Source organism: Orcinus orca, chromosome 20 (assembly GCF_937001465.1).
Source record: "Orcinus orca chromosome 20, mOrcOrc1.1, whole genome shotgun sequence".
Lineage (NCBI taxonomy): Eukaryota > Metazoa > Chordata > Mammalia > Artiodactyla > Delphinidae > Orcinus > Orcinus orca.
In genome coordinates, this window is record NC_064578.1 from 54,631,626 (window position 1) to 54,703,714 (window position 72,089).

The window sequence follows — 72,089 nt, forward strand, 5'->3', positions numbered from 1 at the left end:
GGAACTCTAGATTGTAAAATATCTTGAATTTTCTTTGAGAGCTATTACCTGAATACTTTTTCCAAGTGTTTTCTGGTATATAATATAAGGTCTCTAAATAGGGAATGTGCATTTATTAAATATAATATGTTAAGTAGTTGAGGGGGAAAAATCAGAAATTTCTCTATGGCAAGATAGTCGAGCTAAGTCAGAATTGAAACACACATAATATTCCTCCACATGTCCCCATTTGAAGGGGACAGGCCTTTCCAAATGTGCAATTTGCACCTGCATTATACATTAACTGGAACTTCTCAAGGCAGGAGGATATAGTGAAACTTTGAGAAAAATTGTCCCTTTCTTCAGATGCCAGCACTGTAATTTTTTTTTTTTTTTTGCGGTATGCGAGCCTCTCACTGTTGCAGCCTCTCCCGTTGCGGAGCACAGGCTCCGGATGCGCAGGCTCAGCAGCCATGGCTCACGGGCCCAGCTGCTCCGCGGCATGTGGGATCTTCCCAGACTGGGGCACGAACCCGTGTTCCCTGCATCCGCAGGCGGACTCTCAACCACTGCGCCACCAGGGAAGCCCCAGCATTGTAATTTTTAACATTAATATTTCTTTTTCATCCTGTACATGGGATGTTATTGACCTAAACGTTCACTCTGTCCGTGCATACCTAACCAAAATATCTCTGATGATATTCAGGTATAATGTTAACCTGTCCATATGATACATAATTCATTGTCTTGAAAAGTATAAAACTGCATCTCTAACTCCTGACCAGAGCAACAGTTCTCAGAGCTTCTGAGAGTCTGTCTCCCGGCTTATCATCCTCAGTTTGGTTCGAATAAAGTACTCTTTTTTTCTTCCTAACTTGATTGTTAATTGAATTTTCATGGATATAGTGGAGAAACTTAAAAAAAATTTTTATCACCTTATTTTTAAAAAATTATTTTATTGAAGTATAGTGATTTACAATGTGTTAGTTTCTGGTATACAGCAAAGTGATTCAGTTTGTATATATTCTTTTTCATTTTCTTTTCCATTACGATTTATTATGGGATATTGAATATAGTTCCCTTTAGTATATAGTAGGGCCTTGTTGTTTATTCATTCTTTATATAATAGTTTGCATTTGTTAATCCCAAACTCCCAATCCATCCCTCCCCCACCCTACCTCCCCCTTGGCCACCACAAATCTGTTCTCTATTTCTGTGAGTCTGTTTCTGTTTCATAGATAAGTTCATTTATGTCATATTTTAGATTCCACATAGAAGTGATATCATATGGTATTTATCTTTCTCTTTCTGACCTTACTTCACTTAGTATGATCATCTCTAGGCTCATCCATGTTGCTGCAAATGGCATTATTTTATTCTTTTGGCTGAATAGTATTCCATTTTATATATATTATATATATAATATATATAATTATATAATATATATAATTATATATAATATATAATAATAATTATATAATTATTATATAATATAATCATATAATTATATAATTATACATTATAATTATATAATATAATAATTATACAATTATATATAATTAATAATTATATAATATATAAATATATAATATATATAATTTTGGCTGAATAGTATTCCATTATATATATATATATATATATATATATATATATATCTCTATCTCTATCTCTATCTCACGTCTTCTTTATCCTTTCATCAGTTGACAGACATTTAGGCTGTTTCCAAGTCTTGGTTATTGTAAATTGCATCAACTTATTTTTCATTAATTGGTACTCTGTTCCTAGTAGAAGAATATGTACATGTACTTTGAATAAAAGGTAGTAGTTGAGATGGTGGGCAGAGAAGAGGGATGGGACTTGACTGCATCCTGTATGTGTTCCAGGGATGTACAAAATTCAATGGTTTCCTTTTCTACTCTCCACAGAGAAAAAGAATCCTTGGGGTAGTACTGGCAGCGATGGACCCCAGCAAACTTTCAATGGAACAGGGTAAAGCGTTCTTAAAGAAGGTTGGGATCCCACAAAGAGATGTAAGTGTGGGAGATGTTAGGTTGGGCAAATGAGATGTAGAGGGATGAGGTGGCCTCCTGGTCTGGTATCAGTGCTCAGGCAGGTTCTCCTGTGCCCAGGGGTGAAATTCAGTGGTTAACAACATGAGTGCACAAAGCAAAGGGTGGTTGGAGATTTAGTTCAACCACATGGCCAATAAGTCAATCAATGAAACTGAAAATTCTGGATACTGATGTTTGTGTGAGCTTCCTGGCTGGTGAATACATTGATGTGCTAGGAGACGGACGTGTCCTGATTCTGTGTGTCAAGGACATGGAAGCTGTGTTTGGAAACCTCCCAGACCTCACCCTATGTGTATCCTTTATTATAAAACTGTAATTATAAGTTCAGCAAAAAAAAAAAAAGAAAGAAAGAAAGAGAGAGAGAGAAAGAAAGAAAGAAAAACAAAACAAAACAAAAACATGGGTGCATGGGCATTGGCCAATGAAAATGGACATGCAATGATTAGATGGACAGGACATATGCAACAGCTGTGGCACCTCAGTTCCCACCTGGGGATCACCAGCATTCCCTCAACACTCTGATTCCACTCCTTGCCGCCTGCCCCTTGGAGGTCACAAGCAAACTCATTGTGGGATTGGAGGAAAGAACTTTTCCACTCCAATTAGCATTACATTAAAGAACTCAAGAAACTGGGAGTTTTAATCTTCTGTAATCTCAAGTCTTCTTCCTGTGTTCAGAACTCTGGCTGTGTCTTGATTCTCCATCAGATCAACTTGATGACAGAGAAGTGGGTAGTTGATGCCGCTGTGGAGGTTCTGCTACGGTTTCCTCTGTTGCCGGGAGAGGATCCAAGTGCCCGCTGTGTCCCGATTAAGAAATGTCATCCTTCAGTGGTCCAGCCTCACAGAGCTTCCCAAAGACCTGGAGTCCAAGAGGAGAGGTAGGTCAAATGTCAGGCAGTGATGGGGTAGAGCCTGGAGCGTTTCCAACAGGGCACAGGTGTGCGTTGTAGATTTCTGCCGGGATAGAATTTTGACTTGTGTATCCCTCAGCATAACACAGGCTTTTATTTGTGAGTTGCCTGGTGTGAATTTGCACATATATGTGAGCTTGCACAAGCATCCTCAGATTGCTTGTTCCTCTGTGGCTTTGTGCAAGCCTCTGTTGAACACAGGCATATGGTTCAGGGGTCATGTCTGAAATTTCACAGGTGTTCATTAACTTACTATCAAATCTTTGCCAAGCTTTGTTAGAAGAACTGACAGGTTTTCTCAGGAAGAAGCTGTTCTGCGAAAATTGTGAGTTTTCTGAAAATATGTGGGAAAAAAATCCATAGTTGTTGTCTGCCTGTGCATTGGCTTCAATAAATATTGATAGATGCTTAAATGTTGGAGGGAGGGCCTGTCTAAAAACCCAAAACACAGGCCCAAGTTTACACTGAAATTCTCAGGGAGAAACATTATGAGAAGCCCTGAGCACAGCCAACTCACCAAAGCCAGGCATTCCAGGTTGCAAATCTAATTTCACTGTTTGTTCATCTAGGGGTCTTATCACAGGCAGTGTCCTGCTCTGGGAGTTAGTAATGATGGAAAAAGGTCACAAATTTCCCAGAATGGGACATCACTTCCTGAGGAGAGACCAACTCATAGTGGGAATGACTTAGTGGTCAGTGAGCCCCCACATTCATTCAGAAGTAGGGGTATGATGGGCTTCTCTCTCTGTGTCTACATACTATTTTTTATTTTTTTCTTGTGTCTAGAAAACTGAACAGTCAATTCCCGAGGAAGAATGACCAGAAGCCCAAGGACATGAGGCAGATAAAAGGTCACAACATTCACAATCCGCCCCAAAGACCCGCTACGGCCCAGAATGTGAAGATGCTACAGAGGGGACCAGTGAGGCAGAAGACTCCCTTCTCAGGAGAGAAGGGTACCAAGGTAATTGGAGGCTTGGATATTTCAAGAACCAGGGTGTCTGCATGGATCCCAGAGAGTGGTTTTTTTTTTAAATTAACTTAAAAAAATTAATTTATGTTATTTTATTAATTTATTTTTTATTTTTGGCTGCGTTGGGTCTTCGTGGCTACACGTGGGCTTTTCTCTAGTTGTGGCGAGCAAGGCTACTCTTTGTTGTGGTGTGTGGGCTTCTCTTGTTGCAGTGCATGGGCTCTAGGCACATGGCTTCAGTAGTTGTGGCATGTGGCTCGTGGGCTTTAGAGTGCAGGCTCAGTAGTTGTGGCACACGGACTTAGCTGCTCCACAGCATGTGGGATATTCCTGGACCGGGGCTTGAACCCGTGTCCCCTACATTGGCAGGCAGATTCTTAACCACTGCGCCACCAGGGAAACCCAGAGAGTGGTTTTTACCATGGAAACGCTTGCGGGATCTTTGTTCCCCGACTAGGGAATCAAGCCCCGCCCATGGCAGTGAAAGTGTCGAGCCCTAACCACGGGTCCACCAGGGAACTTGGAAACGCCTGTGCCTTATGACAGATGTTCTTACTTATCCAAGTCAGGCTGGCCCGGTTTGTAGTATCCTCACCTGGGTGATTGGCCCGTCGGCTCCTCTGAGGAGCTACCTTATTCCCTGTTCAGTGTCTTGACATTGAACAGTGTCCCTGTTCAATGTCAAGCTTGGTGTCTGTCCAGTGCACAAATCTGGCTCATTTTCATCACCTTTAGATACTAAATTCTCTTCTCCTTGATCTCTCTCGAAAATGCTCCATGGGCAGCACCATAGTATCTCGAATGTCCTGGCAGTTCTAATCCATGTCCTGTATCCCAAACCGCTATCCAACTTCAAAAATCTGTCCTTATGCAGGTGACTCTGGAACAACAAAGGGGTTAGGGGCAGCAAACCCTAGTCAGTGGAAAATCCACGTATAAGTTTATAGCCAGCCCTCTGGCCCTTTGTACCTGAAGTTCCCCACCCGAGGATTCAACCAACTCTGGATGGTGTAGTACTATAGTCCAGGTTTATGAAAAATATCTGAGTGTAAGTGGACCTGCCCAGTTCCAACCCACGTCATTGAAGAGTCAACTGTGTTAACCTTTGAAACTTGCCTGCAGGGACTACCCTGGTGGTCCAGTGGTTAAGACTCCGTGCTTCCAACGCAGGGGGTGCAGGTTCGATCCCTGGTCGGCGAACTAACATCCCACATGCCCACAGCATGACCTAAAAAATAAACAACCATAAAATAAATAAATAAATTTTTAAAAAATAATTTTATTTATTTATTTTTTAGATGTTAGGGGTAGGAGTTTATTTATTAATTTATTTATTTTTGCAGTGTTGGGTCTTCATTTCTGTGCGAGGGCTTTCTCTAGTTGTGGCAAGCGGGGGCCACTCTTCATCGCGGTGTGCGGGCCTCTCACTATTGCGGCCTCTCCCGTTGCGGAGCACAGGCTCCAGATGCGCAGGCTCAGTAGTTGTGGCTCACGGGCCCAGTTGCTCCGCGGCATGTGGGATCTTCCCAGACCAGGGCTCGAACCCGTGTCCCCTGCATCGGCAGGCGGACTCTCAACCACTGCGCCACCAGGGAAGCCCCAAATTAATTAATTTTTAAAACAAGAAAGAAACTTGCCTGTGGTTTCTGTTGACCCCACCCTCCTCCTCCACCCCCAGGTGAAATGCAGGAACTGTGGAGCCTTTGGACACTTGGCCATCAGCAAGTGGTGCCCCATGAAGTCCTGGGGTGGGGCCCTTGCTCCCCAGCCTTTGGGCTCCAATAAGAAGGAGAATCTGACATCCACGAACCCCCAGGACCTCCGGACTCCAGGGTCTGTCAACACGGCTGCCAGAGAGAAGGAACCAGAACTGAGGTGAGGAACCACAGGGTCAGAATGAGTTGGGGGACAGTGGTACCAAGGGAGACGGTCTTGCCCCTCTACTCTTTCTATATAGATCTCTCAGGTGCAGACAGGGAGACTCAAGAGCAGCGTTCGAGAGATTTGTGCCTTCCAGGGCTGCACACTCAGAGCTCAGTCTAGTCCTGAGAATCATGAAGGGGGAGGGGCCGGAAGCTCCCTTGGAATGATGCACATGGCAGGCAGAGAACCACCTGAAAGTATTCAATGATGAAACCACGGTAGGGAAGGAGGTGCTTCCCGGAAGTGAGGGCTGCCTCTGAAGTCATGGAAGGACTTGCCCTTACAAAGGTCACAGGGTCTCGGATGCCTCCTTCACCCCCAAACAAGGGCTAGGACTGGGTTCCCACAGTCTTCTTGGTTCCCAGTCACTGGTGAGGGCATCCAGACACTTAAGATGAACTGTTCTGCAGGCAAGAGGGGCGGCAGAGAAATCCTCTACCACAGACGTGTCCCGAGAGACGCCAAGAGAAGAGGCAGAGACCCTGGAAGGAACCTGTGGAATCGTGTGCCTTTGTGAGGGTGAGTCCTGCCCCTGCTCCCCTGCTGTTTCTCCCCTCCATCCCCATTGTGCTTCAGTCCTATGGCCCTCATGTGTGCAGGATTATGTTAAACCCAGGCTGGATGCTAGGAGTCCTGTTATTTTTCTCCCTGTATTTCTCATATTCTAATTTTTTTCTGTGTTTTACATATTCCTTTTTTTTTCTCTATGGGTTAGGTAATCCAAAATTCTGGTCCCATTTTATTTTTTTCCATTTTTTTTTATTTGAATTTTTTTCCTATTTTGTGCAAGTAGGCCAGCAAATGCTAGTGGAAGCCTTTCAGGGCATATGTGAAGTTTTTTGTGTGTGTGTGTGTGTGAAGTGTTTTATCAGCTTCCTTCTCTGGCTTCATGTCAAGACAAGGGATCATTTAACTTGTAAATACTCCCAATTGTCCTCAAAAGGATAGTTGCTGTTGATATTCTCCACACTGCACAGGAAAATGTTTTTACCCTTGACCTCAACAACAGGCAATATGAGGAAAGTTTTCATACCATATCTGATGGGCAAAAAACTCAGATTCGTATTGTAATTTTTTCCCTTGACCACCTCTGAGGTGGGTATCTCTGCAAATGTGTAATGATCATTTGCGTGCCTTTGTGAAATTTAATTTTGCATGTGTTGTCTATTTCTATTGGGTTGTTCCTCTTCCTCCTGATACAGAAAAGAATCCTAGCGTATATTGGTTATTTTCTGCCTATTAGTCTGCCAGTTTCCCTTTGTCCTAAGTTGCTTATGATTTTCCTGTTTTCTATTATGATATGGTTGAAACTGTCAGCCCTGTATTGCATGCAGTTTGATAATTCTGACTCCTGAAGTGTCTAAATGAATTTCCTCCCACAGCATCCCACCCGGCCTGTGCCTGTCCAAACGTCCAGGAGGAGATCTGTCCTGGGTCCTGTTCTCACAGGTCAGCCACCAGTCAAGAACCTCAATAGGAGTTGATTCTGCCCTACACAGTCTCTCAAGAAAGCCCCCGGGGTTCCCTGGTGGAGCAGTGGCTGAGAATCCGCCTGCCGATGCAGGGGACATGGGTTCGTGCCCCGGTCCGGGAGGATCCCACATGCCATGGAGCGGCTGGGCCCATGAGCCATGGCCACTGAGCCTGCGCGTCCGGAGCCTGTGCTCCGCAACGGGAGAGTCCACAACAGTGAGAGGCCCGCGTACCGCAAAAAAAAAAAAAGAAAGCCCCTGAACTGAGTGCTTGTGGACCCAAGACATGAGGTGGATTCCAGTGCCTTGCCCACCAAGCTCTAAAGAGCTTCTGCCGGAATGCATCTTTCATGGACAAGTTGACAGCCAGCAGGCCTGATGGTGTCTCCTGTGACGTTCTGCAGTCTAACGGGAAGACACTCGCCCTGGGTTGTGTCTGTGACCTCCAGGCACAGGTCAACTGTCCTGATGGGGATTCAAAGCCCAGCCCACAACCTGCCACACAACTATGTGGCCAGAACTGTGAATGTAGCATCAAGGCATGATTTGAGACGTCATCCCAGATCCCCTCCAGACTTGCCAGAATTCCCCACAAAAGAGCAAGACTCAGCCTATCCTACAGCTCCCAGCCCACTTCTCAGTGACCTGGTCTGGGGCTGACAAGCTCTTCAGCTTCCCCTCGTACACCTGGACTTGGATCCTAGCAAGCAACCCCACGTGACCAGGAAGACACCAGCCCTGATGCCCAGCTTTTTTTTTTTTTTTTTCTGGCCACGCAGTGTGGCCTGTGGGATCTTAGTTCCCCAACCAGGGATCAAACCTGCACCCCCTGAAGTGGAGGCACAGAGTCTTATGGACCGCCAGGGAAGTCCCCTGATGTCCACCTTTGACCTGCAGACTCCATCCGACTCACGTTGCCTGAGCCCAGTCGAGATTTGCAGTGTCCCCAACACCCACCATGAATGTTTCAGGCCAGCTGGACAGAACTCTCTTTATAAGACTGGACAAGCAATGGCCGAGCTCTGAATCTCAAGTGCTCTCATCTTCCTCAAGAAGTCTACACTTGTTGGTCAGAGCCCTCACATCATAGAGGAGTCTGAGGGACAGGTTCTTCAGTCCTAATAAATGTCCTCTGTGAGGACCTCCTGGTCTCTTCCTCCCATTGACTGTGTGACCGTCCCCCTCCCCACCGCCATGGAAGGAGGCCCAACCTCAATTCTCATGTGATTGGACGAGACTGAAAGACTGAGGATTGGAAAGATGTAGGAGCACCTGTGTCTGGTGAAGCAGCACTTCCCCACGTGGTACCTGTGCAACTTCTGGAACTCCAAATACGACTAGGGACTAAGGGACAAACACTGCCTTTAAATTTCGTAAATTCATGTTGTATTTAAAATGGAGCTTGTGAAATTGTCATATGTAGTCCTTCGTCAGTTACGTGTATAAGAAACGGAGTCAATACAAGGAAACCGTGTTACACTGTAATGTCAGTAGAGTGCTATGAAATTCATCTGTGTGGGTGAATAAATGAAATTTGGGTAAATGGACAAAAGAACTTTTTATGATTTTGGAAAAGGTCTGCACTTTTTAAACAATGTTTCCTGTGTGTAGAATTTTTGACGCTGTGGAAGAGTTTCAGTAGAAATTCTCTTCACCTTGGTTAATGGGAACTATTTTCTTAACCTGGACAGTTTGTTATCAAAAACCATTGCAACGTTATGTTTGATCGATTTCTTTCGATATTAATAGACTTCTCTGAAATAGAACATATATTGCAGGTGTGTTGATTTTTCCTTATCACCTCAGGTCAATTTTCTTTATTTTTTTCATCAAATTTTATTGACCTGAGTAAAGAGGACCTTGGTACCTACAGTGAAATCCAGGGCCCTGTAGCTTGTAAGGAATACAAGTTCTCAGGCATAAGCCAGCCCTCTTGAACCAGTATCTTGGTGCTGAGTGACAATTCCAGGTGTTTCATATTTAGGTTGAAGTGTGACAAGCATAATTATGTAGGTTGATAAGCACGAAAATAAGCTGTATCTGAATTTGCACATGAGAATCACATGGTGAGTTTTAAAAAGTATAACGACTTGTGCCTGCCCCCAGAGAGATTTATTTATTGGGTTTGGTTTGAGACATGGTATGAGACAATTAAAAATATGTATATTCAAATTGCCAACAAACACATGAAAGGACTCTCAACATCACTAATCATTAGAGAAATGCAAATCAAAACTACAATGACGGGGGCTTCCCTGGTGGCGCAGTGGTTGAGAGTCCGCCTGCCGATGCAGGGGACACGGGTTCGTGCCCTGGTCCGGGAAGATCCCACATGCCGCGGAGCGGCTGGGCCCGTGAGCCATGGCCACTGAGCCTGCGCGTCCGGAGCCTGTGCTCCGCAACGGGAGAGGCCACCCAGTAAGAGGCCCGCGTAATGCAAAAAAAAAAAAAACTACAATGAGGTACCACCTCACACCGGTTAGAATGGCCATCATCAAAAAAATCTACAAACAATAAATGCTGGAGAGAGTGTGGAGAAAAGGGAACCCTCTTGCACTGCTGGTGGGCATGGAAATTGATACAGCCACATGGAGAACAGTATGGAGGTTCCTTAAAAAACTAAAAATAGAACTACCATATGACCCAGCAATCCCACTACTGGGCATATGCCCTGAGAAAACCATAATTCAAAAAGAGTCATGTACCACAGTGTTCATTACCGCTCTATTTACAATAGCCAGGACATGGAAGCAACCTAAGTGTCCATCAACAGATGAATGGATAAAGATGTGGCACATATATACAATGGAATATACTCAGCCATAAAAAGAAATGGAACAGTTATTTGTAATGAGGTGGATGGACCTAGAGTCTGTCATACAGAGTGAAGTAAGTCAGAAGGAGAAAGACAAATACCGTATGCTAACACATATACATGGAATCTAAAAAAAAGAAAAAAAAGTTTTCAAGAACCTAGGGACAGGACAGGAATAAAGACGCAGACGTAGAGAATGGACTTGAGGACAAGGGGAAGGGGAAGGGGAAGCTGGGACGAAGTGAGAGAGTGGCATGGACATATATACACTACCAAATGTAAAATAGCTAGTGGGAAGCAGCCGCATAGCACAGGGAGATCAGCTCGGGGCTTTGTGACCACCTAGAGGGGTGGGATAGGGAGGGTGGGAGGGAGACGCAAGAGGGAGGAGATATGGGGACATATCGCCACCAGGGAAGTCCTGGGTTTTTCTTTATTTAAGTGGACATAAGGATTGTGAAACACTCTGCACTTATGTATAACCTGCATCCTCTCTGGAAGGAGAGGGCAAAGATAATGCCCCACTAACCCATCCTCTCCCGTTTTCAATTTTTGGGGAAACTACCCTGAATCAACAAGAGTAAATGGCTCTCTTCAGAGTGTGATTTCACTGGAAGCAGCAAAGGAGATGTCCCCTTTCTCCCTGTGACATTCTGTCTCAGGAGAGCTTTTCTGTCTCTCCAGGACCCTGTCCCTAAAGGCCATGTCATCGCATTGAACTACCTCAGTCTAATCTAAGGTTTAAAAATATATATATATATATATATATGTGATATATATATCACACTAGTGCTGTTTCTTCAACGTTGAGTACCCAGGTTGCTGCAAAGAGGATTCCTTGGAAGCAGAAATAACACCCCTAAGACACCCACTAAGCACTGCAGAATAACAATATGATATTGACGTCAGCTTCAGAGTCTCAGTGAGTCTTCTGAGCTCCCCTGCTTCCAGCCCTGCTTAGCAAGTTGGAGAAAAGTGACAGCAGTTGGAATCAAGAGCCCTACAATCACCAGTGATGCTTTGATAAACAGAAAATTCGGGTTCTACAAGAAATTGTCATTGGGCTGGTCCAGGAACCTATGACTTGAATTAATGTCCTGGGTGTTCTTGATGCAGATAATCTAGAGATAAGCACTAAGAAAAACTCATCCTGGGACTTCCCCGGTGGTCCAATGGTTAGGACTCTGTGCTTCCAATGCAGGGGGCATGGGTTCGATCCCTGGTTGAGGAACTAAGATCCCACATCCCACATGCCACACAACATAGCCAAAAAAAAAAAAAAAAAAGAAAGAAAGGAAAAACTCATCTTGGAATCTTTAATCAAAGACCCACTTGGTATGCATTTGGTGTTTTTCTGTAGCAAAATTTCCACCATCTGAGGTTATTTACCTCGGTTTTCCAGCTGAGTCAATTTGACAAACCTGGGAGTAAATCAATTTGAAGGCTATTTGTCCCCCTTTTCTATATTTAAAATTTTTTGTTTATACATGTGAATAACTATTAAAATATATACAATTGATATTTGATTTTTTTCCACAGTATGGATAAATACTGTATGTATTTAAGGACACTGTATTAATTTAAGGACATTACCACATTTATTTATGATAAGGTGACAATGTTTTTGAACCAGGTTCCTTTTGCCCAACACACAGCAAGCCAAAACCCTGAGATGTCAAGGTTTGCAGCAAAGAGGGGGTTTATCCACAAGGTCGCCAAGCGAGGAGACGGGAAAACAAGTCTCAGATCTGCCTCCCAGAAAGGAAAGCGGTTTGAGGTATTTTAGGGGCAAAGAATAAAGAAGCAGGTTGGTCTGAGGCATGGGGGGTGTGGGGAGCTCGGGGAAATGTGATTGGAAAAAGGTGCAGTAATCATCGTTCTGTGCAGGCTTCTGCACGTTCAAAAATGGAGACACAGCACAATCTGAGGGTGGAGTTTTCTTCTCTCAGACACCAAAAGGTCACTGAGTGGACACTTGTGCATGTCCAGTTGCAGGGTCGTGGGTCCTAACCAGACTTAACTGGCTCAGCTTGAAATAGACACAGCTGACTCCACGTTCCTGGAAAATAAGTTGGGCTAACGTCTTATTGTTCAGGCTATACATGCTGCTTGGAGGACACACAGGTCTTTGTAGCAACAATTAAAACGACCTTGATTAGTGAAGATGGGTTACTGGTGAAATGGATTTAACTAATGATTACCCGTGGTTTCAACAACATTCTTCTTGCTGCTAAGGCTTGGTCTGTGTTGGGAGTTGAACTAAGTGTTTTACACACTTCATGTGCTTCCTTCTTTCTGAAGCTGTGATTCCCAGTGTAGAGAGAGACAACACACCATGTGTTGGTTTGCAACGTCTGGTGCTTCCTGGGTGAAACCTGAAACGGGCCACTGTACCAGGAGGGGTGAGGAGAGACCGAAGAAAGAAGCTGATGCGTCCAGGTTGGTAGGTGGCAGGTTTAATAAGCAAGGAAACTGACGTACAAGGCTTGTCTTGGGCGGCCACAAGATGAGTAGATCTCCGTACCTGTCTATCAAAATCTTAAAAGTTTGAGCAGAACAGGAATAAAGACGCAGACGTACAGAATGGACCTGAGGACACAGGGAGGGGGAAGGGTAAGCTGGGACGAAGTGAGAGAGTGGCACGGACATATCTACACTACCAAATGTAAAATAGCTAGTGGGAAGCAGCCGCATAGCACAGGGAGATCAGTGCAGTGCTTTGTGACCACCTAGGGGGGTGGGATAGGGAGGGTGGGAGGGAGACACAAGAGGGAGGGGATATGGGGATATATGTATATATATAGCTGACTCACTTTGTTATACAGCAGAAACTAACACAACACTGTAAAGCAATTATACTCCAATAAAGATGTTAAAAAAAAAAGTGGCAAATTTTGAAAGGGGTCTTTGTCCAGCAAGTCCAAATTCTGGGCTTCTTCAGAGAGAATTTTTGTTAATTTATTTCCTCCTCTTTCTCTTCCTTCTTTTTCTATGAATGGTCCATGCTTTTTCTGTTAAAAATTTTTTTTTATTACTTTGTATGTTTTATTTGTTTGGGTGGAAAACCGTACCTTTGAATACTCTAATGTGCTAACACTGAAAATCAGATTCTCCCCTGTGACGGCTGACTTTATGTGTCAACTTGCTAGGCTATGCTAGACTATGGTGCCTAGCTGAGATATTGTAGTGAGGGTATTTTCCAGATGTGGTTAACATTTAAACCAACCTGCTCCTTTCCAGGCTTTTTGGTATGTTTTTTTCTTGCACACTACGGTTGTCCCTTGCCCCATGCTGCTGAAGCTAATACTTACACCTTTAAATGCTTGTAGCAAAAGCTGCCTGGGAAGCTGTCCAAGTCCTGAGAATGCCCTGATTCTGGTGAAGCAAAGGCAAACCCTTCCCTTTGTCCCTCAGGCAGATAGATCAAAACACTAAAGTGCAATTGGTTGTGAGGAGGACAGTGTAACTCCTCCTGGCAAAAGCAATATGCATTAGGAGTGTGTGCTGGCATCCCCATGACTGCCATTCATATGGAATGTTGGCGATAGAAAGCAGGCATTTTGATGCACCCCAGTAGTCTCTCACGGCAAAGCAGTATCTTCTCCCTACATGAAGGCTTCCCCTGGCTGTAATATTTTTAATTGTTGCAGAGTTCTGCAAAAGTTGACTCTGATAGTTTTCACCAGCTCATCAGTTGCTGTTTTTTTTAATTGAAGTACAGTTGATTCATCAGTTTTTTAATATTTTATTTATTTATAGTTGTGGCATGCAGGCTCTAGTTCCCTGACCAGGGATTGAACCCTGGCCCCCTGCATTGGGAGCGCTGAGTCTTACCCACTGGGCCACCAGGGAAGTTCCCCCCATCAGTTGCTTTTGTGGAGAGATGAAGCCTTGGATTTTCATTAAATCCCTCCACCCTCTGTTTTTTCGTTCTTTTGTTTTTTAATAAAGTTACACTGGAACCCAGTTACATCCATTCGTTTACACATTGTTGGTCTGCCAAAGGCAGAGTAGTTAACAAAGACTAAAGTAGTTATTATTTGGCTGTATACAGAAAAAAATTGCTACTTTTGATGTAGATTTATGTTTTATCGTGTGTGTGTGTGTGTGTGATTATAAAATTTGGGAAATAGAAGAACACCGACAAGTCCATTTTAGGGTCAAATATTAAGCAAGGATGACACGTAATTGGTCTCAACTGGAAGAGTAACCCAGAATTCATTCAGAGACAGTAGGTCCTGGATTCAAAACAAGGAGAGTATGGAGATGAGGGAGTGTGCTGCAATTTGGTTGAAACTACAAAATTTTATTAAATGTTAAAATATTTTCCTTTGTGACATCAACCTTGAAGGTATAGAGTGGTGAAAATTGCAGATTAAAACATTTTTTAAACTCATTAATTTTACTCAATACTCACTCATAAGTGAAAGTAACCATGTTCCCCTTGGTGGCTACTGTGGGGACTACAGGAAAAGGGTGTATTCTAAAAAGGACTTGCAGTGTTAGTAATTACACATCTCAGATAGTTTTGGAAAACGACATTAAATTTCTTCCCATTCATTCATTATTTACCCTACCCCAGGAAGTAAATAGCTTGTCCTAAAGGAAATTTTTTGTGAGGACCCCAAATGCGTCATGATTATGTATCCTCTACTTATATCTTAAAAATCCTAGAGGGAATACCCTGGAGGTCCAGTGGTCAGGACTTGGTGCTTTCACTGCCGTGGCCCGGGTTCAATCCCCTGGTCGTGAAGCTGAGATTCTGCAAGCCAAGCAGTGTGGCCGAAACAAAAAAAGCTTCCTAGGGAATTTTTTCTTTATGGTTTTTATTTTTAAAAGCATCAACGATCAAAAATATACACAATCAGTTTACATAGGTCTTGACTTTTAAATCCTGAAAACACACACACAAAATCTGAAATCCCAAATTATAAATGTGTGCAGTAGAAACACACACCTCACCAAGCTATATATCAATCCCGGGAATTTTCTCCATCTATTTTCTCTGCCTAATTCTGTTTTGCCCCTTTGATCTGCATGAACCACTCCATTTATTTCCATGTCTTGCTCATTTATCACCTTTTCACACAGGCATTCCACAAACAGTTTTTATTTTATTTTATTTATTTTATACAGCAGGTTTTTATTAGTTATCCATTTTATACATATTAGTGTATATATGTCAATCCCAATCTCTCAGTTTTAAATTAGCACACCCCTCACCCGCTGTAACCTAACAAATGCACTTTCATTGGACTCATCATCATATTGTATTTTTACTTAATTAGTGCTTACTTATCCCAGTTATCTTAGCCCTTTTAGGCTGCTATAATAAAAATACCATAAAAACTAAATATTTATTTCTGGTAGTTTTAGAAGATAATAGGTTCTAGATCAAGGCTCCAGCAGATTCGATGTTGGGTGAGGGCCCTCTTCCTGGCTCATAGATGGTCTTCTCCCTCTGTCTTCACAGTATGAACTGGGTGAGAAAGTTCTTTAGGGTCTCTTTTATCAGGACACTAATCACATCCATGAGGGCTCCTCCTTCAGGATCCAATCACCTCTCAAAAACTGCAGATTTTGATAACATCAGGCTGGGTGTTAGGATTTCATCATATGAATTTTGGGAGGACACATTCAGTCCATAACACCAATAGAAAAAAGCTACTTGAGGCCAGAGAATAGGTTTTGTTTTCTGCTAGCTCACTAATGATTAAAACAGTTCCTGATGGCCAATACTCCACACATATATGTTGAAGAAAAGAATAAAAGACTGACTATATTTCGTCAATGCAAAGAACAAAGTCAGTACAATAAATAAACTCTTATGGCTAAGTAAACATGTAGTTATATCTGAGACACTATAATATTGTGATTTATAATAAAATTATATATTTGGTCTTATTTCCCTTTTCTGGCACAGAGCTCCTAAAACACTTGGAATTTCCTAAGTGGCTACAAAGTTATCATTTGTTATGTTAATGAGGTGACTATTGAAAAGCACCCAAGGATTGGGCTTGGTTGCCAGGGAACCAACCATGGGATTGGTTGGAAGTTTTAGTCCCACTCCTGACCTCCAAGGGGAGTGGGACTGAGGGTTGACTCAATCACCGATGGTCAATGATTTAATTAATCATGCCGATGTAATGAAGCCTCCAAAACCCCCTGAAGGACAAGGTTTGAAGAGCTTTGGCGTTGGTGAACATGCATTGGAGAAAGGTTTTCATTCACTGTTTCTAAGTCACTTGAGTTTAAATATTTCAAGATTCCCTCTTAAATGCACTCGACTCCCAACACAAAACAATAGTGTACTTTGTCAGGTAGTTATGGTTTTGTTTGTGAGTGAAAGATTGCCTGGAACATGGTGACAGGAACAAGTAGGTTTATTACTTCATACAATAGGATATCTAGAGGTTGCAGTTCAGGATGTGACAGCTGTCCAAGGAAGTCATCAAGGACCCGGTCTACCTCTTTCTACCTACCCTACTTTTATTATCACACAGCTTTTTTGAAAAAATTATTTTATTCAAGTATAGTTGATTCGCAATGTTGTGTTAATTTTTGCTGTACAGCAAAGTGATTCAGTTTTGTATATATTTTATATATGTACCTTTTTCACATTTTTTCCATGATGGTTTATCACAAGATATTGAATATAGTTACCTGTGCTATATAATAGAACCTTGTTGTTGATCCATTCTTTATATAATAGTTTGCATCTGCTAATCCCCATCCATACCTTCACTCCCCCATTCCCCCTGGGCAACAGAAGTCTGTTCTCTATGTCTCAGACTCTGTTTGGGTTTTGTAGGTAAGTTCATTTGTGTCACATTTTAGATTCCACATATAAGAATTATCACACAGCCCTTATTCGCAATGTGGCAAGACAGCTGCTGTAAAAAAATGAAGAGGGGGTTTCCCTGGTGGCGCAGTGGTTGAGAGTCCACCTGCTGGCAGCAGGGGACACGGGTTCGTGTCCTGGTCCGGGAAGATCCCACATGCCGCAGAGCGGCTGGGCCCGTGAGCCATGGCCGCTGAGCCTGCGCGTCCGGAGCCTGTGCTCCGCAACGGGAGAGGCCACAACAGTGAGAGGCCTGCATACCGCAAAAAAAAAAAAAAAAAAAAGAAGAGGAAAGTGTGAGGGGCCACCTCCCTACTCTTATAAGATATGGTCTTATTTACTATGGAAGTAGTAATACCCAGGATACCCAGGGACGTTTTCCATGTTTTATTTGCTAGTTCTGTTAAATGGTGTGATGGTTCATTTATGGGCCAACCTGCCTGCATCACAAGGTGCCCATATATTTGGTTAAGCATTATCCTCCTGGGTGTCTTTGAGGGTGTATCTGGGTGAGATTAACATTTGAATGGGTAGACCTAGTAAAGCAGATTGCCCTCCCCAGTGTTGGTGGGCCTCATTCAATCCCTCCAAATAGAACAAAAATGTTATGAAGAATTTGCTCTATCTTTTTGGCCAGGATATAGATTTTCTCCTGCCTTCAGACTTGGGCTTAGGTTGCTACTTACACAGTGGGCTCTTCTGGGTCTTCAGATTGCCAACCACAGATCTTGGGATTTCTCAGCCTCCATAATCTCCTGAGCCACTACCTTATAATACATCTCCCTGGCTTCAATATATGAGCACATTATTGAGATACATACTTGCATATTGACTGTGAATGTGGTTTTATGAGTGTGAAAGGGAATGTGTGAGTATGAGTGAGTACATTTAACAGTGAGAGTGTGTAAATGTGAGTGTGTGCTTCTCAATGTGTGGATGAGTGTGATTTTGTTATGGAAAGTATATGTGAGAGTGTGTGTTAGTATGTGAGGGTATATTGCTGTGTATTTGCCTGTGTGTTGTAAATACACAAGTGTGTTTTCATTTATGTGCAAATGTGTTTGTATTTGTGTGTGTGTGTGTTTGCACATGTGCAGGAGGGTTGTCCACAGTTGTGGCTCTATTCTGACTTGGATGGGGGAGTATTAAATAGATGATATGGACAAATTATGTATTTGTTTTTAAGAAAAAAATTAATTGACAATGCATTTTGTTTCTTAATTACAAAAGCAATTAGAGCTGAATACTGAAAATTCAGGAAAAAGTAGGTATAGAAAAATGTGGTAACCATCCAATGTTATTTATTTACTCATTTACTTTTTTTATCATCTTTATTGGAGTATAATTGCTTTACAATGGTATGTTAGTTTCTGCTTTATAACAAAGTGAATCAGCTATACATATAAATATATCCCCATTCATTTACATTTCAAAATTGAAATATAGTTGATTTATGTTTCAGGTGTACAGCAAAGTGATTCAGGTTCTTTTTCAGATTCTTTTCCATTATAGGTTGGTACAACATATTGAATATCGTTCCCTGTGCTATACAATAGGTCCTTGTTGTTTATCTATTTTATATTTAGTCATGTGTATCTGTTACTCCCAAATTCCTAATTTATCCCTCCCTCCCCTCTTTCCCCTTTGGTAGCCATAAGTTTGTTTTCTATGTCTGTGAGTCTACTTCTCTTTTGTAAATAAGTTCATTTGTATCATTTTTTTAGATTTCACATATAAGTGATATCATATGATATTTGTCTTTCTCTGGCTTACTTCACTTAGTATGATAATCTCCAGGTCCATCCATGTTGCTGCAAATGGCATTATTTCATTCTTTTTTCATGGCTGAGTAATACTCCATTGTATATATGTGCCACATCTTGTCTATCCATTCATCTGTCGATGGACACTTAGGTTGCTTCCATGTCCTGGCTATTGTAAATAGTGCTGCTGTGAACATTGTGGTACATGTATCTTTTTGAATTAGAGTTTTCATCATCTAATGCTATTTATTTAATTTTAATTTTTTTTTAAAGTTTTCTCCATTGTATCCTCTATTTTCATGTAGTTAACATATTTCAAATGGAGCCCTTCTATACGTGTGTTTTACACTTCCCCAGGTGTGTTTTTCTTTTCACACACACACACACCGTATGTTATTTTTATAAGAGATAAATAAACTGACACCAGGCATTGGAAATGGATGACCACAACAAAAGCAACAATGACTGCAATTACCAAACACGAAACACACTCACACTATGTCATAATATTTACATTCAGTCCAGGAATCCTCCACTGTAACAGCTCCTTTACTTTGCAGTGAAAATTGATTTGTATATTTTTTCCCTCTGAGTCCTTGTGGGATTTTTTTTTTCAATTCAAACAGAAAGTCACAAAAATTGTAATTATCCTCATCAGTTCACTCAGTCCCATGTAATTAATTTTTTTTATCTTGATCTTTTGTTAGCACTTTTATGAATTCATCAGTTTTCCATTAGAGTTCTGAAAATGCTTATTCATTCAGTTCAGCAGCATTTTCAGTTAACAGAAACCTGTACTTGTCAGAGTCTTTTCCATGAATTCCTTGAAAATGAAACCCTTTTATAGGAACATATTTGCAAAAGCATCAGAGTACACCCAGAACTGTCTGTAAATGACAAGAGACTTAAAAATGACCACAGTTAAATATTTGATGAAAGTTCATAATAATGCAATTGACAAGGAAATTTAGTTATTTCTGAGATATACATTTTAAAGTAATAACTAGAATTATGACTTATAACATTATACCAGAACATATAAGATTTTTAGAAATTTCATGTAATGTTTGAAACATTTATATTAACATATTTCCATACAAATAACTCAAAGAAAGTTTAGTATTCGTTGTTTTGTTTGTTTGTTTGTTTGTTTATACTGCAGGCTCTTATTAGTCATCAATTTTATACACATCAGTGTATACACATCAATCCCAATCGCCCAAAAGAGCACACCACCATCCCCCCTCACCACAGTTTTCCCCCTTGGTGTCCATACGTTTGTTCTCTACATCTGTGTCTCAACTTCTGCCGTGCAAACTGGTTCATTTGTACCATGTTTCTAGGTTCCACGTACATGCGTTAATATACGATATTTGTTTTTCTCTCTGTCTTCACTCTGTATGACAGTCTCTAGATCCATCCATATCTCAAAAAATGACTCAGTTTCATTCCTTTTTATGGCTGAGTAATATTCCATTGTATATATGTACCACCTGTTCTTTATCCATTCGTCTGTCAATGGGCATTTAGGTTGCTTCCATGACCTGGCTATTGTAAATACTGCTGCAATGAACACTGGGGTGCATGTGTCTTTTTTTTGTGTGTGGTATGCGGGCCTCTCACTGTTGTGGCCTCTCCTGTTGCGGAGCACAGGCTCCAGATGGGCAGGCTCAGCGGCCATGGCTCACGGGCCCAGCCGCTCCGCGGAATGTGGGATTCTCCCGGACCGGGGCACGAACCTGCGTCCTCTGCATCGGCAGGCGGACTCTCAACCACTGCGCCACCAGGGAAGCCCACATGTGTCTTTTTGAATTATGGTTTTCTCTGGGTATATGCCCAATAGTGGGATTGCTGGATCATATGGTAATTCTATTTTTAGGTTTTTAAGGAACCTCCATACTGTTCTCCATAGTGGCTGTATCAATTTACATTCCCACCAACAGTGTAAGAGGGTTCCCTTTTCTCCACACCCTCTCCAGCATTTGTTGTTTGTAGATTTTCTGATGATGGCCATTCTAACTGGTGTGAGGTGATACCTCATTGTAGCTTTGATTTGCATCTCTCTAATAATTAGTGATGGTGAGCATCTTCATGTTTTTGTTGGCAATCTGAATGTCTTCTTTGGACAAATGTCTATTTAGGTCTTCTGCCCATTTTTGGATTGGGTTGTTTGGGGTTTTTTTGATATTGAGCTGCATGAACTGCTTGTACATTTTGGAGATTAATCCTTTGTCAGTTTCTTCCTTTGCAAATATTTTCTCCCATTCTGAGTGTTGTCTTTTTGTCTCAATTTTGGTTTCCTTTGCTGTGCAAAAGCTTTTAAGTTTCATTAGGTCCCATTAGTTTATTTTTTTAATTTCCGTTTCTCTAGGAGGTGGGTCAAAAAGGATCTTGCTGTGATTCATGTCATAGAGTGTTCTGCCTATGTTTTCCTCTAAGAGTTTTATAGTATCTGGCCTTACATTTAGGTCTTTAATCCATTTTGAGTTTATTTTTGTGTGTGGTGTTAGGGAGTGTTCTAATTTCATTCTTTTACATGCAGTTGTCCAGTTTTCCCAGCACCACTTATTGAAGAGGTTGTCTTTTCTCCATTGTATATTCTTGCCTCGTTTGTCAAAGATAAGGTGACCATATGTGTGTGGGTTTATCTCTGGGCTTTCTATCCTGTTTCATTGATCTATATTTCTGTTTTTGTGCCAGTACCATACTGCCTTGATTACTGTAGCTTTGTAATATAGTCTGAAGCCAGGGAGCCTGAGTCCTCCAGCTCCGTTTTTCTTTCTCAAGATTGCTTTGGCTATTCGGGGTCTTTTGTGTTTCCCTACAGATTGCAAAATTTCTTGTTCTAGTTCTGTGGAAAATGGCATTGGTAATTTGATAGCGATTGCATTGAACCTGTAGATTGCTTTGGGTAGAATAGTCATTTTCACAATATTGATTCTTCCAATCCAGGAGCATGGTGTATCTATCGATCTGTTTATGTCATCTTTGATTTCTTTCATTGGTGTTTTATAGTTTTCTGAGTACAGGTCTTTTACTTCCTTAGGTAGGTTTATTCCTAGGTATTTTATTCTTTTTGTTGCGATGGTAAATTGGATTGTTTCCTTAATTTCTCTTTCTGATCTTTTGTTGTTAGTGTACAGGAATGCAAGAGATTTCTATGCATTAATTTTGTATCCTGCAAACTTAAAAAATTCATTAATTAGTTCTAGTAGTTTTCTGGTGGCATCTCTAGGATTTTCTATGTATAGTATCATGTCATCAGCAAACAGTGACAGTTTTACTTCTTCTTTTCCAATTTGTATTCCTTTTATTTCTTTTTCTTCTCTGATTGCCATGGCTAGGACTTCCAATACTACGTTGAATAATAGTGGTGAGAGTGGACATCCTTGTCTTGTTCCTGATCTTAGAAGAAATGCTTTCAGTTTTTCACCATTGAGAATGATGTTTTCTGTGGGTTTGTCATATATGGCTTTTATTATGTTGAGGTAGGTTCCCTCTATGCCCACTTTCTGTAGAGTTTTTATCATAAATGGGTGTTGAATTTTGTCAAAAGCTTTTTCTGCATCTATTGAGATGATCATATGGTTTTTATTCTTCAGTTTGTTAATATTGTGTATCACAATGATTGATTTACGTATATTGAAGAATCCTTGCATTCCTGGGATAAACCCCACTTTAGCCTAAGTTTTTAATGTTCCTTTTTAAAAGACCCATTACAGATGTGCAGATCTTGTGGTCAGAGCATTCTCTCTATTTGCAATCATCTTTTGTATGAAGTGTCTCCTTACCTAAGTCGAGATATTTTTTAAAATTTTGGCAGTCGTAAATATTATATATTATAGTGTGCTTTAAAAATGTAGTGTCTCTATTTTTCTGACACAGAGTTTAATACAGTAGGTCAAACTACTTCCTGTGTTTTTCAAATTTTTGAAGTCTTTATTTTGAAGTCTTTAATAATCTTTAATAATTTGCATCTGTTTTTATAATACTACAGGGAGACATATGTCAAAATCTTCCTGTGATTAAGGAAATATCCTTTCTTTTTCTTGTGAATTAGTTCGTTTTGCTCCCTTGTAAATTATACAGGCAACAAAACTTCCCTTAAGCAATGTGGATTCATGAATTTCACCTATGATTGGCTTCTCTCCAGATGTTCTGTTTGATGAAAAGTTTCACCATCCATTTATTTATTTGCATGAGAACATGGGAGTCTATGCTGAAATCTCTTTTGTGCCAACATGGCTAGTTGGCAATAATACATAATACAGCATAATTTACACAGTCTTCCTTCTAAAGATCTGAAAATCTAGCCCTGACACTGTATATATTTTTTTCATTAAAAAATGTGTCTAGTGCAGGAAACAAATGCATGGAATAATTTGATAATAGGGTTGGATTGAGCATTCAGTTAAATCTTAGTGAACTGCAGAGATTTAAAATTGAGCATGCATAGAATAAATGTAATCAAGATAAGAAATCTATCAAAATTGTTCCTTAGTTTCACTACTTGGAAGAATCATTCCGTGTGTCAAAACCAATATTTGCAATAAAGGTGGGAAAGTTTTGATCCATTCTTCATTGATTACAAAATATCAGAGTTATACCATTTAGAAAAAAGCTTAACGAATGCAGCGAATTTGGAAGGTCTTTAGGCAGCATGAATCATCATTGGTCATCAGAAATGCATACTGGGGGATATCTTAAAATTATAATGAATGGAGCAATGGATTTAACCAAAAGCCAAACATTACTAAACATCAGGAAATAAATACACAACAGTAATTTTTAAAAATATAATGTGTGTGGTGAAGTTCTCGTCCAAAAGTCAATCTGTGGGGGATCGTCAGAATATTATTTTGGGAGTGAAATCTTTTCAATTTATGAGTAATGATGCTGAAGCCTTAAATATCAGTTAATTCAAATGTAATGAACATCAAAAGCTATAATCAATGCTTAAAATTTGTGAAAAATCATATAATATATACTGCAGTGAAACCTTACAGATTAAATATACGTTAAAAGACTTTTTATTCAAAATGCTTTTATCGCATTAAAAAATTCTTACTGGAGAGAAATCTTCTACGTTTAGGGATTTGAAAGAAACACATTTCATGGTGGATATTAACTCATGGAAATTGCCTTAAAGATTATAAAAGAGACCATTGGAAATTCTATAAATCTAGTTTGCTTCCTTTAGGGTTCATATAAAATAATATAGACATCCCTATCAAACACCCCTGGAAATATTGCAATAGTATTTTTGAGGTGAAAACAACTTCAGTAGTCTTCTAAAGAGTACGTATAGGGTTTGTTATTCACACCTGACAGAACATTGAGAAATAGAAAATAAACAAAAGAGCTAAAATGTAAAACAATATTTTTATTAAAAATATTCTTCCTAGTTACTCTTGGATAAATGTAAAGTGAATTAGATTATCTTTGGAAATTACTGACAAATGAATTATGACGTCACAAAAATTTATCTCAGAGGTACTTATCATTCGCTTCAGGTGTGGAATAGAATAACAAGTACTATAAAGAACAATACAGTTTATATTAATTTTTGATTTTTAATTTTTTTAAAGCAGTGGTTGGTGACCTAAATCATCATATGCCTCATGCGTCTACCTCCCCCTGCCCGGGTCTTGTACCTATGAAAGCCTCTGGAACTGAGCACAGGGCTGAGCACAGGGTGAATGGGGAATGTAAATGGATATGATGTTCTGATGAACGTCCGTACGAAGTGGCCCATTTCCCACCTGTAGAGTTTTGCATTTCACATTCAAGTTTGCATTTCTTGCACAGACAACTGCACTCCTTGCTTAATTATATCGCTTAAATTAAATTCTAATTGCAGGAGGCGTTCCTGGATCCAACTATCTCCCCACATCGACTCCGAATCCAGGTCCGGGTTCCCAGACGGCAGAAACGATTTTTGACTAAACTCGTTTTCAACTACTTAAAACGCAAACACCTTAGCTTTCAACAAGTGGCCTCTCAACTCTAAGTTTTCCCCTTAAGTTGTTTGAAACATCAACTTAAAACAGGCAAGGAGCAGCCCGGCTCCGCGGCACAGGAAAGAAATTCAAAGTGATCCAAACTCGTAAAGAAAACACGCCCTTAGGGAGCTGCCAAGGGGCGCCCCGTCCGCCCCGGCTCCGCCCCGGCCCCGCCCCGGCTCGGCTCCGCCCCGGCTCGGCCCCGCCCCCCGCGGTCCCCGCCTACGCCTGGTCACCATTCGCGCCCCTTTCCGAAGGAGCTCCGCCTAGGCCCCGCCCCCAGCATTCCCCGAAAGAAGCGCGCACGCGCAGTATCTCGCAGACCGGAAGAGGCTAGCGTAGGGCTAGGGTCACGTCGGCGTCTGTGAGTTTTCGTCTTTTTGAGTTTAAACCTGAGCGTCTCAGTCCACAGTCCTATACGCCTGGAGTTTTGGGGTTGCTACGGACGTTAATGTTCCTGCACCCGTGCCTCTTACCTTCGGTAAGTTCTGGCGTCCCGGTGAGAGTTCCCGAAGCCTGACCGCTTCGCTGCTGGGTAGGGGGTCCACGTTCATTTTCGGTTAAAATATTTCCGAGGCCTTCCCCGCCCATGGATTTTGGGCCTTCGGGCCATTAGACCCGCCTGCCGCGTTGTTGTCCTGTAAAACCCTTCACTGACCACTCCTCCCGCCCCGCGCTGTTCAGCGTCATGGCAGATGGGCTTTTGAGATAGATTCAAACACTTTGCGCGTCTCCCCTCATCCTCGTCCCTCTTGGCCCATAGAGGCCTGGCTTTCTCCCTGGCCCTGGGATTCAGCAGACCCCACCGCCTTCCTGGGAACCTCCCCCCGTCCCCCCCCCCCTTAATAAGAAGCCCAGTGTCTCGGAAGAACACACTTTTCAGAAGGATGGGATTTAGGACTGAAGAACTCGGGGTGCCCCAAGAGCAAGTCACCTCCCCCGCGCGGGGATCTGGTGCTTTGTGGAAGTGATGATTGCAAAGGGGAGACCAGGAAAGCGGCCGGACAAGGGAGTGAGGATGATCAGGAGAAAGAGAGACAGAGAGAGAATGAAGAGAAATAGAAAAGTGAGAGGGAGAAAAGGATTAATGGGGCGTCGCATAATTTAAGGCAAAAATAGAGGATCTGGGAAGGACTTGAAGAGAGACAAAGTGAAAGGGAATAACTCGGCAAAGTAGCAAGAGGAGAAAAGAAAATAGAAACACAGAGGAAAGGTAGGAGCTCCAGCCACGAAGGTCAAGGCACTTCAGACAGAGTGGTTAGGAGAAAAACAGTTGGGGGAGCTGAGTGGAGGGACAGAACGAGGGCTTAGGGTTGGCAGAGTGAGAAACAGCGCTGAGAGAACCTAGCCAGCTAGGGATGCAGTGAGGCGGGGCAGAGGGGGTGTAATAGGAAAGACATTGTGATGGAGAGCAGAGGGAACACAGAAATGCGGGGAGAAAAAGGCAGACGTATATAGAGATTGGGAACAGACTGGGGAGAGGGAGAAACTGAAGTTGAAATAGGTTTCAAGCCTTGTGCAAAACAAGTGTAAGGAAAGGAATAGAGAAAAGGGGAGAAAGAGCAGCGGGAGTGAGAGAGGAAACACAGAAAAGGAGAACGGTGGAGAGAAACAAGGAAAGGGAGACATAAACAGATTAACAGAAATACAGAGTAGAGTGAAAGAAGGGGAACCTGATTTTGCGTGAGTGGTGACTCGATGGGATATGGCTAAGGTGTGATATATTGATTTGTGGCTTTGTAATATATTTAGTTTAAAATTTGCTTAATTGTTTTAATTTTACAGATGAGAATGAGAGTTGCAAAACTCCTGTTTATAAGGCTTGTGCGTTTTATAATTATTCGCCTCACAGTGTAGCTTCCATTTGCAGCCCTTTGCTCTGACAACGAGGGGAGACTTGTCTGTGAGTTGTGCGTTGCCATCTTTGCTTGGAATGGTGTGAGGGAGGTGAGCCGGGACAAGAAATTACTGAATCCGTCACTACGTGGTGCTTTTTAAGGGAATATTAAAACCGTTGCTTTTTCTTCTTTTAAATGGACACATACATTTTTGCACCCCTCTTACATTTAATTCATTTTTTTAAAAAGCATATTGAGGTAAATTTTAGTATACCGAATTCCCCTTTCTCTGTAAATTATCATCAGCTTCTGAAATAAGCTTCGGTGACATGTGATAACCAGCTGTCATCATTCTATTCTAAATATTAGGTAGTCTCAATTTAAAAAAAAATTTTGACCCCAGAAGTCATTAGATTAAAAAAAAAATAGTCCCAAATTGTTTTCCCTTTTGAATATATTGTGTCTAGTTCAGATTATAAAGACTGCATTCTTTCTACCCTTTGTCATATGTTGGAACATTGTGTAGTACTTAGTAAATAATTTTAGACTGTTTCAATATATACTTGGTAAGGGTGTATAGCATCTTAATGGTTAGAACTTAGTTTAGTGAGTTAGTCTAATATTCAGCAGCCTCTTTTGTCCCCTTTGTGTGATTTATTGAATTAGTGAGCTGTGAGATACAAAGTAGATGTTCCGCTCAAGTCCCTTTTGTCCATTCTGTGAAAATAATGAGGGATGGGCTGGATCGACTTGCAACTTTGTTCTAACAGCCCATCTGTTCATGGTAAAGAAATTTGCACTGATCCTATTTCCATAGCTAACCCTCTTTAAAAGTTTCAGCACCAAAATCTGTGTTCATCATTTTATACTTCTTCAGTGTTTCACTGTGATTTTCTGCAAAAGAGGGAGTAAATGCTTGGGATCAATGTGATTAAAACCACAAAAGAGGTGTCTTTTGCTCAGGTGTATTAAACATGATCCTGGAATTTTTCAAAGGGGAATGAGATGATAAGGACAAACTGCTCACTGTCTCTTCTAGGCCACCCTTTCAAAATTCAGTGGCATGCAGTTCTCACTCAGCTCAGATGTTCTCAAGGTAACTTCCCTTCTGGGCCTCTGTGAACCTACCTACAACACAGCTGATGAACAAGATCAGGATTGCTGAATGACAGCGATCCCTAAAATGATTGACAATATTGTATGGATATCTATGTGGCATTTTTCTGCAAGAGGGTAACCATTGTAATTATAAGCTTAAAAGAGTGCCAGGCCAACAACGATGATGCAAAAACTACTAGGAAAGATACAGGGCTCAGAGACTGAGTTGTCTCAGAGTTCTGTCTCTGCATCGGAAGTAAATCTGAAGTTAGACCATTTCAGTACCTGGCATTAACCCCTCTGCTGGCTTCCCATTGCCTTTGGGACAAAATCCAGGCTCCTGGATGTGACACCAGAGAGCACAGGCAACAAAGGAAAAAATAGTTAAATGGGCCTCATCAAAATAAAAAAACTTTGTGCATCAAAGAACACTATCAACAGAGTGAAAAGGCGACCCACAGAATAAGAGGAAAATTTTGCAAATCATATATCTGATAAAGAATTATTATCTAGAATATATAAAGAACTACCACTGAAAAACAAAGTTGAAAAAGAGGCAAAACACTTGAATAGACATTTCTCCAAAGAAGATATACAGATGGCCAATAAGCTCATGAAAAGATGCCCAATATCACCAATCGTAGGGGAAATGCAAGTCAAAACCACAGTGAGATACTACTTCACACCCATTGGGATGGCTGTTATCAAAAGAAACTGAAAATAACAAGTGTTGGAGAGAATGTGGAGAATTGAAACCTTTGTGCATTGTTTACAAGGATAAAATGATATAGAAGCTGTGGAAAACAGTGGTAATTTCCTCAAAAAATTAAACATAGAATTACCGTGTGATCCAGCAATTGCACTTCTGGACATATACCTGCATCACAGGGACGCCACCAAAAAGATTGCTATGGCAGAAAGAAACCTCACCCTTTTTTATAGCCAAGCAGACACAACCCCTTAGGTACATGTTCTCAAGACAAACAGTGATTAGTCCTCAAGCGAGAGGACATCATGGCACCATTTGTCAAACACAGTTCATCAGCTTTTGCTTCCAGCTGTTGCTGGAACCCCATCCAATCAAGCTTTCCCATCTACCATCCACTTTCCTTGTCAGAGGCTGTAATGTCCTCCCTGTTTCTAAACCCACTGGTTAATTCACAGTCTTTGTCTTGTCCTGTCAGCAACTGTTGATCACTCCCTCTTCCGTTAAACACTTTTTTCTTTGTTTTCTCATGGCTTGCAGGACATCCCAGTATTTAAAGATAAACTTAAACTATCATTTTAAGTCTGGCCATCTGTTTCAATTTTCTTTTCTCCTTGTTCACTTTTCATTTTCTTCTCCTGGTTTTGCCTCAACCCCTGGTCGCTGATGGGGGCAGGGCCCCAAGCTCCATCTGGGACCTTTTCTCTGGCCGCACTCAGTGACTTTCCATATCGTCCTATCTTATGGCTTTAGACACCCTGACATCTCCCAGTTCCACATCTCCTTCTCAGACCTCAGCCCTGAACTCCAGACTCCTGTTGTCCAGCTGTACCCTTCACATCCCTGCTGGCGTGTCTCACAGGCATCTTCTTGCCACACTGTGCAGACATTAGCTCCTGGACCCTACAGCCCTGCACATTTCCGTTAAGAGCTGTGGCATACCTCCTGGGGCCAGTGTGACCATCTTGGCTGCTTTTCAAATATACAGGATATAACATTATTCATATGTGTTTTAACTTGAGATACAAAAGAATTGGATGTTAAGGTGGATGAGACAATACATAGTTTCCAAAATTCACTTGGGATGGGGTAGAAAAATGTCTGAAGACCACGGGCCTTGCTGATCTGCTTCCTGCAGTACTCGTGTGACATCGTCTCCTGCTTGTTTTCTCCCTTCTCACTGAGATTGAGCCACACAGATGTCTCTGCTTTTCCCGGAGTCAGGGTCACCGCTGCCTCAGGGATTCCTAGAACTCTTTGACCCCTCAAATGCACATGGTGAACCTCCTCCTCCAGATCTTTGTTCTGATAACACACCTGCCCCCATTCTCAGTGGGGCCTTTTCTGAGTCTCTCATTTAACTTTGCAGCCACACTCCTCCCCCCGCCCTAGCCTGTAATGCCTGCTCTGTGTGTTTCTCTCTGCTCTTTCCCCTTCCACTATCCAGATACAGGGGGCAGGGCCCGAGGAGAGAGCAGGGCCACAGAGTGGGGGGTGTGCTGGAGTTGACCCCTCTGAATGATGCTCAACCCTGACTTTCCATTAGATTGCTGAGCCATTTTCAGATACCTCTTTTGTGCCCAGTTCCCGTAGAGTTTTCTTCTAGGTCACGGCTGACTAAGTAGCCTCAGGTGATCGAATCTGTATCCAGCCCTGAGCACTAGGGCTCTGGCTCATCTGTTTCTGAGGACTGAGACCGGCCCTTAAACTAGAGGGGTGGAGGAGGTGCTGTCCTCTGCATGGCCTTCGGTGAGGACTGGGTCTCTGACCTGAAGGGGAGGGTCAGTCCTTCCTAGGTCCCCACTGCTGCAGCTTGTGTGTGGCTTAACCAGGAGGGGAGTGAGTTCTGAAGAAAGGGGTCAAAAACCTTACAGCAGAGGACCGTCTGTTCCACATGCTGAGGTCCTCCCTGTGTGTGGTTGTGGTACAGGAAGGGGGTGTGTCGATTCCAAGCATTAAACAGCATCTTTTGACACTCAGGATTGACATCTCAGGACTCACCTTGCCTGAGAAAGAAGCCCTGAAGAGGAAGAAGAGGAAAGGACAAGGAGTCAGGAATGACTCTTTCTCAGGTAAAATCATATTCTTAGTTTACTGTTCAGTCCTCTCTGTCCTGAAATGCCATTTGGACTTGATAATCATCTCTCACTCTCAAGTATCCTGCCTGACGGGTTTGCTCGGACTTGCCCCACGGCCTTCCTTCAATCTTCTCTCATCGCCACACAGATTCTCTTCTGTATTTTTACACACTCTATGTATTTATGGAGATCAAAGTTAAGTTTTCTAATGTATTTTTTCTCAATTTTTGCAGTGTTTTTTAATAACCAGGCTACTATAGAATAATGTTGACAATCTTAATTAAATTTAGTACAATTTATACATGTTCATTGTACCAAAAATGCTGAAATACACAAGTAAAAAATAATAGAAAATGAAGATGTATTTTTTAAATGTCATTTTAGACACTACCACTTTTATTTCAGTTAATTTTGGTGTGTATGTTTATAGTGCACCCACTTGTGTATGTGAGCAGGAACCCATGGTGTGTCTAAACAACACCATCATTTCATAAATAAGTCTTATATTTATTTTAACTTTGAAAGTGTGTCTTACATGCTTTCCGTGTCCTTAAGTTTTCTCCTACCGTGCCATGTTAACGAGTTAAGAGCAGTAAGGACAGTGCTCATTGAATGTACGCATGTGTGTGTACGTGTATATGTATTGACCTTTCAGCCAGTTCTGTGTTTTCAGCCTTGAACTTGTTTCAGGTTTTCTCAGTTAGGAAACAACTGTGTCATCGTACTTTTAATGTCACATCTGATACTTAAATGTATGATGCTGTAGGTTCTGTTCTAAAGCTGGACCACCTGGTTCAGGTGATGACTGCCATTTATTAGCTGTTGAATAACAGAGTTGGGTCCTCTGTAAGGTGGGAATAAATTGGATGCTATGTTGTTATACGAGTTAATACTTATAAAACATTTGGAGTAATGCTTACTGTATGGTAACTTTTGGTTGTTACTGTAATTATCATTATCCCATTTTTTCAGTTCTCACCTTTCTTTAAAGCTACTGTGAACTTTGTCATCCCTAAAGACATTACTGTACCTCATCTGGAAGTTAGTTATCATTTGGTGTATAATGTCTGGAACCTGTGTATAGACAACGCTTTGCTGAATTTTTTTCATTTGTGTGTGTGTGTGTATATATATATATATATATATATATATATATACTTTTTTTTTGCATGCAATTTTAAATTCCTCAGTAATTTAGTAGATTTGACATCCTCTGATAGAACAGTGTAATAAAGCAAAATTAGGGATATATTGTTCAAGATTCTCTTTGTGGCACTATCAGAACACTCACTTCTATCTAATTGGCGCTGGCGCCTCTCTCCTCTTCTCATTTTGTGTGAAGATAAGGACTCTCCTGATGGCCCTTTGGTGAAATGTGTTTTCATTTCAGGCACTGTTGACATTCAGGGATGTGGCCATAGAATTCTCTCAGGAGGAGTGGGAATGCCTGGACCCTGCTCAGAGGGCCTTGTACAGGGACGTGATGTTGGAGAACTACAGGAACCTGGTCTCCCTGGGTGAGGATAGTTTCCCTCCAGAAATTGGGATCTGCCCTCGGGTGTCTTTGCATTTATCTTGAGTCTCTTGGGAACCCATGCCTTGTTCACCTACGGCTGAAGCCATGTTGATTCAGAAATGAGAGGCTTTATAATGGAGTGTCCGGAATTTAAACCTCCTCTTTCTTCAGCTGATCTGTCCACGACATGCTAGGTGGTGGTGGTTCTGGAAGTTGAGTAAGCACAAAATCTTATGGCGAAATTTTAAGCTATCTGCCCGCTTTTACTTCTGTACTATTGGTTTAGTAGTTCTTGGAAGAAAGCTACATATCTGTATATTTAAAATATTCTTTAAGCATTTGGAAGAAGACCGTCATTGAACAAATTTGTGAAATACTATTCTATCCCATCTGTATTGTCCTTTTCAGCTGGGCAAAGGGCTGGAATTATATTACGGAAAAGGCACAGCACATCGTTCACCTTTTTTCATGTAAGCAGGAGTCTGTCTTTCTGAGGTGAATATTATTTTCATCTTGGAGCAGGGGAGAGAGCCCTGGCCTCTGAAGAGTGAGGTGAAAATAGAGAGGAAAAAAAAAAAATGAGGTGGGCGGGAATGTATCAACGATACGAACATACGGAAGAACTCAGACGGCAAAGAGGTGGCTACTTCATCAAACGTTTTTTAGGAAATTCATACTAAATGTGAGAGGTCTTTGGGAAGATAGAAGTTTATTGCTGTGAGCTCTCGAAGGAAATTGTACTTCCCCTCCTCTTATTCATGTGTCTTAAAAGTTTCCTCCCATCCCAGTGGTATTCCATCTCGTTGCAAAGACAAAGGCAAAGTCTTTATCCTGACTCACAACTTTCTGTTACCTGCCGTCTGTGACTGTTTTTGTATTTGGACTTTGGGGGACCAGCCTCTCATTCTAGACTCAGTTCTCAGACCACACACATGGAGCTGAGGTCTCCCTTGTCCCAACTCCTCTCCTTCTCTGGCTTCCATCCCCATTTCACATACGTGAGAGACCTTCTTTTGGGGATGGGGGACACGGGCTGCTCATCCATCTGGGGCCCTAGGCGAGTACAGGGGCCTGTCTCAAGCCCTCTGTGCCCCTTCAGGTGCCTCCGACGTTTCTTCGTTTCTGCTTTTGCCTTTAGGAGCATGTATCATGGGACTAGCGTGAATCTTTTGAGATTGTTCCTCAGCAGTATTGTAAAGACAGTGGGCAGAGAGAACCTTTCTTTGATCCCCAGTCCTTCAGGGGGGGCATATCTCAGGCACATTTTGGGGTTTGTAGGCAGACCCCAGGGCCCATTTCAACATCCCACAAAATCTGAATCCCTTGCTTTACTTTCGTATCTTTTATTTTTCTCTCTCTTGCAGTGCCTACTTAGTATGCAAATGTGGAAAAACTTGGGCTCTACCTGATTTCCATGTTTTTTTGAGTGTGTGTGATTTTGCCTCTGAAATTTGCTTCTGAAATATACCTACTTGGTGTCCGAAATGTTATTCTCTGTTTTCTGCTGTGATAACCCACCCTTTAGGTGCTGGAGAAGCTCTAGTGAACTCTCCCACGAGGAGTTTCACTGGGTAAAATTCTGAGTGGAGAATGCTTTGATCTAGATGTTACAGTATCATCCTGCTTCATGGGCAAGTGCCCTCTGAAGTAACTGAGTAGAGTGGTCAGCATGTTCCAGGATGCTGAGGTAGAAAGTATCATGAGAACCTGGCACAAATGGTTCCAGTTGTCCTTCTGGGTTTTGTGGATCATCACAAAAGTGTCTCTGAAGGGCAGTGTGGCAATGTTGATTAAGTATACTAATGATCATCCTGTTTGATTTGGGGTTGTCTCAGGTACAGGAATTTATTCTAGGGAGAAAATTGCAAGTTCATAACCACATATTAGTGAGACCGTTGGCCAAACTGTTGTTCTTGCAACAGTGTTCATTGCATGTGTATGCCATTGTTTATTGTTCAAAAAAGTATGATTAGCATTCATTCCCTGCTAGGCAGTTTCTCAACATTTTCCTCTGTCCCCAGTCCCTGGCAACTACCAGTCTGCATTCTGTCTCTGTGGATTTATCTATTCTGTGTATATCATAGCTTATGCAATACTGTCTTGACTGTTCAGGGCCCTTTGCGGTTCCGTATGAATTTCATCATCTTTTCCATTTTTCCAGAAAATGTTCTTGGAATTTTGATAGTGTTTACATATAATCTATAGACCATGTTGGTAAATATTATCATAAATATGGAGTGTCTTCCCATTTATTTAGGTCTTCTTTAATTTCTATCAACAATGTTTTTTTTTAATTTTTATTGGAGTATAGTTGATTTACAGTGTTGTGTTAGTTTCAGACATACAGCAAAGTGAATCTGTTACACATATACAGATATCCACTCTTTTTTAGATTCTTTTCCCGTATAGGCCATTACAGAGTATTGAGTAGAGTTCCCTGTGCTATACAGTAGGTCCTTATTAGTTATCTATATCAGCAATGTTTTGTAGTTTTCAGTCTATATGTCTTTCATCTCCTTGCTTAAAGTCATTCTTAGGTATTTTACTCTTTGGATATTATTGTAAGTGGAATTATTAAAAACATTTTTTTCCAATTGTTCATTGTTGATGTATAGAAACACAGCTGATTTTCACATGTAGATACTGTATCCTGCAACTTGGCTGACATCGCTTATAAGACTAGTAGGTCTTGTTTGTGTGTGTGTGTGTATTTTATGGAATTTTCGTTATACAGGATTGTGTCATCTGCTCATGGAGATAATTTTCCTTTTTATTCTCCAATTTATATACTTTTAATTTCGTTTTCTTGCCTAATTGCTCTGGGTAGACCTTCCAGTACAACATTGAATAGCTGGATAGCAGTGGTGAAAGTGGGCAACACATCTTATTTCTTATTTTAGGTGGAAAGCTTTTATTATTTCATCATTGACTGTGTATGATATTAGCTGTGAGTTTTTCATAAATGATCTTTATCAGGTTGAGGAAGTTCACTTTCTGTATGCTGTTTTCGTCATGACGGTTTCTGGATTTTTTTCAAATATCTATTCTGCATACAATGAGATGATTATGTAGGTCCCCCCCCTTCCTACTATTGATGTGGGCTATTATATTGATAGATTTCCATATGTTGAACCAACTACCCTTGAATTCTTGGAACAAGGCCGCCTTTTTTATGATGTATAATCTTAATATGCTATGTATTCAATTGGCTAGTATTTTGTTGAGGATTTTTCATCTATATTCATAAAATATGTTGGTCTGTAGTTTCTTTTCTTGAGCTGTTTTTGTCTGGCTTTGGTATCAGAATAATGCTGGCCTCATAGAATGAATTAAGAAATGTTCTCTCTTTTCAGACTTGTGGTTGCCAAGGGGGAGGAGAGGTAGGGGATGGATGGATTGGGAGTTTGGGATTAGCAGATGCAAACTATTATATATAGAATGGATAAACAACAAGGTCCTACTGTATAGCACAGGGCACTATATTCAATATCCTGTAATTAACCATAATGGAAAAGGAAAAAAAAAGAAGTGTTCTCTCTTTTATTTATTATAGGGCATCTAGTCATAAGAAAATCCATCAACTTTTGTTTATCTTGGAAGTCATAATTTCTCCCTCATTTTTAAAAGACAGTTTTTCTAGAGGTAGAATTGGCTGACAGTTTTTTTTCCTCTGTCAACACTTCAAATACATCATCCACTGTTTCTGGACTCCATGGTTTTGGCAAGAAATCAGCTTTTAATCTTACTGAGGATCTTTTGTATATGACAAATACCTGCCTTCTCCCTTGCTGCTTTTAAGATTCTCTCTTTCCCTTTGTCTTTTAACAGTTTGATTATAATTTGTTATCGTGTGATTCTCTTTGAGTTTTCCTACATGCGGTTCATTCAGGTTTTAGATTTGTAGGTTCATGTCTTTACTCACATTTAAGAAATATTTGACCATATTCTGATATTCTTTCTGCCTTCTTTCTCCTTCTCTTTGGGACTCCCATTATTCGTATGTTCGTCCACTGATGGTATCTACAGGTCTCCTAGGCTCTGTTCATTTATATTCAGTCTTTTTAAATTTCTGCTCCTTAGACTAGGTAATTCTGACTGATCTACCTATAAGTTTGCTGATACTCCCTTTTGCCTAATCAAATCTGGTGCTGAACCTCTCTAGGAAATTTTTCATTTTGATAAATTTACCTTTCAGCCCCAGAATTTCTGTTTAGTTTCTTTTTATAAGCTCTATCATTTTATTGATATTCTCTATTTGTTTAAACACTGTTTTCCTTACTTTCATTAATTCTGTGTCCATCATTCCCTTTAGCTTAATTAGTTGATTTAAAGTGTTTGTTGATTAAGTCCAAAGTTTAGGCTCCATTATGGACAATTTATGCTATTTATTTATTCATTTTTCTGTATGGGTTATATTGATACTTTATTGTTACTTTGCCTGCTTTGTAACCTTTTGTTTAACAAATGGGATATTTTGAGTATGTTGAAACCTTGGAAATCATAATCCACTCCTCCCCCCATGCTCACACCCCTGGATTTTGTTGTTGTTTCTTGTGACTGCTGTTTTGTCTTTATTTCTCTCAACTAATTTTGTGTGATGTGTTTTCATTGCTGTGTGTGGCCACTGAAGTCTTTGTTGACTTATTGGTCAATTAGTGATTTGACAGATTTCCTTAAACACCTGGAACCAAAACCAAAACAAAACCACCTTACATTCTTTGTAGATGAGCTCTTTGTGTTGGAGAATTCCTTAAACACTCAGGCAAGGAGTTTACAACTCTGCCTTAGCATTCACTTCTTGCAGAAAATCTGATGTTCAGCTGGACATGAGGGCTTAGGAGCTTCTCAGGTCTTTTCTTATATTGCCAGTCCTAGGCATGCCCAAATCTATCTAGATTCCCTGGAATATGTGGGAGATTTTCAAAGTCCTTAATTCCCAGTACAACTCACTCCCCACATTTTCCTCAGGGTTTTCGATTTGTCCATTGTTTGCCCAAGTTGTTATCCCTTGCCCTAGGTGGCAGTGGCTAGTATATTTACCTTTAAATGTTTTTGACCAAGCCCTCAGGTTAGCAGTTCCACCTAGGTATAGTTTTGCAAGTACTTTGAGCCAGTCCTTTAGGTATCCATCATGCAGATCAAAACAAGAAAAACAAAACCAAAAAACCAAAACCCAACCAGTTGAAATTCTTTATAAGGTCTGTTCTGTCACCTCTGGTTCTGGAAACCTGTACCAGCCTGTGGGCTCTCATCTTCAAGGCCACTGCCTAGCTGAGGAACAGGGATGGGTCAAGGTAAGAAAAAACAGCTGCCTTTTTCTTGGTTAAGAGTGTTCCTGGTAGCTGGAATCCTTTGATTAATTTCCAGAGTTCTTATAAAGTTGATTCTGACAGTTTTTGTGAGTTCATTTCTTGTTTTGTACAGAGAAGTACATTTGGCGTTCCCTGCTTTGTCAGTTTTGTTGTCACATTTCCCCATTAATTTCTGTAATATTACATATTTACCTGGACCTTTTATTTCAAAATCAGTGATTTTTAACATATTGTGTGCTCCTTCTGAAATACGTTCTTTCTTTTAGTCTTATAGGTGAATTCTTTAGAATTCCGCATACACTGTGTGTGTGTCTGTGTGTGTGTGTATTTAACAAATGTAAATGCTTATTATTTATGATTTATGGCTGGATTTGTCTCACATTACTAAAATGTTTGTTACTGTTTATTTTGATTAACAGATAATTAATATTTAGCATATGTTATGTAATATAAGCACAGTGAACTAATCGTTATGTTGCAGTATGCCTGTTTTTCATGGGTATAGTTGTATAACAAGTATTCAAAATAATGTTTTGCTATTCTTACAGTGTTGTTTTAGTGTTGTATACAAGTATTCAGTAGTGTTTTTTTTAATATTAATTTTCTTAAGAAACTTTTCCTCCCTCCCTTCCTCCCTTCCTTCCTCCCTCCCTTCCTTCCTTCGTTCCTTCCTCCCTCTCTCCCTCCCTTCCTCCCGCCATGCAACATGTGGGATCTTAGTTCCCCTACCAGGGATTGAACCTGTGCCCCCTGCATTGGGAGCGTGGAGTCTTAACCACTGGACCCCAGTGATTATTTTTGATATCTTTTATTTTTCAAATGTTAGACAGTTGTATGCCTCCCATGAGTTGGTGTGTGCTTTGGGGTGCCTGTGGGGAAATTCCTTTTCTTTCAAGGTTATTGTAACTTTTGATAACAGAGCATTTGAAAATAGACTTTCCTGAAAATAATTTGAATTGCATGTAATCACCCTTTCTTTTTAGAGGAATCTTATTCATTTGTGTTCCTAAACATTTGCAGACCATGGTTGTAAAGCTTGATAAGTCTGTTAATTGTGAGTTTTACCTTTGGTGTAATATTATATTTTTCAGCATAAAATATCTATCTTCCAATCTGGTTAAAAGGAAGCCTTATATCTTACAGATATGTCTACTAGATGTGTGATCAAAGAATTATCACCAAAAGAGGACATTAATAATGGAGACTTATTTCAGACATTGGCTTTTGAAAGACTTGTAAGTCATGATTTTGATGATTTTGATTTCAGTGAAGTCCAGCAAAATATGCACAAGTTTGTGAATCAGTGGGAGTATGAAGAAAAAAGTTACAAAGGAGTGACTACAACCCCTTGCAAAAATCTCACTGGTAGTAGAGATCAACAACATCATAAATCCTGGAATAATTTTCCTTTAAAGCAGAATGTTTCTGTAAGAAGTATGTCTCAATATTACAAGTATTACAAGTCATATATGAGGAATAAGGAACTAAAAAGTAAGGTAGGCTATTCAGGAAACAAGTGTTTGAGATGTTTGGAAACTAGGCTTGGATTAAGCCTTCATTCACATTTGGCTGAACTGCAGATTTTTCAAACTGAGGAGAAGATTTACGAATGTAATCACGTCGAGAAGTCTATCAAAAACTGTTCCTCAGTTTCAACACTTCAAATAATTCCTGCTAGTGTCAAAACCAACATTTGTAATAAAAATGGGAAGGTTTTAACGCATCCTTCATTGCTTACACAACACCAGAAAACACATATTAGAGAAAAGCCCTACAAATGTAATGACTGTGGGAAGGCTTTTAGCCATTGCTCAGTCTTAGCTAATCATCAAAGAATTCATTCTGAACAGAGACCGTACAAATGTAGTGAGTGTGGCAAAACCTTTAACAGACTCTCAAACCTCACAAGGCATCAGAGAATTCATACCGGGGAGAAACCATATAAATGTAACGTATGTGGTAAGGACTTTATGATACGTTCACACCTTTGGGGTCACGAGCGAATTCATACTGGAGAGAAACCTTACAGATGTAATGAGTGTGGCAAAGCGTTTTCTGAGCATTCAAATCTTGCTCAACATAAGAGAATCCATACTGGAGAGAAACCTTATAAATGTCATGAGTGTGGTAAGGATTTCACCACACGTTCACACCTTTGGGGCCATGAGAGAATCCATACTGGAGAGAAACCTTACAAATGTCATGAGTGTGGCAAAGCCTTCACTGGGAGCTCAAACCTTACTCAACATAAGAAAGTTCATACTGGAGAGAAACCATATAAATGTCATGTATGTGGCAAGGCCTTCAGTCAGAATTCAAGCCTTACAGTTCATCAGAGAATTCATACTGGGGAGAAACCTTACAAGTGTCACGAGTGTGGCAAAGCCTTTAAGCAGTACTCAAGTCTCAACAGACACCAGAATATACATGGAGTGAAGATACAGATGTAAAGTGTGTGGTAAGGCTTTTATTAAATGTTCATATGTTTGGAGTGATGAGAGAATTTATACTGGAAAGAAACCTTACAGGAGAATATATTAAGGCCTTCAAGAAATGACCTGGCCTCAGGACCACCAAAGATTTCATAATGGAGAAAACCCTTACAAATATAATGAGTGAGGTAAATTGTTTAAGCAGGTTTCAGAATGTACCGTGCATCAGGGAATTATTAGTAGGGAGAACTAAGTCTAGTCCTTCTTGAAGATTAGTCAAATCATGTTACACTCTGCAGAGTAATTAAAAGTTAAAATCATTTAAAATTCATGAGATGGTGGCAGGGGGGGTCAAAGGATCAAGGATGTTTGAAAAGGCCCACTTACCAAGTTATGAAATGTTTTTATTCTTAGATTTCTTGTTAAGGCTCCATTTTTAGTGACTTTTAATCTGAGGTTCAAAATCTGTTAATGATGTTATATCTTCATCACAGACCTCTCATGTGCTGCCACGATGAAACACACCTGTAAAGAAACTTTACACCTGTAAAGGAACTTTTTAAAAATTTCGGTCCTAATGTAAAAAGTGATTTGTTTTAAATTTTCTTTCCTTTATTTTTGGTTTTTGTTTTTAATTTTCAATTGCACTTGTTCATTGGTGGTATATATACTTTAACCTTGTATCCTGCAGCCCTACTGTAGTGTTTTATTGTACCACACTTTAGGGTATTATTGTATTGTAGGGTATTTATTGTATTGTGGTGTTTTATGTACCACACTTTAGGGTATCATGCAATTGTTCAATTCCAGTGATAGGTGCCACCCTGTTTTGTTCATGGCGTAAAGAGCCTCTCTGTTACCATACTAATGTTGACACAGTCTTACAGTCGTTCAGTCCGAATTGGTCATGGGCCAGGTTCCTGTTATTCTGTGTTGCAGTCAGAGCATCTGCATTTTATTAAGATCTCAAAAGCTTGATGCATAATTGGTATTGGCATATAGAAAAATCTTTACTCAAATGGAAACTTGTCACGGCCAAAACTACAAAATAACATACCACTAATCTAAAACATGCTGACAAGTTATGAAAACAACTAAATATAGGTCTAGATTATTGGAAGAACGTAGCTAAACTTCTTCTTCAGTATATCATGATAGTTAAGTACTATACTTTGTTACCGTCTCCACTAAGTTGAAGTCCCCATATCTGCTGCTCACCAATGTGTGAATTTATTGAAATCACTGAACTCCCTGTGCTTAAGTTTTCTTCCTCTTTAGAATAAAAATAGTAGTAGTTTCCATCTCCAAGATTTGTGAAGAATGAAGATGTTACTGAGCTTCCTAGCAGTGATTCTTACATTGTAAAGGTTTTCCAGAGTTACATATCCAACTCTTTGAAGGCTCTTAATGAAAGTAAAACTTAAGTATTTCTCAGTGAGAACTAATGGAAAGTGGAGAATATTGAATTTCAGTTGAAATGATAAACATAACCATTGCTTCAGGTTCTCCTGCAGCATCCCCCAGAAGAAATATGTCAGTCATTGGGAGCTAACAGATCCTCCAGGTTTTTTTGGCAATAGAAATGGTCTTCTTATCACAGACTATGATTAGATTCCTGGAGAATTTCTCTCTTCTTTACCATTATATCTTGCTTTCCTTCTCTAGGTGAAGGTTAGGGTCCACAGATTTGACGGTCAGGTTGCCTGTAGCCAACTCCTTCGTCTTCATCTTTACAGGAATCTCCAGGACAGTGATGGCTTTTGGGCAGAAACATTTTCTCAGTGATTTTGGTTACAAATTTGTTTACTGTGTCCACAGAGTGATACTGTACTATATTTGTGTAAGATGTAACTATCAGAGGAAACTAGGTGATGCCTCTACTATCTTTGTACCTTCCTGTACATCTGTGATTATTTCAAAATAAAAAGTTAAAGGGAATGTGGTTTGCTGTGGCTTTTACAAAATTCAAATCCAGCTGTTTGTTGATATGAGAATAAAGGATATGATAAATGAGTCTTAACAATAATTCTTACAACTGTCTGCTCATCACCTCTTCCTGTTTCATGAGTATTGTAAATGTGGATGTGCCTACATCCCACATAATACAGGTCTACTCTACTTGCAAGAACTCCTGAATCAGGAGCACAAGGGTAGAACTAGAGAACTCGGTATTTAAAGTGTTTGCTGTATTATGGTTTGGTGGATACTTCGTTTTGGAACCACCACCAATCCTGCATGAAGTGAGCAGACCTTCTGAGGAAAGAGGAAGACCGAAGTCTAGAAGCACCACTGTGATTCTTTCATTTCTGAATGAACAGAGCTTCAATCTTGTCCTTAAAAACAGGGATCAGAAGCTTGGTTGTTCAAGGCAGGGCTTCTCAAAAGCCTGACCATGGAGAAAGATGCGCAAGCACAGGTCTTACCTTTTGGATGGAATGTGTCTTCTAATATGGTTCTCTAATACCTTATGTCTCTGCACAAAAACTCTGAGCGGGGTCCAGGCATTCCTAGTGCTTTTAAGAGAATTTAATGGGCATACTGGTGAATGTCATAGTTCCTGAAATAAAACACACACACTTCCAGTAGTGACAGTTGGGGAGATCCTTTTAATTTTGTACAGCATGAGACAAGAATAGGAGTATAAAGATAGTTCTGGTGTAGTATGAGGATTACTAGTTGAGCTTTGTGGCAGAACTTCTGGGTCCTGACAAGTTGTTTAACCTTTGTGAGTCTCAGATTGCCCCTTTGAGGTGGCACCTGCCCTGCAAATCTCAGGTGAGTACTGTGAGGCTCACGGGGACCTTCCTGTGCAATCATTTGGTAAATAGGAGGCACTGTGCTTGTGTGAGCCTTCCCATTATAGGGCATGTAACTGTATTCTAATTCGTGGGATTCTCAATTTAAGAGCAATTTATGCTCTTGTGAGAGCATACCACCTCCAAAGCCATTCTCTCAGCCTTGGTGTGAGCCTCTTTGGGTTCATCTTGCTTGGGACTCGCTGTGGTTCTTGTACCTGGATATCTGTTTCTTTCTTCAGGGTCAGGAATTTTTCAGCCATAATCTCATCAAATATATATATTTTTAAATTATTTTATTTTCGGGCTTCCCTGGTGGCGCAGTGGTTGAGAGTCCGCCTGCCGATGCAGGGGACATGGGTTCATGCCCCGGTCCAGAAGGATCCCACGTGCCGCAGAGCGGCTGGACCCGTGAGCCATGGCCGCTGACCCTGCGCGTCTGGAGCCTGTGCTCCGCAACGGGAGAGGCCACAACAGTGAGAGGCCCGAGTACAGCAAAAACAAGAAAAAGAAATACATATGTCATGGCTTTTTAACCTATTAAAAACACAACATGACCATATAATAGACTTTACAGTAGGTCATCAGTATAATTAAATGGTACTATTACAACATTTATTGAGGTACAATTTCCCAGTACTATTACTTGATAAATAACAAACATAATCTAACATAATTGTGTGTGTGTGTGTGTGTTTATGGTCTAATATGTGGTAAATAATTCAAAGTGCCTCTTCTCAGCTAAAAATTTGTATTTCTCTATTTCCAGGCCACAAGGTTCAACATATCAATATCCATTATTTCAAACTCATTCTTTGTTTTTCAATTGATTGTATCTTTAATACTTTACAGAGATAGCTATATTAAAATATTTCCTATACTTGAGACAACTGTTTTGCTCCTGCAGAAATCCACCTGCCATCAACTCCACAGAAGCAAAAAGGATTCATGACTTTCTTCCCCAAATAACTATTCCTCCACTGTGTGTGTTTAGTAAAAACCTCCACTTAATTCCTCATGTAATTGACATGAGAGTACTCATTCAAATCGCTTTCTTTCCAATACGGTCAGCTGGCGTCCTCACACTATACAGAAAAATCTATCTTCTACAGATGCCAAAACCCGTGCCATCTTATCCCAAACATCGTGTCTTTTTAAATTTTCTCACTCACCTCATGGTTTTTTTTTTCTTTTTTTTAAATTGTCCAAAACATCTTTATACTCTCTTTTTCCCCACTCCATTTAATCTGGCCATTGCTACATGAAAAAAAAAATTAAATATGCTGTCTTCCTATATATCATTATACTTCACATGAGCACCATCTTTATAACGATGTAACATACAAATTTCATGACTTGGCTCCCAATATACCTACTCTCTGAAACTGATTTCCATTCCATCTTCACCCCATGGTACCTCATTACTCCCTGAGAACATTTTTCTCTTCAGTTTCTTAATGACCATCCTACGTGCTATTCTTTTTTTTCATGGAACTTTTCCAGAAATTCCATGTTTAGTTAACTTCTGGATAAATTCATTATGTGAAATTGAAAGTTACACACTCAAAGACATCCTCAGGACATCCAGATTGTGTCAGGCTCTACTGTTTTTTTGTTTCTGCTTTTTAAAAATTTCATTGACTCTGAACTACTCCACTAAAAACATTAATACAATTCAATTGTATAAGTAATTACATAATAATTACATAATGTTTCATTTACAGTTGCTACTACTTTTCATCGTTTATTATGGGGCAGAATTTTATGTCTTGTGCACCATTTCCTTGTGATGTGACTTCCATAATTTCACTTACAGCTCCGTGAGGATGAGTGAATACACAAGTGAACATGGTACAAAAACATAACTTTATCTCTTTCTGATAAGATCAGGAGCTTTTGCAGTCCTTACACAGGCAAAGCAGAGCCTGTATTACATCGACATTATGGCTTGTGAGAAGAAAGGGACTGACAGTTGGGAAACATGCAGCAACGAATGCAGAGATGTTCACTGGTAACCAACTGGGATTATTAAAAAGAGCAACACAGACTTGGAAGATGGAGAAGAGAGTGTAAACCTACTAGTAGGTTTACTACTAATCAAACTACTAACCTTCCAAGCCTCCATCTCATGCTTATCCCTCTTCTTTTATCAGACCACAACAATCTTAGTCACTCTGATTTTATAGCAATAACAAATGAACGTAAATTCTCTGTGTGTGTGTGTGTATATAGATGTAGTAGTTACTGGGGAAGTCTAGCTTATTGCTCTTATTTCTGGCTTGGAAATTGGGAGGGTTTGAAGAGTAAACCCAGAAAAAAAATGTAGATTTGTATGCAGAAAAAAGGATTAGTTGAACTCACATTTTATATTTATTTATTTACAAAAGCAATCAATTTTGCTGAAAATGCAGGGAAAAAATGTTGTAGAGGATGGTAGTAACCATTCAACATTCTTGAACTGAGCAAGTAGCAATGACTTATGTGACAGTTAAATAGTAGCATCTGTTAAAACTTACTATTGAGGTGCTTTTTGGGGGGGGGAGAGGCTTATAGATTTATACATTTCTATGTATATTTTTCTATTTAGACTACTTGAGAATGGGTCCATATTGGCAAAATACATTTTACTAGAAAGCATCTTTATCACCACTTAGACTTCCAAATTCATTGGCATTGAGTTGGACAAATATATGCAATAATTTATAATATAAATTGCTGTCATCATGGCCTTCCTTTTACTTATAGGGCTTGGAAATTCTCAGGCACTTTGGTTCTTTTTCTCTGCTCATACTTAACTGATGCTGGTGCTTGCGGGTCTGAAGATTAGGAAAGAACTCACTGTTGGGTAGAAAAGTTTCTCAGGGCAGCAGAGAAGTCAGCAAGATACAAGAGCTTCATTGCCAGACTCTCACCAGTCAACTCAGTATTTCCTGCTCATTCCGTATGAGAACCTGTCTGCCTCCCCAGATCACATAAAAGAAAAAGCTTCTCAAAGCACTACAATGGTCTCCTTGGGAATGACAAGTTGATTGTAGTGTTAATGGTAATTAACAGCTTTTAAAAAGTTAATTAAGTTTTTCACACATATCCTCTTGAGCCTGCTTTCACACTGCAGCTAAAAGTGAAAAGATAAATGCAGTTCTGAGGGGAGGGGAGGTCACAGAAACGTAAACCCATATCTAGGGGTCTGACTGCCCCCCATGTAACACAGGTGCTGGTTTTCAAACCATCACACTGCATTGCACAGCATCCTGGGAACTGAAAGAAGTCGTGTTACAATTTTCTATTTCAGTCTGAGAGGGAGAGTCTGCCAGTATCAGGAACAGGGGTAAGTGATTATCTCAGAAAGAGGAATTCTTCAGGGTTCAAATCTAGTCCAGCGCCAAAGCCACACAGAAAGATGGAATGATTCTGAGACTTGAGCTGGACTAGTAAAGAGAGATCAGGATTATAGATCCAACGTCAATCCATAATGGCTCCTAACTTACAGAGTATGATTTAGTGTAATCCACAATGACCTTGATTCCCAGCATTGATTCGAAGTGATAATGCAGCTTGACTTTTAATTTTCTGAAGAACCATAGTTTTGAACGCAGTCTGAAGTTCAGCCTCGTTTACTGAAACCATATATTAAATTTTCAGGATTACTGCAGATGTGTGTGCCTATAACACCTTCTGCTTATCATAAAGAGTAAGATGAATCTACAAGTCATTTAGGCCTGTGCGGAAATGGTGAATCGAAATGGCAGTTCCTGGTATAAAACTGTTTGCTCTAACTCTGGGTATACGAAGTACTTAATGGAGACCGTAATTGTTACCTCCTGAAAATGTCTTTGGTCTGTTTAATTTGATGAGTCTGTTTTCCCTATTGAAGAAAAGGAATCAGTACATAAGAAAAATGTAAATTTATGATGAGTCTCAGATAGCCGCAGTCAGACACAAATATATCGTGATACTTTCACTTATTTAAAAATGTTCTACTATCGATTAAAAATGTCTAATTCCAACTTAATAAAAAGCACAGTTTTACACATTAGAGATTCCATTTTGCATACTTTCTTAAAGGTTAAAATATAAGACAATCTACCTTTCTTGTTAATACTTTTACTCATGAATTAATATATTCATGAATACATGATCAGAAATTATTAAAAATTGTTCTACACTAGCAATTATATTACATATTAGTGATTCATATCCACGACTTTATGGCACAGTATGATGTTCGATGATTCCTGTGTTTGGTGGTATTACATTTTGTTCAGGCACAAAAGCGAGTGACACTGTCTATTGTGGTCCTGACGCTGAGCCGCTCTTGTATTTATTAAATCCAACTTGGCCGTGTGGCCGCTTTCTGTAGTATTTAAAAATCCCAGAATTTACATTTGGTTAAGATCTCTAAATCTTTATGAACAATTGTTATTTGTCTATGAAATACATTTTTACACATTATGGAAACTTGTTACAACTAAAATTATAAAATAAATGACCACTGACTTCAAATATTATGACACATTATCAAAGCAGCTAAATATATATTTAAACTACTAGGAGAACACAGCTACCTGGATTTGTCAGTATGTCATAGCGATTAAACGTGCTAAGTTTTTTATCAGACAAGTCAAGTTTAAGTCCTTTCCTGCCTATAACTATGGTGTAAATTTAGTCCACTTAATTTCTCTGTATCTAAGTTCTCCTCTTCTTGAGAATAAAAGTAACCTGTTCCTTCTCACAGGTTTGGGAAAAATAAAGAAGTTACCAAGTACATGTATGACCTTCACAGCAGTGATTCACTCATCAGTAGAGCTCTTTTTTTTTTTTTTTCAGATTTTCTCTGCTTTTATTTTATTTTCCTTTTAAATTAATTTTTTTATTTGAGTATAGTTGATTTACAATGTTGTGTTAGTTTATGCTGTACGGCAAAGTGAATCAGTTATACATATACATATATCCACTCTTTTTAAGATTCTTTGCCCATATAGGTCATTACAGAGTATTGAGTATAGTTCCCTGTGCTATACAGTAAGTTTTATTATCTGTTTTATATATAGTAATATGTATATGTCAATCCCAATCTCCCAATTTATCCTTCGCCCCTTTCCCCCTTGGTAACCATAAGTTTGTTTTCTACATCTGTGACTCAATTTCAGTTTTGTAAATAGGTTCATTTGCACTATTTTCTTTTTAGATTCCACATATGTGATATCATATGACATATAAAAGCTCTTTAAAATTTATATATTAAAATCTTGGAAACCTCTTATTAAAAGAAAAACATTAAGGTAAACTATCTCAGTGGAAACTAATAATAAGTTGAGAAGATTGGATTTCAGTTGATATGACACACGTAACACATGCCTCATCTTTCTGTTCAGGAAACTCTAGCTCAGAAGGGAAATATCATTCACAGAGAACTGACAGGATGGCTACCAGAGATTTTGCAATAAAATGATCTTCCTTTCCCAGAATATACTTGGAATCCTGGGAAATTTCTCTCTTCTTTACCATTATCTCTTCTGTCACTTCACTGGATACAGCCTAAGATTCACAGATCTGATCGTTGAGCGTCTGCTTATAGCCAACTCCTTGGTCATGCTCTCTACAGGAATCCCAAGGACAATGGGAGCGTTTGGGTGGAAACATTTTCTCAATGATATTGAACGCAAAGTTGTTTACTGTATTCACAGAGAGGCCAGGTGTGTGTCCATTGGCAACATCTGCCTCTTGAGTGTCCGCCAGACCATCAACATCAGTCCCAGGAACTCCAGGTGGGCACAGCTTAAAATGAAAGTGCCCAAATACGTTGAATCCTCTATTTTCCTCTGCTGGATTCTGCACATGTTGATAAATATTATATTTACTAGGTATGTGACAGATAACGGGAGTAACAAAAACATCACAAAGAAAAAAGATTTGGGATTCTGTTCTGCTTGAATTCATAACAGAATCACAGTCTTACTGAATGTAGGATTATTGTTATTTCCTGGTGTTTCATGTTTGGTGCTCATGATCTGGTCCAGTGGCTCCGTGGTTTTCATCTTGCCTAGGCACAAGCAAAGGGTGCTATACGTTCATACAACCAATATCTCTCCAAGATCCTCCCCTGAATCTAGAGCCACCCGAAGTATCCTTGTCCTGGTGAGCACTTCTGTGTCTTTGTACACTCTCTCTTCAATCTTTCACATTTCTTTCGCTCTTTTTAACAATCGCAGCAGGTGGCTGGTGAACTCTGCTGCACTCATTACTGCATGTTTCCCAACCGTAAGCCCCTATATTCTCATGAGTCATGACCTCAGAGTATCCAGGCTCTTCTTTTCTTGTATAAAGATTAAATAATCACCTAATCTTATGAGACATATGTAAATTGCTTGTATTTGCACTTTGTTCAGCTGTTTATTCATCCCTCTTTGAGTCCTAAGTACAATTATTAAACAGTCACTTACAAGGGTGGTAAACAAAACAGTTTAGTTTGTGCTCCTAAAGAAGCAATACAATTTTAAATACATTATTGTGCAATTATCATATAAATACTTATGTAAATGAAATTTTATTAATGCTTGTAAGAGAGCTTCAGAGTCTAGGCAGTATTAAGCAGGAGTTGAGACTTACGGAGAAGTGTTTGTGTATGTAACTATCAATCTGGAATAATAATTTTCCCAGAAATAAAGTATGCATGGAACTGTAGGAAACGCTACATGACATAAACAGCATCCAAGATGGTCATTCAAGAAAAAAAATCCCAGAAAAGAGTGAACAGTGTGGTGTTAGGCTGAAGGGTATTTCAGATTCAGAGAGTAAAGATTTGAGGGGTCCTAAATATGAACGTCTTCTATTTAATCTTTGAAGAGATTGCACTCATTTGAAATGTGATGTTACGAATGCACATTAGCACATTTAAACATTTTCATTTGGAAGTGGCCAGTAAGATCTAGAGTGGCTGAAAGAGAGCACAAAACATGTTTTTGCTAATTTTTTAAAGACATCAGGTGAGCGTTGAAAATTTTAAAATACGTGATTTCTGGGGTAAAATTGCATGTAATTTGAGATCTGTAAAAAGGCATTTTTTTCCTATAATATTCAGAAGCTAATTTGGCATTTTTGCAAGTAAAAGAATTCAAGATGCAAATCCCAAGGCTGCCAGTAAGAGTAGCTCATAGGGCTTCCCTGGTGGCGCAGTGGTTGAGAGTCCGCCTGCCGATGCTAGGGGACGTGGGTTCGTGCCCCAGTCTGGGAGGATCCCACATGCCGCGGAGCGGCTGGCCCCGTGAGCCATGGCCGCTGAGCCTGCGCGTCTGGAGCCTGTGCTCCGCAACGGAGAGGCCACAACAATGAGAGGCCCGCGTACAGCAAAAAAAAAAAAAAAAAAAAAATCTTTAAACTTAAAAAAAAAAATACATTGGTATGGGTGCATGCACACTTAATAGGATATTTCAAAATATTTAATGCTCTCAAATAATATTTAGAAAATGGACATGTTTCCCTTGTTTTATTTTTATCTCAATTAATGCACTTTATAGATGTGATAAAATATAAGTATTATGTAAGGAGTGGGGAGAGAACAAACTATAGCCATACAATTCTTAGAACATAGAAACACACATACAATAGGGCAAAAACACCAAAAAAAATCATCTGTTAATTCAGTTATAATGTGCATTATTACTTAATATTGATCATTACTTCCTTTGTGTATCATCAAATACACATTTATGACATCATTTCCAAAGGCTTTTGTCCCTTTCCAACATACATTTTAATCCATCCTCCATTGCTGCCTTTGGTTTATTTTCAAAGAAAGCTATGATGTAAACACCTTCATGCACCTCCTCTCTGAAGACGGAGGCTCTCTCACCTACAGATAGGAGGTCGCTGCAAATCATTTTGTGAATGCATGTGGCCCCAGGGAGAGGAGGGGGTGAAAGGACCTAAGGACTCAGGGTAACTTTTGAGAGAATTCTGAGAGCAAAGTCTCACACAATCCCAATGTCATTGTGTGATTCCTGTCAATCACCTCCCCTTCCCCAAGGGCATATGAACTAGGCTATGACAGGGCCATGCCCATAACAAAAAAGGCCCCATCCCCAGGATATCAGGCTGACAGAGCCAGTGCTTCTAGAAATTACAGCCCCAAATTGCTCACCCTACTCAGAGGTCTCAGGTGTGCTGTGTGTGATATCTCTATAGCTCAGTGCTATGGAAAACAGGTCTTGTAGGTAGTAACATCAGCACCAACAGAGAACTTGTTAAACATGTCATTTCATGGGTTCACCTCAAACCTGCTGATTCATAACTTCTTAGATTGGGGAGCTGAGCCCCAAAAGATTTGCATTCACTTTAAAGCTTCAGAGAAAACGTTTAGCTAAGTGATTCTTATCTGGTTTCCCAGCGGAATCACATGACCAATATCAATAAATCACATCACCTGTGCCCTCCCCACAGCGTCTGGCTATTGGTGCTGTGGGAGCGTCAGCGTTGTTTGTATTACGTGCTCCAGGTGATTCTAAGGTGACGCCTGGGTGAAATACGTCGGCTCCCGGCTACATTTGTGAGAGTTCAGACAAAGCTTCAGTCCTGGGAGAGGCAGCGGGGTCGCCTGTACGTGGGGTTGGAAGGGGAATGTCAGTGCAGCCCACATATTCTGTGTTAGAAGAATTTTTGGTTGTCTGTATGAGGAGAGAACACGTGTAGACAACAAAGAAAAACCTCAGTTTGTTTTCCTTGTAGGAGCTGATTGTTCCCCAGTCTCTCCCGAGACAAAGGACAGGAGAGGTTGGCTTTTTCAGCATTTCAAGGTCCTTCTGCCTGTGGCTGTGCTGGGAGCAGGTGAAGGAGCTGTGCTGACACCGTTGACGGCATATTCTCAAGATGCTGGTGTGATTCCTCAACATAATATTGATGAGAAAAGGACCCAGCACAGGAGGAGAAAGGAGGAAACGGCAGTTTCTCAGGTAAATATCCAGTCCTATATCAGAGGCTGTGTCTGCTTTTCCTCCTGAAATATCATGGGCTAAGAACTTACAAACCTTTAATTCTCTACTTCTGATGTTGCCTAGTGTGGTCATTTTCAACTACTTAATTTTTTTTCCTTTTATTATAGTCAAAATCAGTGCTTTAGAATACTTCTCCCTCATGTCCCAGAGCCTTTTCTCAGGTGTCTGCATCAAGGCTCCCTGCAGAGCCTGAAGAATTCTCACCAAGAATTAATGACTTTCAGCTACTGAGAGCTCTTTGTGAGAGATCAACACGGGAAGGCATTGATAGCCAAGCTTCCCACTGGGGTGGGGCTGGATCTGGGGATCTTAGTGAAGAAGAGAAGAGTGAAGTGTTTAGTTGATATATGGATGCAACATCAGCTCTTTAGAACAGGATTAAGGAAATGCACATATAAACAGGTTGACTTTAGTGGTCCAGAATTCCTCAAAGTTCTGAAGAAAACATTAGACTATTTGTAAGAAAAACTTACTATTTAAATGCACTGTTAGGGATACGGAACAAGGGAGGTATATATGGATTGGAATTTGCATAAAACTCATATTTTCCCCTGGTAGATTCTGATTTCCTTATTTTTGCCCAAAATACCTAAGCAGTGATAATGTGTCCTGCTGCGTGCTTCAGTCACCTGATACCAATTTATCCCATTACACCTGAGGTTCACTGATTCAGGTACTTTCTGCCAATTTCCTGCACTATGAAGTTCAAAATTTTTTTAGCCTTAATAACAGTCTTGGAAAGATTTAATGAGGGAAATGTATAAACCATTCCAGTTAATGTAGAAACTCCATTTCTTTTTAGTTTCTCTTTGTTTGCAGTTGGCTTTGAAATATAAAAATTCAACTTTACTTATTAGAGATACTGGGTTTTGTAAGTGAAGGTTTTTTTTTTTTTTTTTTTTTTCTTGCGATACACAGGCCTCTCACTGTTGTGGCCTCTCCCGTTACGGAGCACAGGTTCTGGACGCGCCGGCTCTAGACGCCCAGGCTCAGTGGCCATGACTCATGAGCCCAGCTGCTCCGCGGCATGTGGGATCTTCTCGGACCAGGGCACGAACCCGTGTCCCCTGCATTGGCAGGCGAACTCTCAACCACTGTGCCAGCAGGGAAGCCCTTAAGTGAAGGTTTTCTTCAAGCCTTTTCATCAGTCAAGGTTTTGTCAGTTTCCATTATACTCCACACTCATGTTGCCGACATACTCTTTTTTTTTTTAATCACTCCTTTGCATTCTCCAGAAAGTTTCCAAGCATCATATTACATTAATGGTGTCAAATTTCTAATATATAGCTCAGCATAAACTATAAAGATCTTAAAGGAATGAAAAGATTTAAACCAATAGCTCTAATTTATTTTATATCACTATGTATGTTTGCACCCTAGTGTATTTTTAAAATACAAAGATTATCCTCCACAGATTTATAAGATTTATCTAAGTAAAAATTTTGATTTCGTTGACATGTATACTTTCTTCTCTGTCACGTTTATGTTTTTAAATTTTATTGAAGTATAGTTGATTTACAATATTGTGTTAATTTCTGCAGTATAGCAAAGTGACTCATTTATAGATATATATATTCTTGTTCATATTCTTTTCCATTATGATTTATCACAGGATATTGAATGCAGTTCCCTGTGCTATACAGTAGGACCTTGTTGTTTATCCTTCCTATATATACTAGTTTGCATCTGCTAATCCCAAACTCCCTCCCCCAAATCCCCTCCCCCTTGGCAACCACAAGTCTGTTCTCTGTGTCTGTGAGTCTGTTTCTGTTGTGTAGACATATTCATTTGTGTTGTAGTTTGGACTCCACATACTCTATCACTTTAAATATGTACAAAGTTGCTCTTTTTATGTATAACTGTGTGCACGATATGTTAACATTGTCTGATCCTTTTTTACTGTTTCTGTTGCTCTTCCCAGTTATGGAAACTGCTATAAACTTTGAGTAGGATTGTCTGTGTATTTGTCTATGTTCTTTTTAGATGAATTCTAGTTCAAGTAAACTGGAGTGAAACCCAAGCTCTACCATTTTATGGATGTTTGACAAAATATTCTCAAAAAAAGGAAGAGTAACATTATGTTTCTTCAATTATTTATGTGGTGCATTCAATAATATGTTAAAAAAGGTAGAAAGCTATATTATATATCATAAATATTGAGAAAGAATTGTTGCTGGTATGCTTACTATTCTATTAGACCTGCAAAATCCATTAAACACTTTAAGTTCAAAGTTAACCATAGATTGTTACCATGCTGTTCTACTGTTATGGTATCAAAATATGTGGTACATGGACCAGAGACATTGGCATTACTAGTTAAAAGTGAGCTTGTTAAAAATGTGGAACTCAGGCTCCACTCCAGAGCTCTTGAGTCAAAAATCTGCATTTTTACATTATCCCCAGTTTGCTTTCTTACATATTAAAATATGACAGTTTTACTTCTAACTCATTATGATTTTTCCACCTGAGAAATATATACAGTTTATCCTGTGTAATGGAAGTACAACATTCAAAAATGCATATGCCTGTGTTGATGCCATCATTTTATAATTTCTCTTCAAGATAATAATGGTCTCTATAGTGGTGTCATGAATCATATGTCATCCTCTTTTCTTGGAGTTAGAAATACGATACAGAACATTTCTGTGTAAAAAAAATTATTTTATTGCATAATTCAAGACACTGTCCTAAATCAAACCAGTTCTCTTAACTTGCTGTTTTCATCTTGGGTCAAATAATGAACTCTTCCCATCGCCACTTGGCAAATGTACTCTTTAATCTCAGGGACTGTTGACATTCACAAATGTGGCCATAGAATTTTCTCAGGATGAGTGGGAATGCCTGATCTTGTTCATAAGAATGTGATGTTAGAGAACTATAGGAACCTGGTCTCCTTGGGTGTGGATAACTTCCTTCCAGAATTCCTTATCCGTCCACAGGGTTTTGGTTCCTTCGTTTGTAGAAAGTCTCCTGGAATCTTCTGTGTCCTACAATAGAGTTTCAGATCCCTGCTTTCAAGTAAAAAATGGGAGTTTGTGGGTATAGACAGAAAGGCTGCATGATGATTCATCGTAATTCCAACCTTCTTTCTTGAGGTAATCTTCATCCTTCACTAGATTAGTGGTAATTCTGTAAGTTCAGTGCTATAAGATAGTGCTGCCCACATCTTAAAATCAGACTTTTACCCTTTATTTTTTACTTAATAGTTCTTGGTCAGAATCTCAGGATCTGATTTTTTAACTGTTGTCTACTACAATAAAGGAGCTTTCAAAAGACCGGTAATTGGGGAAGTCCATTTCTAGAATATTTTAACATTCTACAATACCTTCTCTTCTCATCTAAGCTCAATACTGGATTGGAAACTGTAGGATCTCCAGGAAAACTTATGTTCATTTTTCTAATTAACAGGTCCTCTTTTTGGAGTAAAAGAAGAATCCCTGAGATGTGAAGGGAATGGAGACAGTAGCTGTATAACCAGGTACGTGCGAATGGATGAAGCAGATGACACAGGTGAGAGGTCCAAAGATCGCAGAGGAAGTCATATCTTATAATATGGCTTGGGAAGGCATGCTTCAATGGAAATGATTTTTGCGAAGCCTAGATTTATTTCTGTTGCTGTCATAGAGGGGCATCTCCTGCCCCCATCTTAGGCTCTTAAATCCTCCATGTATTCGTCTTCAGCCCCAGTGATTATCCCTCACCTTCACAGTGAGAGCCAAAATCCTCCTCTTGGCCTGTGATGACCCTCATGACCTGACTGCTGTTCGGTTGCTTTGGAGGTTCTAGGGAAAACTGTTTACATTTCTGAGTAACTCTATGTTAAGTTCTGTTTCTGCCTCAAGTCAGAACTGTGTGAGGAGAGTCATGGAGATATTGGGATTAGGTGACAAAATTCTTGGAATACCCAATCCAATGGAAACTTCAAACATGACCCTACAAAGTTCAGACTCAGTCATTTCATCAGAGCATCAAGCATCTCCCCAGAATTAGAGAATGTAATCCTCCATTTTACTTCCAATGAACTAACATGAGACATTTTTACTTTCTATGAACTAACGTGAGACATTTTAAGTGTACTTGCCCAATCCATCAATGGTAGAATAACTTAATATGTTTATTTATCTCATAGAAGTCTTGAATATGTTCATTCCATAGCAGCGCTTGGAACATAGGCTACCATATTTTAAAGTCCCAATTGTTGTTTAATTTCCTAATAACTGTAAGTTTATAAGTCTGCCTTATTTAATATGGCGTTATGCTTGCTGCGTCCTGTATTTTTTCACTTTCTCGTTAGTTCTGTGTCAAAATCATACATGATTTTAGAGTCAAAAGATCTAGTATAACATGCTCAGGTGAAAACGTCTTTGGTAAGAAGGGCCTTAGATAATTAGAAGGCACCCTGTATTTGTGAAAATCTGTGGTTCATTTCTCCAACCAAAAAGTAGTCATCTTATTCATTTACTTTCCTCAGTGTGTATCTGAATCATGGTATGATGTGATCACAACTATTATTTTATATATCGATGATTCTCTGCAGATTTTACAACTTTCATGTTCTTTTATTTTTAAATAAGGTTTTATTTTTCTTCTAAAGTATGGGTTACAGCCTTGATAATTTGTGTATGTATAGCAGTAATAATAACATGACAAATTTCTCTGCTGTTATTTAAATAATTCATTCAAATTTTCCATTAGAGATTTTTAAATGATTCATTGTAATGCATTTTCTGTGAAATTCTCCTGCCTTGCAACACATGCCAGTGATTCAGAATGGTTGCTTTATGCGTGCATAAACCATTTCGAAATTATAGTATTTAGAAGGATTATATTTTAATAGTATATACATGATTTTTCAGAAATTGAGAGTAAAATTTTCTCTTATTCTTGTTTAGCAATTCCATAACTATTTGCTTTTTTTTTAAATGATAGGTTCTCCCAAGTTAGTTAATTGTATTTTTGTCTTTACCTATATTTCATGAATGTACATGGCAATTTTCAACTCAGTACACTTAAGACAGTGTGGTGTTGCATTCAAATTTGAATGTCCCATATGTCCACTGCCAATAAAATTATGCATGTCTTTGTCTTTTAATTATTACCCCTACTGTGTTTGCGGCTTACCTACTTTATTTCTCTTCTTAGTTAATGATCAATGTTTGTTTTATTCTGTCTTGGTGAGTAGTTATAGAAATAGTCTTAATTTCACATCTATTTACTGATGAATTTATATTATTGTTGTGTGAGGGAAATTCTATTTTTAATTTTTTGAGAAACCTCCATATTGTGTTTTATAGCGATTGTGACATTTTATATTTCCTTAGTGCATAAGGATTCCGATTTCTCCACATCCTTGCATATATATATATATATATATATATATATATGCAAGTTGGGTGTAAGGTGACACCTCATTGTTGTTTTCTTTTTTATTTCTCAAATGATTACTGATTTTTAGTATCTTTCACATTTCTGTTGTCCATAAGTGTATCTTATTTGGATTAATGTCTATTTAATCCTTTGCCCATACATTGTGTTATTTGTTTCTTAATGTTGCTAGGAGTTGCAACATAAACACAATGTTTTATGTTGTAGGAGTTTTTTATGTATTCTGGATTGTAACTCCATATGAGTTACATGCTTTGCAAAATTTTTCTCTTATTCCACAGGATGCCTTTTCACCCCATTGACTGTTTCCTCTAATGTGCATGAGTTTTTACATGTAATGTAATCCCATTGGCTTTTCTTTAAAAATATTTATTTATTTATTTTATTTTTGGCTTTGACGGGTCTTAGCTGCGGCACATGGGATCTTTGTTGGGGCATGCAGGATCCTCCCCTGCAGCGCGTGGACTTCTCTCTAGTTGTGGTGCACAGGCTCCAGAGCACATGGGCTCTGTAGTTGTGGCAAGTGAGCTCTGTAGTTGCAGCACACGTGCTATCTAGTTGTGGCCTACGTGCTCAGTAGTTGCAGTGTGCAGGCTTAGTCACCCCACGGCATGTGGGATCTTAGTTCCCCAACCAGGGATTGAAACCGTGTTCCCTGCATTGGAAGACAGATTTGTAACCACTGGACCACCACTGGACCACCCTGACTGTATTTGCTTTTGTTGCCTGAGTTTTTGGTTTCATATACAAGAAATCTTTGCCAGAGCAAATGTCTTAGGACATTTCCCCACTGTTTTCTTCTAAGAGATACATAGATACAGGTTTATGTTTAAATCTTCAGTCCCTTTTGAGATAGTATTTGTAAGTGATGTTAGGTAAGAGTTCAACTTCATTCTTCTTCATTCAAACATCCAACTTTCCCAGTGCCATTTGCTTAAGATACTATCCTTTTCCCATTGGGTGGTATAGGCACTCTTGTTGAGGATTATTTGACCATGACCTTGAGACCTTATATTTGTGCTCTCTTTATTGTTCCATTATTCTTTTTCTGTCTACATGTTTGTACTACCCTTTTTGATAACTATAGCGTTGTAAAATGCTATAGTTTTATGTTTTAAAAATCAGGAAGTGGGGCTTCCCTGGTGGCGCAGTGGTTGAGAGTCCGCCTGCCGATGCAGGGGACATAGGTTCATGCCCCAGTCCGGGAAGATCCCACATGCCGCGGAGCAGCTGGGCCCGTGGGAGAGGCCACAACAGTGAGAGGCCCGCGTATCACAAAAAAAAAAAAAAATCAGGAAGTGTCATGCCTCCAACTTCACACTTTCTCTACTAGAATGTTTTGGACGTTTAGTGTTTTGTGATATTCCACATACATTTTAGAATGAGCTTTTCTATTTGTGTCAAAATTTTGATTGGGATTTTGATAGAGATTGCTTTGCAACTATAGGTCACCTTGGGTACTATTGACAGCTTAATGATATTAAGTGTTCCAGTTCAGGAACATGGAATGTGTTTTTGTTTATTTATATATTCTCTATTTGCCTCCAGCAATCTTTTATAATTTTTATCATACAAGTCTTTCACCCATTCATTAAGTTAACTCCTAAGTATTTTATTCTCTTTGACGCTACAGAATATAAATGTATATATATTCTTTTTTTAACATCTTTATTGGAGTATAATTGCATTACAATGGTGTGTTAGTTTCTGCTTTATAACAAAATAAATCAGCTATACATATACATATATCCCCATATCTCCTCCCTCTTGCGTCTCCCTCCCACCCTCCCTAGCCCACCCCTCTAGGTGATCATAAAGCACTGAGCTGATCTCCCTGTGCTCTGTGGCTGCTTCCCACTAGCTAGCTATTTTACATTTCGTAGTATATATAAGTCCATGTCGCTCTCTCACTGTACATATATTCTTAATATCTTTCTTGATTTTTTTCTGTTATAGAAACACAACTAATTTTTATGTTTGATTTTATATTTTGAATTCTGCTAAATTTGTTTATAAGTTCTGTATTTGTTTATTCATGAGGATTCTTTAGGGTTTTCTATGTAAGATTTTATCATCTGTGAATAGAGATCACTTTACTTCCTCCTTTCTGAATTGGATGCCCCCCTTTTTTATTGGTCTGATAGTTTTATCTAGGCAATACAGTACTATGTTGAATTAAAGTCATGAAAGTGTACATTCTTGACTTTATTGATTGCAAAGGAAAGGCTTTCAGTATTCCACTATGGAGTATATTGATAACTCTGGGCGTTTTGTTGTTTTTTTTGTTTTCTTTTGTTTTTTTTGGACCTGTTGGAAATGTTTGTCATTTCTTCTTGTTTATTAAAGTTTTTACTGAATACACAATCAAAAAAAATTTTCAATTTCCATCTTTGTTTAAATGCCATCTTTATCTAAATTCTTTTGATCTTCTCCAAAACCAGCAACTCTTTTTTTTTTTTAACATCTTTATTGGAGTATAATTGCTTTACAATGGTGTGTTAGTTTCTGCTTTATAACAAAGTGAATCAGTTATACATATACATATGTTCCCATATCTCTTCCCTCTTGGGTCTCCCTCCCTCCCACCCTCCATATCCCACCCCCTAGGTGGTCACAAAGCATGGAGCTGATCTACCTGTGCTATGCGGCTGCTTCCCACTAGCTATCTATCTTACGTTTGGTAGTGTATGTATCTCCATGCCACTCTCTCACTTTGTCACAGCTTACCCTTCCCCTTCCCCTTCCCCTTCCCCATATCCTCAAGTCCATTCTCTAGTAGGTCTGTGTCTTTATTCCCATCTTACCCCTAAGTTCTTCATGACCTTTTTTTTTCTTAGATTCCATATATATATGTTAGCATACGGTATTTGTCTTTCCCTTTCTGACTTAATTCACTCTGTATGACAGACTCTAGGTCCATCCACCTCACTACAAATAACTCAATTTCGTTTCTTTTTATAGCTGAGTAATATTCCATTGTATATATGTGCCAAATCTTCTTTATCCATTCATTCAATGATGGACACTTAGGTTGCTTCCATCTATTGGCTATTGTAAATAGAGCTGCAATGAACATTGTGGTACATGACTGTTTTTGAATTATGGTTTTCTCAGGGTATATGCCCAGTAGTGGGATTGCTGGGTCATATGGTAGTTCTATTTGTAGTTTTTTAAGGAACTTCCATACTGTTCTCCATAGTGGCTGTACCAATTCACATTCCCAACAGCAGTGCAAGAGTGTTCCCTTTTCTCCACACCATCTCCAGCATGTATTGTTTCTAGATTTTTTGATGATGGCCATTCTGACTGGTGTGAGATGATATCTCATTGTAGTTTTGATTTGCATTTCTCTAATGATTAATGATGTTGAGCATTCTTTCATGTGTTTGTTGGCAATCTGTATATCTTCTTTGGAGAAATGTCTATTTAGGTCTTCTGCCCAATTTTGGATTGGGTTGTTTGTTTTTTTGTTATTGAGGTGCATGAGTTGCTTGTAAATTTTGGAGATTAATCCTTTGTTAGTTGCTTCATTTGTAAATATTTTCTACCATTCTGAGGGTTGTCTTTTGGTCTTGTTTATGGTTTCCTTTGCTGTGCAAAAGCTTTGAAGTTTCATTAGGTCCCATTTGTTTATTTTTGTTTTTATTTCCATTTCTCTAGGAGGTGGATCAAAAAGGATCTTGCTGTGATTTATGTCATAGAGTGTTCTGCCTATGTTTTCCTCTAAGAGTTTGATAGTTTCTGACCTTACATTTAAGTCTTTAATCCATTTTGAGCTTATTTTTGTGTATGGTGTCAGGGAGTGTTCTAATCTCATACTTTTTTTTTTTTTTTTTTTTTTTTTTTTTTTGCGGTACACGGACCTCTCACTGTTGTGGCTTCTCCCGTTGCGGAGCACAGACTCCGGACGCACAGGCCCAGTGGCCATGGCTCACGGGCCCAGCCGCTCCACGGCATGTGGGATCTTCCCAGACCAGGGCACGAACCTGTGTCCCCTGCATTGGCAGGCGGACACTCAACCACTGTGCCACCAGGGAAGCCCCTAATCTCATACTTTTACATGTAGCTGTCCAGTTTTCCCAGCACCACTTATTGAAGAGGCTGTCCTTTCTCCACTGTACATTCCTGCCTCCTTTATCAAAGATAAGGTGACCATAGGTTCGTAGGTTTATCTCTGGGCTTTCTATCCTGTTCCATTGATCTATATTTCTGTTTTTGTGCCAGTACCATTCTGTCTTGATTACTGTAGCTTTGTAGTATAATATGAAGTCAGGGAGCCTGATTCCTCCAGCTCCGTTTTTTGTTCTCAATATTGCTTTGGCTATTCGGGGTCTTTTGTGTTTCCATACAAATTGTGAAATTTTTTATTCTACTTCTGTGAAAAATGCCAGTGGTAGTCGATAAGGATTGCATTGAATCTGTAGATTGCTTTGGGTAGTAGAGTCATTTTCACAATGTTGATTCTTCCAATCCAAGAACATGGTATATCTCTCCATCTATTTGTATCATCTTCAATTTCTTTCATCAGTGTCTTATAATTTTCTGCATACAGGTCTTTTGTCTCCTTAGGTAGGTTTATTCCTAGATATTTTATTCTTTTTGTTGCAATGGTAAATGGGAGTGTTTTCTTGATTTCATTTTCGGATTTTTCATCATTAGTGTATAGGAATGCCAGAGATTTCTGTGCATTAATTTTGTATCCTGCTACTTTACCAAATTCATTGATTAGCTCTAGTAGTTTTCTGGTAGCATCTTTAGGATTCTCTATGTATAGTATCATGTCATCTGCAAACAGTGACAGCTTTACTTCTTCTTTTCCGATTTGGATTCTTTTTATTTCCTTTTCTTCTCTGACTGATGTGGCTAAAACTTCCAAAACTGTGTTGAATAAGAGTGGTGAGAGTGGGCAACCTTGTCTTGTTCCTGATTTTAGTGGAAATACTTTCAGTTTTTCACCATTGAGGATGATGTTGGCTGTGGGTTTGTCATATATGGCCTGTATTATGTTGAGGAAAGTTCCCTCTATGCCTACTTTCCGCAGGGTTTTTATCATAAATGGGTGTTGAATTTTGTCGAAAACTTTCTCTGCATCTATTGAGATGACCATATGTTTTTTCTCCTTCAATTTGTTAATATGGTATATCACGTTGATTGATTTGCATATATTGAAGAATCCTTGCATTCCTGGAATAAACCCCACTTGATCATGGTGTATGATCCTTTTAATGTGCTGTTGGATTCTGTTTGCTAGTATTTTGTTGAAGATTTTTGCATCTATGTTCATCAGTGATATTGGCCTGTAGTTTTCTTTCTTTGTGACATCCTTGTCTGGTTTTGGTATCAGGGTGATGGTGGCCTCGTAGAATGAGTTTGGGAGTGTTCCTCCCTCTGCTATATTTTGGAAGAGTTTGAGAAGGATAGGTGTTAGCTCTTCCCTTAATTTTTTTTTTTTTTGAAAATTCAAAATCATTTATTGTCACATTATTATTATATTTAAAAGGTTGTAATTGGATTGAATGACTGGGTTCCCTTAATTTTTGATAGAATTCACCTGTGAAGCCTTCTGGTCCTGGGCTTTTGTTTGTTGGAAGATTTTTAATCACAGTTTCAATTTCAGTGCTTGTGATTGGTCTGTTTATATTTTCTATTTCTTCCTGATTCAGTCTTGGCAGGTTGTGCATTTCTAAGAATTTGTCCATTTCTTCAAGGTTGTCCATTTTATTGGCATAGAGTTGCTTGTAGTAATCGCTCATGATTTTTTGTATTCTGCAGTGTCAGTTGTCACTTCTCCTTTTTCATTTCTAATTCTATTGATTTGAGTCTTCTCTCTTTTTTTCTAGATGAGTCTGGCTAATGGTTCATCAATTTGGTTTATCTTCTCAAAGAACCACCTTTTAGTTTTATTGATCTTTGCTATCATTTCCTTGATTTCTTTTTCATTTATTTCTGATCTGATCTTTATGATTTCTTTCCTTCTGCTAACTTTGGGGGGTTTTTGTTCTTCTTTCTCTAATTGCTTTAGGTGCAAGGTTAGGTTGTTTATTTGAGATGTTTCCTGTTTCTTAAGGTAGGATTATATTGCTATAAAGTTCCCTCTTAGAACTGCTTTTGCTGCATCCCATAGGTTTTGAGTCATCGTGTCTCCATTGTCATTTGTCTCCAATCTGTGTCTTTTCGTGGGAGCATTTAATCCATTTCCATGTAAGGTAATTATCAATATGTATGTTCCTATTCCCATATTCTTAATTGTTTTGGGTTTGTTATTCTAGGTCTTTTCCTTCTCTTGTGTTTCTTGCCTAGAGAAGTTCCTTTAGCATTTGTTGTAAAGCTGGTTTGGTGGTGCTGAACTCTCTCAGCTTTTGCTTGTCTGTAAAGGTTTTAATTTCTCCATCAAATCTGAATGAGATCCTTGCTAGGTAGAGTAATCTTTGTTGTAGGTTTTTCTCCTTCATCACCTTAAATATGTCCTGCCACTCCCTTCTGGCTTGCAGAGTTTCTGCTGAAAGATCAGCTGTTAACCTTATGGGGATTCCTTTGTGTGTTATTTGTTGTTTTTCCCTTGCTGTTTTTTTTTTTTTTTTTTTTTTTTTTTTTGCGTACACGGGCCTCTCACTGTTGTGGCCTCTCCCGTTGCGGAGCACAGGCTCCAGACGCGCAGGCCCAGCAGCCATGGCTCACAGGCCCAGCTGCTCCGCAGCATGTGGGATCTTCCCAGACTGGAGCACGAACCCACATTCCCTGCATCGGCAGGCGGACTCTCAACAACTGTGCCACCAGGGAAGCCCCCTTGCTGTTTTTAATATGTTTTCTTTGTATTTAATTTTTGACCGTTTGATTAATATGTGTCTTGGCGTGTTTCTCCTTGGATTTATCCTGTATGGGACTCTCTGTGCTTCCTGGACTTGATTAACTATTTCCTCTCCCATATTAGGGAAGTTTTCAACTATAATCTCTTCAGATATTTTCTCAGTCCCTTTCTTTTTCTCTTCTTCTTCTGGGACCCCTATAATTTGAATGGTGGTGCATTTAATGTTGTCCCATAGGTCTCTGAGACTGTCCTCAGCTCTTTTCATTCTTTTTTCTTTATTCTGCTCTGCAGTAGTTATTTCCACTATTTTATCTTCCAGGTTACTTATCCATTCTTTTGCCTCAGTTATTCTGCTATTGATCCCTTCTAGAGTATTTTTAATTTCATTTATTGTGTTGTTCATCATTGCTTGTTTCCTCTTTAGTTCTTCTAGGTCCTTGTTAAATGTTTCTTGCATTTTCTCTATTCTATCTCCAAGATTTCGGATCAACCTTACTATCATTATTCTGAATTCTTTTTCCGGTAGACTGCCTATTTCCTCTTCATTTGTTAGGTCTGGTGGGTTTTTATCTTGCTCCTTCATCTGCTGTGTGTTTTTCTGTCTTCTCATTTTGCTTATCTTACTGTGTTTGGTGTCTCCTTTTTGCAGGCTGTACGTTCATAGTTCCTATTGTTTTTGGTGTCTGCCCCCAGTGGCTAAAGTTGGTTCAGTGGATTGTGTAGGCTTCCTGGTGGAGGGGACTAGTGCCTGTGTTCTGGTGGATGAGGCTGGATCTTGTCTTTCTGGTGGGCAGGTCCACGTCTGGTGGTGTGTTTTGGGGTGTCTGTGAACTTATTCTGATTTTAGGCAGCCTCTCTGCTAATGGATGGGGCTGTGTTCCTGTCTTGCTAGTTGTTTGGCATAGGGTGTCCAGCACTGTAGCTTGTTGGTCGTTGAGTGAAGCTGGGTGTTGCTGTTGAGATGGAGATCTCTGGGAGATTTTCACCGTTTGACATTACGTGGAGCTGGGAGGTCTCTTGTGGACCAGTGTCCTGAAGTTGGCTCTCCCACCTCAGCGGCATAGCACTGACTCCTGGCTGCAGCACCAAGAGCCTTTCATCCACAGGGCTCAGAATAAAAGGGAGAAAAAGTAGAAAGAGAGAAAGAAAGAGGATAAAATAAAATAAAATAAAGTAAGATAAAATAAAGTTATTGAAATAAAAAATAATTATTACGAAAAAGAAATTTTTAAGTAAAAAAAAAAAGGACGGACAGAACCCTAGGACAAATGGTGAAAGCAAAGCTATACAGACAAAATCTCACACAGAAGCATACACATACACACTCACAAAAAGAGGAAAAGGGGAAAAAATAATAAATCTTGCTCTCAAAGTCCACCTCCTTAATTTGGGATGATTCGTTGTCTATTCATGTATTCCACAGATGCAGGTACATCAGGTTGATTCTGGAGATTTAATCCGCTGCTTCTGAGGCTGCTGGGAGAGATTTCCCTTTCTCTTCTTTGTTCACACAGCTCCCAGGGTTCAGCTTTGGATTTGGCCCCGCCTCTGCGTGTAGGTCACCGGAGGGCGTCTGTGCTCAGACAAGACGAGGTTAAAGGAGCAGCTGATTCGGGGGCTCTGGCTCACTCAGGCCGGGGGGAGGAAGGGGTACGGATGTGGGGCGAGCCTGCAGCGGCAGAGGCCGGCGGGACCTTGCACCAGCCTGAGGCATGCCGTGCGTTCTCCCGGGGAAGTTGTCCCTGGATCCCGGGACCCTGGCAGTGGCGGGCTGCACAGGCTCCCGGGATGCGAGGTGTGGATAGTGACCTGTGCTTGCACACAGGCTTTTTGGTGGCGGCGACAGCAGCCTTAGTGTCTCCCGCCCATCTCTGGGGGTCTGCGCTGTTAGCCGTGGCTCGTGCCCGTCTCTGGAGTTCCTTTAAGCAGCGCTCTGAATTCCCTCTCCTCGCGCACCAGGAAACAAAGAGGGAAGAAAAAGTCTCTTGCCTCTTCGGCAACTCCAGACATTTCCCCGGACTGCCTCCCAGTAGCCGTGGTGCACTAACCCCCTGCAGGCTGTGTTCAGGCCGCCAACCCCAGTCCTCTCCCTGCGCTCCGACCGAAGGCCCAGGCCCGAGCCTCAGCTCCCAGCCCCGCCCGCCCCGGCGGGTGAGCAGACAAGCCTCTCGGGCTGGTGAGTGCCGGTCGGCACCGATCCTCTGTGCGGGAATCTCTCCGCTTTGCCCTCTGCACCCCTGTTGCTGCGCTCTCCTCCACGGCTCCGAAGCTCCCCGCTCTGCCTCCCGCAGTCTCCGCCCGCAAAGGGGCTCCTAGTGTGTGGAAACCTTTCGTCCTTCACGGCTCCCTCCCACTGGTGCAGGTCCCATCCCTATTCTTTTGTCTCTGTTTATTCTTTTTTCTTCTGCCCTACGCAGGTACGTGGGGGAGTTTCCTGCCTTTTGGGAGGTCTGAGGTCTTCTGCCAGCATTCAGTGGGTGTTCTGTAGGAGTTGTTCCATGTGTAGATGTATTTCTGATGTATCTGTGGGGAGGAAGGTGGTCTACGCGTCTTACTCTTCCGCCATCTTCCCCCTCTCTCCAACTCTGGGCTTTTTGTATACGTTTATTACATTTATGTGTGTTCCATTGATTCCTAGAATGAGTGTTTTCATGATGAAAGGGTACTGAATATTGCCAATTTATTTCTCTGCATCATTTGATAAGATTATATGGTATAAACTTCATTCTGTGTATGTGGTCTTTTAACGTTTCTATTTGTTGAAACACCCTTGAATTCTACAAATAATTCTGAATTTTTCATGGCATATATATATGGCTGTGCCCGGTCTTAGTTGTGGCACACCAGATCTTCGATCTTCATGGCGGCATGTGGGATCTTTTAGTTGCGGGGTGCGGGATCTTTTAGTTGTGACATGCTGGATTTTTAGTTGTGGCATGCTAACTCTTAGTTGTGGCATGTGGGATCTAGTTCCCTGACCTGGGATTGAACCCGGACCCCCTGCACTGGGAGGGCAGAGTCTTAGCCACTGGACCACCAGGGAAGTCCCCATGGCATATAATTATATTAATATCCTTTATAATGTAGCTTGATAGTATTTTATTGAAGGCTCTGTAGCTGTATTCATCACAGATATTGGTTTGTAGGTTTTTTTTAAAAAAATAATTTGGACTGTCTTTGTTTGGCTTTGATATGTGGTAACCCTGGACTCACAGAAACTGTTTTGATAATTTCTCTTTAAACTTTGGAAACGTTTGTGGAGAATTGGTGTTACTTTTTCTTGAAATGTTGCTGGAATCATCCAGGTAATTTATCTGCTTCAGGGATTCTTAAAATTACTTTTTTCGCCTATTTACTAGTTGTACTTTTGTTGTGGGTTTTTAAAATCCCTTCGTGATAAAGTCTGAGTAGGTTGTATCTTTCTAGAAATTCAATCTCTTTTTTTCAAAATGTCCAATTTGTTGGTGTAATATTGTTCATAGCAGTGTCTTGTAATTACTTTCAGTTTTATGGTATTATTTATAATGTCTCTTTTTACTTCTGATTTTACTTACGTCTTCTCTCTTATATTCTTCATCTAGGTAAGGGTTTGTCAAGTTTATTTAAAATTGTAAAGTATATTCACTCAAAGTAGTAAGTGGAATAATTTGCTATTTGATATCTTTCAGCCATACTTCTCATTACACTCAGGGTTTGTTGCCAAAGAAGCCATGCATAGAAGATTTATTCCAAAAAAGTGCTGCTGGGAAAATAAGACAGCTGTCACCTTGGAAATTTATATTTAATAAAAGACTGGGAATGTAAGGGAGCATGTGAAGTGTTGAAAGGATATTATTATGGACATAAACAAGTTTTGACATTTACCCATGTTGAAAACATTACTCTGAAATCAAGGATGTAAGTCCAATTGGGGAAAAAATCTATTTTACAATAATATTTGCAGAAAAATACATTTTTGACAGCAAAGACCCACATTATTTTTTTTAAATCCATATTCTCTGAAAGGAAATTTGAAAAATATGGAAAGTCATCGACCCTATGCTGCAAATAATCACTCAGATCATTATGAATATAGGCTTGGATTAAACATTTATTCAAACATGTGTGAAAACCAGAGGTTTAAAAATGAAGAACGAATATCCCAATATGATCAATTTGAGAGGTCCCTTACCAAGGGTTCATTATTCTTTAACCAACAAACATTTTCTCCCTGTTCTGAACTCTGTAATGTTGATAATAAAGGCAGAGTCTTTATCCAACCATCATCCTTCAGTAGGTATCATAGTAGAGATAATGTGGAACAACATTACATGTGTAATCAAATGAGTGACACCTTAAGCAAAAGCCCTATGTTCAATAATTATGAGAGTGTTTATAATGGAACTGGAGGATATCCATGCATTGAAACTGGGAATACCATTGACCAAGACTCAAATCTTATGAAACATCAGAGAACTCAATTTTCAGAGAACCATTAGATAAAGAATGAATGTAGTAATGTCCTTTGTCAAAGCTCAGGTCTTATTACCCATGAGACTCTCCATATTGGAGAGAAGAACTACACATTTAGCGAATGTGGTAGAGTTCTTAACCAGTCTTCGAAACTTACTCAACATCAGGGTAGTCACACTAGGACAGAACATTACAAGTGTAATAAATGTGGGAAAGTCTATAATCAATTATTAAATCTAAATAGACATAGGAAAATCCATACTGGAGGGAAACATTACAAATGTAAAGAATGTGGCAAAGCCTTTACCCAATTCTCAGTTCTTAATCAACATCAGAGAATTCATACTGGGGAGAAACCATACACATGTAAAGTATGTTGTAAAACCTTTACCCATTGCTCAAATCTTACTCAACACCAGATAATTCATAAGCAGAGAAATATGGCAAAGTTTTTTGCCAAATATGGCAAAACTTTTAACCAGAGCTGTCACCTCCCTCAACATCAGAGAGTGCATGCAGGAGAGAGACCCTACAAGTGTAATAAGTGATGAAAGACATTAGTCCTAAATATACACATTTGAAAACACCAAAAAGTTCAAACTGGAAAGAAAGTTTAATGACATGAAAGATGTAAGAAAGATTTTAATAAAAAATCAAATGCAAATAAATACCACATAAGTCATAGTAGATAGCATTCAGTCAGTAACTTTTCTGGTATTAGTCTAAATCAGAACATTATAGAAAATAATCCAAAATTAAAACACTTTGAAAAATTATTTGTTAGTATGGATCAAGGGAATGGATGATTGCACAGGTATAATTATTAACATTGTGTCCTTATTTATAGTGACATTATTTGAGATTACTTGAAAACAAAAATTAACATAACTCTCAAATTATGACATGTGATGCTTTTATTTCTAGTATGTATGTGAACTCCTGGTTTTGACTGTTGCTGCATTAAAAATAGAGAAGCCCTTCTATGTTAGGTGTGAATCACTTATATCTACTTTTCCATGGCAGACTAAGAATCCTGAAATGTAAAATGTACAATGAAAATCTAAATGGAGATACTGCTTGTCATTGATTTAAAACCATCATAGATGTGACATTAGATAAATATTCAGGGAATCATCTTCATATTAAAGTATATGGAGGATCATTCTAAATTTTAAATAGCTGTACCACTTGCTTTTTACGGATAAAAAACTGCAGTTTTTTAAAGTCTTCGTGTATTGTCATAATAGTAATAGATAGAAGTCATGAACATTAGTTGACATGGTTGAAATAAAGACGTCTTCACAGATATACAAGAAAAGTATAGGTAACCCTTTAGTAAAAGGTCATAAAATTAATGTCCTTTCATGTTCACTAAATGATTAGTCTCAGTTTTGTAAACCACAGAAATCACAATTCTAAGATCATTATATCAGAAGAACAAGAATGCTTTTGAATTCTTGTAATCTGTATTTTGTTCCAGGATCATACAGTTGATTTTGAAAGGCTTTATTTAGACGATGTGTGAACTTAATATATGTTAATAAAACTGAATGGTTTTTAATGTGTGAAACTTCTTAAATAATGCAGTGTGACCCCACAACCAACATTAACCTCTCCCACCTTATTTAAAGTTGTAGGTAAAAGACAGTAACAAACTATCTGGTAACACAGTGGGATGACGTCGCTAGTAATCCCTTTTCCTCTTGGATTTATATCTCATATAATTTGAGGTTACGTTTTCCACAATTTGCTTCTTGTATTGCTCCCTCCCTTTTGTAACTGCAGGGACATTATGATGGCTATAATGAGGAGTATACAGAAGTATCATTGGTAATTTACCAAAATTAAACCATGATATTGCTGCTAAAGAATAAGTTTTTAAAAATATTTTTAACATCTTTATTGGAGTATAATTGCGTTACAATTGTGTTAGTTTCTGCTGTATAACAAAGTGAATCAGCTATAGATATACATATATCTCAATATCTCCTCCCTCTTGCATCTCCCTCCCACCCTCCCTATCCCACCCCTCTAGGTGGTCACAAAGCACCGAGCTGAGCTCCCTGTGATATGCAGCTTCTTCCCACTAGCTATCTATTTTACATTTGGTAGTGTATATATGTCCGTGCCACTCTCTCACTTCATCCCAGCTTCCCCTTCCCCATCTCCTCACGTCCATTCTCTACATCTGCGTCTTTATTCCCAACCTGCTACTAGGTTCTTCAGAACGATTTTTTTTTTTTTTTTAGATTCCATATATATGTGTTAACATATGGTATTTGTTTTTTTCTCTTTCTGACTTACTTCACTCTGTATGACAGTCTCTAGGTCCATCCACCTCACTACAAACAACTCAATTTCGTTTCTTTTTATGGCTGAGTAAAATTCCATTGTATATATGTGCCACATCTTTATCCATTTATCTGTCGATGGACACTTAGGTTGATTCCATGTCCTGGCTATTGTAAATAGAGCTGCAATAAACATTGTGGTACATGACTCTTTTTGAATTATGGTTTTCTCAGGGTATATGCCCAGTAGTGGGATTGCTGGGTCATATGGTAGTTCTCTTTTTAGTTTTTTGAGGAACCTCCATACTGTTCTCCATAGTGGCTGTGTGAATTTACATTCCCACCAACAGTGCAAGAGGGTTCCCTTTTCTCCAGACTCTCTGCAGCATTTGTTGTTTGTAGATTTTTTGATGATGGCCATTCTGACTGGTGTGAGGTGATACCTCATTGTAGTTTTGATTTGCATTTCTCTAATGATTAGTGATATTGAGCATCCTCTCATGTATTTGTTGGCAATCTGTATATCTTCTTTGGAGAAATGTCTAGGTCTTCTACCCATTTTTGGATTGGGTTGTTTGTTTTTATGATACTGAGCTGCATGAGCTGCTTGTATATTTTGGAGATTAATCCTTTGTCAGTTGCTTCGTTTGCAAATATTGCCTCCCATTCTGAGGGTTGTCTTTTGGTCTTGTTTATGGTTTCCTTTGCTGTGCAAAAGCTTTTAAGTTTCATTAGGTCCCATTTGTTTATTTTTGTTTTTATTTCCATTTCTCTAGGATGTGGGTCAAAAAGGATCTTGCTGTGATTTATGTCATGGAGTGTTCTGCCTATGTTTTCCTCTAAGAGTTTTATAGTATCTTGCCTTACATTTAGGTCTCTAATCCATTTTGAGTTTATTTTTGTGTATGATGTTAGGGAGTGTTCCAATTTCATTCTTTTACATGTAGCTGTCCAGTTTTCCCAGCACCACTTGTTGAAGAGGTTGTCTTTTCTGCATTGTATATTCTTGCCTCCTTTATCATAGATAAGGTGACCATATGTACATGGGTTTATCTCTGGGCTTTCTATCCTGTTCCTCTGATCTATATTTCTGTTTATGTGCCAGTGCCATACTGTTTTTCTGTTGTTTTTTCTGTAAAGTTAACTAATCTTGTGGTATTTTTTTATATGTATTTTTTTTTAAATATCTTTATTGGAGTATAATTGCTTTGCAATGTTGTGTTAGTTTCTGCTGTATAACTCCTTTTATTTTTGGGGGGGTCTTTTTTTGTAACATCTTTATTGGACTGTAATTGCTTTACAATGGTGTGTTATTTTCTGCTTTATAACACAATGAATCAGTTATACATGTACATATGTCTCCATATCTCTTCCCTCTTGCAGTTCACCTGTACCATTTTTCTAGATTCCACATATATGCATTAATGTACGATATTTGTTTTTCTCTTTCTGACTTACTTCACTCTGTATGACAGTCTCTAGATCCATCCACATCTCAACAAATGACTCAACTTCGTTCCTTTTTATGGCTGAGTAATATTCCATTGTATATATGTACCACCTCTTCTTTATCCATTCATCTGTTGTTGGGCATTTTGGTTGCTTCCATGACCTGGCTATTGTAAATAGTGCTG

General features: G+C 39.5%; 1 protein-coding gene and 1 long non-coding RNA gene across 4 annotated transcripts; both read left to right on the forward strand.

Moving 5' to 3' along the window:
• Positions 1-25,064: 25,064 nt before the first annotated feature.
• LOC117195382 (zinc finger protein 677) lies at positions 25,065-41,672 on the forward strand. 3 transcript variants are annotated; one of them, XM_033416420.2, is made up of 6 exons: positions 25,065-25,235; positions 26,625-26,701; positions 30,377-30,468; positions 31,865-31,991; positions 37,189-37,284; positions 38,446-38,911. In XM_033416420.2, exons 3-5 carry the CDS (start codon positions 30,454-30,456, stop codon positions 37,263-37,265), a joined length of 219 nt encoding a protein of 72 aa, XP_033272311.1. In that variant the 5' UTR covers positions 25,065-25,235; positions 26,625-26,701; positions 30,377-30,453; the 3' UTR covers positions 37,266-37,284; positions 38,446-38,911. The 3 variants fall into 3 exon arrangements, with proteins under 3 accessions (XP_033272311.1, XP_049559439.1, XP_033272306.1); XM_049703482.1 differs by lacking the exon at positions 37,189-37,284 and adding an exon at positions 41,400-41,672 and having other exon boundaries at positions 25,068-25,235; positions 38,446-38,537; XM_033416415.2 differs by lacking the exons at positions 25,065-25,235; positions 26,625-26,701; positions 31,865-31,991; positions 37,189-37,284 and adding an exon at positions 41,400-41,672 and having other exon boundaries at positions 26,708-30,468; positions 38,446-39,760.
• A 6,951-nt stretch (positions 41,673-48,623) lies between these two features.
• Positions 48,624-56,611, forward strand: LOC125962719 (uncharacterized). The gene is made up of 2 exons (XR_007474360.1): positions 48,624-51,477; positions 54,928-56,611. It is a non-coding gene; the product is annotated as an uncharacterized LOC125962719 (long non-coding RNA).
• The last annotated feature ends 15,478 nt before the right edge of the window (positions 56,612-72,089 follow it).

Coding starts and splice junctions, on each gene's coding strand:
- LOC117195382 (XM_033416415.2), top strand. CDS start 30,291: ATGCTGAGGTCCTCCCTGTGTGTGGTTGTGGTACAGGAAGGGGGTGTG. Junction 30,469..38,445: donor CAGGAATGACTCTTTCTCAG/GTAAAATCATAT, acceptor TATATCTTACAG/ATATGTCTACTAGATGTGTG.